A 72,089-nucleotide genomic window follows, 5' to 3' on the forward strand; every position below is an offset into this window, starting at 1 on the left:
AGGCATAAGTAGAACTGGATGCATCACAGATGTCTCTCATGCAAGCAAAACAGAAGTATGATAAGAAATATACTTTGTTAAATTGAGTGTTAAGTGTTTTGTTAGAAACTTATATAAGTAATACAAAGAAATACACACAGAGACACACACACAAGCACATGCACACAGATCCAAGAAGATGAGAACTCTCCTTTGAATAATTATCTTAATATAGTAACAGCATCCATGAGTGGATGGGGTTATTCAGTAAGGGTCCATAGAGGTCAAAAGAATGTAAAGAATCAACACACAAGAGGAACACTGAATCGATCATACAGTAGCAAAGAAGGAAGGGTGTGAGTGATGAAATTGGGCCAAGTGAAATTCTGTAATGTTTCCCATTTGCTAGTAACAGTAATGTCAGTGCTTATAATTTTCATGCATGTTGATCACAGAACCCAGAATGCATATACACACAGCTCAAACAGTCCACTGTTGTCAGAGAAGATTGGAACATGTGCAGAACTTGAATTAACCAATACAGAAAGTCAAACACACATGAATCTGTGTTCCTGTATGTGCATGCACACACATGGGCATGAATGAGAGAGTGTTATGTGTGTTGTATGTATGTGGTGCAGTATACTTGTGGAAATCAGAAGAGAATGTTGTCTGTTTTGCTTTATCAGTCTCCATTTGATTTCCCCACTGATTTTTCTCACTGAGCCTGAAGATAGGCTGGCAGCCAGAATGACACTGTGACACTTATGTGTCCCACCATCACTACTATAAGGATATAGGCATGGCATCTGCCATAATCAGATTTTTATGTGGATGTTGAGGATTTTAACTGTGGTGTTCATGCGATTTCAGCAAATGCCACCCCCCCCCAACTAAGCCTCCTTCCCTCAATTTAAACATTAATAGTGTGTTCTTAGTGGAGCTATGGGAACTTGCATTTTTCTTCTTATTTATTCAGGGTATTAATTTTACAATGTGAACATGTGTATACAAAAGATAGGAACATCTAAGTGTTTTACACACACACACACACACACACACACACACACGCACACACACACAGTTTAGTTTTAATGTCAACTTGCTACAAAATAACATCACCTGAGTAAGAATTTATAACTGAAGAACTTTCATTGTTGTCTTTACTGATAGGGTAAGATGAACTCCAAAGACAACAGTAATTTCTGTTCGAAGCCATGATGACAAGGGGCATAGCGAGAAGATTATTTGACCCCTGATGGAACTTCTTGTCTCTTGATGTAAATACTGTACTCATCATCTACAATAATATCTAAAATAGCTAAAACCTAAAAGAATAGTGTTTCACATATCCATATCTAGTTCAGAGACACAATTATTCTTTACATATAATCATGTCATTGATGTGGAAAGGGAAGAAAGAACAGCATCTTCATTAAAATGATTCCAGCATTTCTATTCAGTGTGTGTATTTAATTCAAGAATTAGCAAAACAATGTTTTAAGAATTGTTTATTCACCATCTTTTACAAGTTGATAGATGATGTTTACACATCTCTATTTCACTAACGAATTTTTAATTAGCTTTAATTTTAGTGCTTAGTCTGAAAAGAGCATTTTTCATGAGATTTGTTCTCCTAAATAAGGTAGCCACTCATTTCTAAATAGTTTGTAGTATCAGTCTGTCCACTTACCCTGCTCTATATCAGAACCAAACTGTAAAGATAGAGAAAATATCGTGAAATAATTTTATTATAAGTAGTTCTTAATAAAATGCCAAAATTAACAACAAAGTTGCAAATACTATCTTTAATCCAATTTGGTAGTAAATATATATGTATATATATGTATATACATATATATTTAATTTAGTAGTATATAAATATATATATATATATATATATTAACTTAGTAGTTGGAACAGCAATATTGGATAAAACAAGAAGTTTATTTTATGTTTACAAGTACTGTTTGTACAATTATATCTTAATTTGATGAAATACTTCCTATAATTGTATTTATTCTATTAAAGGATTTATCAAAATGTTTTGAACTCTACAATATTAAATACAAATAATTTTATTAATTTTATTTATTATCACTAGTACCTGGCCTCACACTCTGGCTGTTGTTATTATTTTTATTTGCATATGTTCTAGTTTTTTAAGAGTGTTTAAAATATTGTTTTGCAATGCACTTCAGCAACTAGAACTTTCATAATTGCATTAAGATAAATATGTATGTAACAGTTTTTCATAGCAGCTTATTCCATGACAAAATGTAGTCCATTTCACTTAATGTAACATGAAAAATAAATGACCCAGAGACTGATATTGGGATTCAAACTTCAAGATGAATATTAGATAATCAAAGCCACTAGCTTCTTACCCCTACCTCAGGTTGAATTGGACTGATTCTGTCTTCACAACCTCTAACCAAGCCTCAAATGCAATCTTTCCCTTAGCATGGCTGGAGAAAGAATGCCTCCTACAGACTACTGAAAACTCTACTTCTACCTTATATACCACCTACTGCTGGGAACTGTTACTCTTTTAGACTGATTAACTCTTGTGTATCCCTGGGTGGCCTTGACTCAGAGAGATCTGTTTACCTCTTAATTCTGAGTTCTAGGATTAAAGGCATGTCCAACCACCTCCTAGCTTCTGGTTGCTGTGGTTAAAGGTTGTGTCTGGCTTCTATGGCTTCTGGCTGACTTTGCTTTCTGAAAACTCAGGCACGCTTTAATAATCATAAATAATATATCATTATAACTTGGAACTTACCTTTACTTACATGCTGAGTGATTGAGAATGGGAATTTACTTAACTTTACATTAAATTTTATATTATAAGAAAAACATTCTTGGAAGCTTGTTGATAGATTTTTGGAATTATGAGTAAATAATTTTCTCTTAATTTGGTACATATAGGTTTCAAAAATAATGTCAAATAATATTCTCTCAGCAGCTACTAATTAATTATATGTTAGTCTTCCTGTAAGGTCAGAGTCAAGCCTCCTGATAGCTTATTCAGCCCAAGGTGGGCAGCTCTAAATATACATATATAATGAGTGTCATTAATGTTTTCATTAATATATGTATGACCAATATGTACAATATATAATACACATAACACACACACAAAAACACACAACACACAACACACACACACACACACACACACACACACATATATATATATATATATATTACATTTGTAACTTAATGAGGAAAGGAGGCCATAAATTTGAAAAGTGGGCATGGAAGGAGCAAGCTGAAGAATGGTAGGGAGTAGAATGATTTAAATAGAGTAATAGCATATGAAATTTCTCTTATTTATTAGACTAACAATGGATTCCCTTTCAAGCAAATTATTTTGATTACTGTTTCTTCTTCAACTGTCTCCACATCTTCCCTCTCATCTGGATCCATGTACTTTTTGTCACTCTTTAGAAAACAAACTTGCATCTGAAGAGTAATAAAAAATAAAATAAAATAAAATAAAAAGTAAAATGAAAAACAAATCAAAACATAACAAAAACAATCAAACAAGGAAAAAAGATGCTCCCCCACAAAAAAAAAAAAGACTAAAGAAAAGCTTATAGACGCAGAGTTACATATGTCTCACACATAGGAATCCCATAAAAACACAAACCAGAAGTCATAATATATAAACAAAAGATCTGTATGATAGACAGAAATAAAACAAAAAATAAAAATAAATAATAACAAATGGTGTCTGTTGATCTGTCCCTTTGTAAAGCTCTAATATTGTTAAATAATTTGCATCTCCTCTAGTGCTTCTGGTTAATTGTTCTAAGGACTTGTCAATCATACTGACTTGTCTCCAAAACCAAAATCTTTGGTTCATTGATACCTGTTTATTTTTGTTTGTTGTTTGTATTTTATTAGTTTCTACCATGATTTTGATCACATAGAAAGTTCTTATAATATAAAAAAATACAAAACTTGAAAAACTTAAGTACACTAACAAAGGAATAGCCTAAGATATGCAAGCAAGCATGAATTTTATTATGTCACCAATCTGTGAATTATTTTACTATATTTATAGCACTGAACTAAGCAAATAAATGCTCTGAATGACTAAGAGGGCTTTCTCACCCTAAATTCCCTGTAACATTAAATCCATTTATTCTTGCAATCCGGTGATAGTTTATAAGTCTATAGTAATTCACAATAGCTGCCCTGATCATGATATCGTATCTTATTGTTTATTACTGGGTCTGGAAAGAGGGAATTTGAATTCTAAGTGCTGTTGTTTCAACTAAAAAGAGAAAGAAAGAGAAACCCTTCCAAGTCCTATTGTACCATTATATATTACGAACAACTTGTATATTGACTATCTAATTTTCAACTCAGTAAAAAGAGAGAGAGGACACCCTCAGTATCCAGAAGAGGACACCAAGTCATTCCTTAGATTACAAGACTACTATGGGTTAGATTTGGTATAGGAGTGTTTCAGTTTGTCCTTGGATTCCACATGCTCTCTATAGTTCTATATAAGGAAACAATAATCCTTAGTTTAATAGATATGGTATTATAGCAGTAAAAGTCTTATATTGTCCCCAAAGTATAGTTTGGCAATTGTAACTTTTATTATTCTGTCTTGCTTTGAATTGTTCTTAGCTATCTTATGCTCCTTTTGAGTCATCAGTTCTATTTACCACACTTTGTTTTCCTTTAAGGTAATCTTTTAGGAATTTTATTATTTTTAATTATATGATTATGTCTTTCTGTGTGTATTTGTCTAAGAATAGTTATTATATTTTGCCAAAACAGCTGATACATATGAAGTGGAGATAATGTTATCCACATATCCACAGATATATACTCAATTGCATAAGATAGTTAGCTATATTAGCATATTATATATCTATATACATACATGTACTCTTCAATGTATATTCATGTATATTTTTTACTCTTAATGTATTTGATAGAATTTTTAATTTAACATTTAGTAATTTTGAAGTTAAACATTAAACACTTCAATATTTTTTATTTTTTTTACACATAATCATATTTTCTCTTCTTGTCTCCCCCCCTTCTTTCTAAGGTCCCCCTATCCACTCAGAAAAGATAACTCCTCTCATGGTATATCTATTTGAGGTAGGACCAAAATCCTCCTCACTCTGTCAAGTCTGGGAAAGGCATCACATCATAGAGAATTGGTTCCAAAAAGCCAGCTCATATATCAGTAGAAGGGAGGGTACAGAGGATGGGAACATGACAGATTGGGATGGTAAAATTTTGGGAGAGACGGAGAGGCAGAGCAATGAAAGAGATATCTTGATAGAGGGGAGAAACCTGGCATTAGAGAACTTCCCAGGAATCCACAAGAATAACCTCAGCTGAGACACCCAACAATAGTTTAGAGAACTTTCCCTGTAATCAGATTGGTGACTATCTTAATAGTTATCATAGAACCTTCATCCAGTATCTTATGGAAGCAGATACAGAGATCCACAGCCAAGCACTGGTCCAAGCTCCAAGATTTCAGTTGAAGAGGGGAAGGAAGGATTGTAAGATCAAGGGGTGGATCAAGATCAAGACAGTGACAATGACTAGACCTCATGAAAACTCACTGACTTTATACTTCAATATTTTTTCCTTTGTTTTGTAAAATGCAGTTCATCATTGTGCAAAAAATCCATAACAATATTTTTATATTAAAGAAAGGCAACAAATAAATACACTGGAAAATTTTTTCATGATGTTATTTTTCATCATTCATTAAATTAAAAATTTTAAACTCAAGGGATGAAGTAAATAGAGTTGATTTCAGGAGACTACTGACATGAATTCAGCTTGAAGCATGAAGCATTAAAGAACAGTATGAGAAAATCAATAAGGTTCCTGTTTTTTAAGAGTTGAGATATTACTGGAGTGGTTCAAAAGTACATCAGGAGTGAGTTAAAGAAATAAGAACCTAAGAACCTATGTGTTCTTAGGGAAGTTCTATGAGGGAAGGCAGTAATGAAGCTGAGATTAGAAAATGAAGTTAAGAATCAGGAAAATCTCCAGAAACTTGAGGCTAAGTATCAGACAAAATAACTAGGAGAATAAAATGTTTGTCCAGTAGCACATAGATTTCTGGGCAGTCATTTCTCAGGGCAGCGAGCATCAGCTCTTATAGACAATAAGAGATGTGTGGAGGTCAGAGCTTTCACAATTGTCCTGTCTCAGAGTCCTCATTTGTCACAAAACTCTTCCAAGAAGCCCAATAAGAACCCTACAAAGCTCCTACCAAGTATGCTAATTGCTTTAGTTAAAGAAGTTCATAACATTCTGGAGGCGTTATTGCATTCATCACCCATTGTTATGTAGAGATCATATTTAGCCTTTTTTTCCCACTGGAAAAAGACAAATAACAAATATGAAATAGACTGTCATCTTAATTTTTTGAATGGGTTTGGTATCCATATTTTGAAGACATTCTATTTTGCTTTTCTCTCATGAACTTCCTTTTCCTCTTTAAATTCTTACATATTGTGCTTTCCCTTCTACTACAGAGGTTGCCTCTGACAAAGTGCTTCTGGAGCTGATAAAGATGCTGGAGAGCGAGAACCAGGCTTTTCAGTGAAAAGGATTATTTTGATTTGATTCCCCTCCCATGGGCATAATAAGATCTGTAAATGGATAGGGATACTGAGTAAAGTAAGAACACAGAGTTTTCCTCAGTGAAGAAGCTCTAGATATAAGAACCTTATTCTAGCATCTTGAGCCATCTCCTCTGTTCACAAATCTTGAAAACAATTGAAGTACCTTTCACATTGCATATTCCAAACACAGGGTGAAAGGCAATGAATAAATATGTTCTTAGACCCTCACAGACCAGTGAGAGGGACAAGGATAATTAATATGAAGATTGGTATGAAAATCACATTTTTTAAAATGCACAAAATCAGTTAAAAATGCTATTAATAGGTATGTGGGGAAATACAATCAATTTACACAATAGTATCTGGGAAATTACCTTAGACTTGGTAGATGCAGACAGAGTTCTGACTTTTCTGGTTGTTTGTCATGCCTCATATAAGTATAAGCTGTTTAAGAATAAGAATTTCATGAATTATGCCATATACTTATGTCACTTACATGTCTACATCATGAGTATAGATTTGGATGAGTAAAAACACAAATGGACATTTTAATGGAAAAAGAGGAGCTAAAAGTTTGAAAACAAATACTTGTGAAACAAACATGTATTACACACACACACACACATTTTATTTCATAATAATAACAATGAATGAACAGGCAATGAAAATGAAGAAAGTAAAATTGCATGCTGGTTGTTAATCTTTTAATTCCAAATCTTCCTCCATCTCTTCTATTTCCTTGTTATATAAAGCTTTGATTATTTAAAGCATTTTTTAACACCAACAAGTCTGCAGTGGATTTCTGTGTGATACTAGTGAATGGTTCCTGAATAAAATACAAAATTCATTTGTTGAATTGAACATCGGTTTATAGGGCATTTTGTAGATCTCATAAATATAAAAATTTATTATTTTCACCACACATCTGAGAGAAAAAAACTTCATAATTCACAACTAAGTTTTGGCTGATAGGAACTATCATTTCAACATGTTCCAATGCTTAGGAGGAAATACATTCTGACTTCTGGATATGCCATAAAAGGTAGATTTGCAAACCATTCTTGTTTCTTTTCTTTCTAGAAGCTTTGGATATGACATGAGTGCAAGGTTTCAAGGCTCCAAAGACAGAAGTAGCTCTATTGTTTGTTTTTGAATTGATCACTTTTCATGGAACCATTATCAATGTAAAATGCTTCATGTGAAAATGAAGAGAAATACCAAGGAAATCTGTCACTTATTTCAGTTGTATAAAGAGCATCAAGTCATAGCATATCAAATACACAAAATGTATTGTTTTTAAGTATACTGGAACACGTTTAAATAATTTAAGCCTATTTTGTAAGATCATAGAATCAATTTTTGAAATAAATATTTCAATCATTATTACTGAAAATGTATCACCATAAAACTTGGGTCTAAAAGGTTTAGTCACTCAATAAATAAATATTTTTGAAAGGACCAGATATATGTCTTTTTATTAGGATGTATTTCCTTAATTTTGAAAAAGAAAAAAGATATTACTTACAATTTCTACTTCTTGTTAAAGTAAAACACTTTAATAAATGAAAACTGGAGGAATCACCACACACACACACACACACACAAACACACACACACACACACACACACACACAACACTGGTAATATAGTAATGAAAATAATCTTAAACTAAATGTAAATATAATACCACAAACTAAGAACAAGTTATAACAGAATAAAATGGTTAAAGAGTATGTGAAGATATTGTGGTATATTAAAAGAAGGTCAATATCATAAAATAAAACAAGGTGACATAAATAAGTCAAAGAACTATTCTTATAGATTCTCAGAAAGCCATGTAAGAAAAATAAGACAGGTAATCATTTTACTGACTACAATTACTTGTAATTGGTAGTCCCAGATAAAACATTTTTTGGTAGTGTGGCATTTGCTATTGTGGTATGCAGCTGCACGCCTACCCAAAGGCTAAGTTTCTTTCACACAGATCTACTGAAGTTGTTGGTGTTTAAAGATTTGCTTCCTACTTCAAAACATAGTAGTTCTAATTATGTTGAAAATCCATTGAAGTCCACCTCTTCATTTAACTTCTACGAAATTCTGACTTATTAAATTGCCTTCATCTTGTGTTATTTAACTCATAATTTAATGTTTTGCAAGAGTTATCATTGTGTGGTATATCTTTATATTTTTTGGATCCCCAGTATTGCAAGGAGTGAGAGAGTGATCTCCTTATTTTAGTGACAGGAGTTGATAAAAATTAAAAAAAAAAAAAAAAACCAGAAGGACATAGTGTTTGTTTTTGTCTGATGTCTGAGCTTAAGAAATGGGAGATAGTATCATAAAGTCTTTATTTTGAAGATCAATAATTTTTTTCTTATTGAAATATTAAAAATGTATGTGGTAGCTAAAGAGTTTCTTTTATGGAAGGCAAGCTTATGCTAAAATTAGGATACTGGTTTGGGATGACTGGAGGTGTTCTGATTAGTACAAAACTGGAGACAGGGCTCCATAGAAGTATAGACATCAAATGTAAGCTAAGAAGAACATTATGGCATCAAAACACAGTCTCCTTAAAGGATTTATTCTTCACAAATTATCAAAACTATTTTTCTGGGGGTTAAACAGTCACTAGTATTGTTACTAGACCTGGAACCAGTGGTTGATGAAAAAGAAAGAAATCAAATATTTGTGTTTCTTGAGCATTAATATTTGTAAAATAACTTTGTTTGTAGTGATATATTAATATGATTTATTAAAGTTTGCCAGAGAATTTAGAAAGCAAAATCAGCCGCAGGCCATAAAAATCAGGCGCGCAGCTTTAATCCCAGCAGCCAGAAGCGAGGAGGAGTGTTGGTACACAGCTTTTATGCTAGGACTCAGGATTAAGAGATGGATTGCTCTCTGTGAGTCCAAGGCCACCCAGATCTAAACAAGATATATCCAGTCCTAAAGAGGAACAGCTCAAACGAAAGTGATTTCAGCACCTGGGGTCACAAGCCTTTAAGCTGAGAGTTAGGGATGTATATAAAACAGGAGCAAAGTCAGTAAAGGCATTCATTCTCCAGTCACGATGAGGTTAGGAATACCCCAGCCCTGTTAGAGGTAAGAGTTGTCTGGTAGATTGGCTGCTTTGTTTCCTTGATCTTCAGGTTGAACACCAATATCTGTCTCAGATTCTTTTATTTTCCATGTTACATTTGCTCAGTGTAGTATGTGAAGCATTTTATACTTTAGGCCTGCTGAACATTTTGAACACCAAAATGATTACATTCCAAATATATGCCCACTTACTGTCTGAACATTGTGAGTCTACAGATTGTGTCTCCTTCATCTTGTATTTAGAATTAAGCTCTCCAGCTTGCCTACATTGAGCACTCAATAAAGGAAATAGAATGGAACCAATAAGAAACACACCTTTTTCAATCACAAATGTTGTTGAGTACAATTCAACCAATATTAGGTGTTTATCCAGAATTAAAAACAGGGCAACAGAGAAACATTAGGCAATTGTTATTTTTATTATACTTGTTGAGAATAAACCAGAGTGTAAATAAAATTGCAGAAAACATGAATGTGTTAAGAGAAACTTTGCAATTTGTTAAATAAAACTCACAGTTACCATTTAATGGTAACTCATACTAAGGGACTCCAATATAAGTGGCTCAGATTAGTTTTGAATTGTTGAACAAATATAGATTGTGTAACAGGACATTTATATTATAAATACAGAGGGACAATTAACGTTTATTTATTACAGTTATAAGCATGGAATTGCTGTTTCAAAATCCTAGCAGTGTTAACCTTTGGTCTTAATCCTCTTCTTTCTGTTAATACAAAAAGAAAGCTTGTTTTTCTTAGATGCTGATTGGGAATATCCATACACAAACGCATACATGCACAACATACATATATACACATGATTGTGTTTATGCAATGTATAGACTTGGGCAGAATTCAAATTTTATAGGATTTATTCATCATTAAAGAAGCCACAATGAAAAAAAGAGCAGTGCATATTATTCACGTGGCACATAACACATGAATAGATCTGTTGTCATTCATAAGCTACCATTTTTAGTAACCTGAGTATTTGAGAATGCACTCTTACTTTTCAATATGTATTCTTTTTTTGGTGGTGGGGGTTCTGGGAATATCTAATCATAGCACTCATATTGACATTTTGTAAAGTAGCAACTCACTTTGCAGTAAGTATAGTATAAATAGAGCTTTAGTGAATCTACAAAGAACAGTTAACATTATAGTTTTCTAATGAATTCTAATCGCCATCTTTCTGTACAAATCAACCCACAGAATGAGTATTGAATGAGTAGAAGTATTTTAATATGCCATTTATGAAAAATTGTTTCAGAATACTTCAACTTAGAATGAAAGAAGGTAATTTATTTCATATTTTGATGTAGTAACTTATACAGGGATTGTCATCACAAAACTAAATGCATAAATTTTATACATGTGTAGCCTAGCATCTGACAATAAACAATTAAAATTATATTTTGAAGATGAACAATGTAAATATCATAGTCAACTGCTACCAAAAACAATTTTACTGGAGAGTAGTCATCTTTGTATAAATGACTATTAATATAGAGTTCTAATTGTGTAATAGTCATCCCCATTCATAAGGTGCTCACTAGTTAACTAAGTAATGCAACTAAAAATTACTAGGTAATGACTGTTTCCCTACACACAACTAGGTAAAACACAAAGATTAACAATAACATATGTTACTATTAGTAATTTTCTGTCTCTGTGACAAAACACACGGAAAACCCATATAAATGAAGAACTGAGGAACTTTTGTCGTGGTTTCAGTTTTTTGTTGTTTTTTGCAGTTGTTGTTTGTTCGTTCTCTGTGTGTGTTGGCTTTAGTTAAATTTAATAGCAATTGGTCTTATTGTTTCTGAGTTTTGGTGAGGCACAACCATCTTCTGGAGTATGTGGTAGACACTAATGCCTCATAGCATCCAGGAAATAAAAACACTAAAAAAGGAAAAGGACCACTAGACAGAAACTTAACAAAGGAACAAAAGAACTAACAGAAGTTATGTCCCAATTGGATTTAACAGACATCTATAGAACATTCCATCCAAACACGAAAGAATATACATTCTTCTCAGCACCACATGGAAACTTCTCTAAAATGGACCACACACTCGGCAACATAGCAAACCTCAACAGATACAACAAATTGGAATAGTCCCTTGTATCTTACTGGACCACCATGCTTTAAAGTTAGAATTCAACAGCAACACAAATTGCAGAAACTCTACAAACTCATGGAAACTGAAGAATGTGCAATTGCACCATTCCTGGGTCAAGGAAGAAATAAAAAAGACATTAAATGTTCCTAGAATTTTATGAGAATGAAGACACAACATACACAAACTTATGAGACACTTCAAAAGCAGTACTAAGAGCAAAGTTCACATTGCCCACATGAAGAAAATGGAGGATAGTCACATTAGAGAATTAACTGTACAACTGAAAGCTTTAGAACAAAAAAAAAAAAAAAAAAAAAAAAAAAAAAAAAAGTAAATTCACCCAGGAGGAGAAGATGCCAGGAAATAATCAAATTGAGGGATGAAATCAATAAAATAGAAACAAAGAAAACAATACAAAGAAACAATGTAACAAAGAGTTGGTTCTACCAAAAAAAAAAAAAAAATCAACAACATAGACGAACCTTCATCCAAACTAACCAAAAAGTAGAGAGAACATGAAAATTAGCAAAAGCAGAAATGAAAAGGGGGACATAACAAAAGACACCTAGGAAATCCAGAGGTTCTTCAGGTCATACTTTGAGAGCCTGTACTCCACAAAATTAAAAAATTCAAAGGAAATACACAAATATCTGGATAGATATCACTTACCAAAACGAAATCAAGGACAGAAGAACAATTAAAATAGACTTATAACCCCTAAAGAAATAGAAGCAGTCATCAAAATTCTTCCAACCAAAAAAGCCCAGGGCTAGATACCTTCAGTGCACAATTCTACCAGAAATTCAAGTAAGAGCTAATTCCAATGCTCCTTAAATTGTTCCACAGAAGAAAAGTAGAAGGTTCATTACCAAACTCTTTTTACAAGGCTATAATTATCTTGGTACCCAAGGTACACAGAGACACAACTAAGAAAGAGAACTACAGACCAGTATCCCTCATGAACATTGATGCAAAAATTCTCAATAAAATGGCAAATTGAATCCAAGAACACATCAGAGAAATCATCCTTCATGTCCAAATATGCAGGGATGCAGGGATTGTTAAACATACAAAAATCTATCAATGTAATCCACCATATGAACTAACTAAAAAAGAAAAACCATGTGATTATATCACAAGATGCTGAAAATGCTTCTGACACAATCCAATACCCTTTCATGTTAAAGTCTTGAAGAGATTAATGATAACAGGAACATACCTAAACATAAGAAAAGCAATACACAGTAAACCAACAAGCAACATCAAACTATATGGAGAGAAACTCAATGGAATTCCTCTAAAATCAGGAACAAGACAAGGTTGTCCACTCTTTCCATATCTCTTCAACATTACTTGGCATTCTAGGTAGAGCAGTAAGAAAACAAAAAGGAGATCAAAGGGATGTAAATTGGAAAGGAAGAACTCAAAATTTCACTATTTGCAGATGATATAATACTTTACATAAGTGACCCAAAAAATTATACTGAGGAACTCCTACAGCAAAGTGACATCCTGGAAACAAGATTAACTCAAAGAAATCAGTAGCCCTACAATATACAATTGATAAATGGACTGAGAAAGAAATCAGAGAAACATCACCCTTTAAAATAGCCACAAACAACATAAAATACCTTGGGGGTAACACTAACCAAACAAATGATAGGCCTGTATAGTAAGAATTTTGAGTCTTTCAGGAAAGAAATTAAAGAAGATAACAGAAAATGGAAAGATCTCCCATATTCATGGATAGGCAGGGTCAACATAGTAAAAATGTCAATCTTGCCAGAAGCAATCTACAAATTCAATGCAATCCCCATCGAAATCCCAGCACAATTCTTCATACTTTGAAAGAATAATACTCAACTTTATACGGGAAAACAAAAGACCCAGAATAACCAAAATAATCCATTACAATAAAGGAACATCCAGAGGTATCACCATCCCTGACTTCAAGCTCTATTATAGAGCATTAGTCCTAAAAACAGCTTGACATTGGCACAAAAGTAGACAGGTAAATCAAGCTAATTGAATTGTCAACCCTGATACTAATCCACACACCTACACACCCCTGATGTTTGACAAAGCAACTAAAATATACAATGGAAAAAAGAAAACATCTTAAACAAATGGTGCTGGCACAACTGGATGCTGGCATATAGATCCATATATATCACCATGCCCAAAACTTAAGTACAATTGGATCAAAGACCTCAACATAAATAAAGCCACACTGAATCTCTTAGAAGGGAAAATGGGAGGTCCCATTGACTGAATTGGTACAGGAAATCACTTCCTGAACACAACACCAGCAGCACAGACACCGAGATCGACAATAACTGGGAGCTCCTGAAACTGAGAAGCTTCTGTAAGGCAAGGGACATAATCAACAAGACAAAACAGTAGCAGGCACAATGAGAAAAGCTCTTCCCCAATCCCACATCTGCCAGAGGGCTGATCTCCAAAATATATAATGAACTCAAGAAGCTAGTCACCAAAATGACAAGTAATGCAATTTAAAAGTGGGGAACAGAACTGAATAGAGAACTCTCAATAGAGGTGTCTCAAATGGCTGAAAAGGCACTTAAGAAAATGCTCAACATCCTTAGCCACCAGGGAAATGCAAATCAAAACAACACTGAAATATCATTTTATTCTTATCAGAATGGCTAAAATCAAAAACATCAAAGACTTTATGTTGAAGAGGTTATGGAGAAAGGGGCACACTCCACTGCTGGTGGGAATGCAAACTCACACAGCCATTTTGGCAATCTGTATGATGGTTAATCAGGACCATGGGAATCCGTCTACTACAAGATCCATCAATTTCAGCCTTAGGCATGTACCCAAGAAATACACATTCATGCAGCAAGGACATCTGTTCAAATATGATCATAGTAGCATTATTTATAATAGCTAGAACCTGGAAGCAACCTAGATTCCCCTCCGGTAAAGAATGGATAGAAAATGTGGTACATTTACTTACTCTGGGGTATAAAAACAATGGAGTCTTAAAATTTGCAGCAAATGATGGAACTAGAAGGAACCATCCTAATTGATGTAACCCAATCATAAAAAGAGGAACATGGTATGTGCTCAGTCATATAGGGATTTTAGACATAAAGCAAAGGATTACCAGCCTACAAAACACATTGCCAGAGAAGCTAAGAAACAAGGAGGATCCTAAGTCAGTCATACATGTTCCCTCACAGAAGGGGAATGAGACAAGAACTCCTGAGCAAATTATGAGCATGGTGGGTGGAGAGAGAGAGTGGAAAGAGAAGGGGAGTGGAGGAGGAAAGAGGAGAATATGAGGTAGCAGGAAGACTGAGTCGAAGGAAGAAGAGAGGTGACCAAGAAAAGTGATAATATCATAATAGAGAGAGCCATTATAGGTTTAAAGAGAAATCTCACACTAGGGAAATGTTCAGAGATCTACAAGGATGACCCCAACTAATAATCTAAACAATACCTTAAATGCCCTTCCCAGAACATAACTTGATGACTGCCTTTTATGCCATCCTAAAGCCTTCATCTAGTAACTGATGGAAACAGAAGCAGACACCCACAGCTAAACACTGAGCAGAACTCATGGAATCCAGTTGCGGGGTGGTGGGGGAGAAGATTAGCAAAGGTGTCAAAGCCAAGTTAGAGAAACCCACAGAAACTGCTGACCTGAACAAGAGGGAGCTCATGGACCCCAAACGGATACCTGGGAAACCAGCATGAGACATAGTAATCAGACTGTATCCCTAGTGCAGGAATGAACTTCTGGAGTGCATTCATCATGGAGGGATACACCTTTTGTCTAGAGACAAGGAGAGGGCCTAGGCCCTACCCCAAGTGACTTGACATACTTTGATGACTTCTCATGGAAGGTCTTACCCTCCCTGGGGATGGATGTGGGATGTGATGTGATGTGATGTGTGTGTGTGTGTTTGTGTGTGGTTCCTGTGGGGTGTATGGGAGGATGGGAGGGAGAGGTTTCTATTGCTATGAAGAGACACCATGACTACAGCAACTCTTACTGGTGCCCCATATATTCAGAAGTTTAATCTGTTACCATCATGGCAGGAAGCATGTTGGCATACATGCTGGAGACAAGATGGGAGCTCTATACCTGCATCCACATTCAGCAGTTAGAGAAAGGGGATAATCGGCCTGGCTTGAGCATTTGAAGCCTCAAAGATGACTCCTCTGATATATTTCGTCCAACAAGGCCATTCCAACTCCAACAAGGCCACACCTCCAATTTTGCTATTCCGTGGTGACCAATCATTCAGCTCTGTGAGCACATGGGGGGCCATCCTACTCAAACCACCACAAATGCATTTAGGGTTTATATTCTCACCCACTTCACTCTTGGTTGCCTCAATATGCTTGAAGATGTGATCTCTCTGCTATCTGTCCTGCCTACCAGCTGCCATGCCTCTTCATAATTTTGAGTCTCCTTTTGCAACTATACATTGAACAAAATTCTTTTTTCACTTTAGTCAATTTTAATCATGATATTTTATCATATTAATGATGGAAATTTTTATTTTATGTACAATGTTGTTTTGCCATGGGTGTGGATTCCCCTAGAACTGGAATTACAGACAGTTGTGAACTGTCATGTAGGTAGTGAGAATTGAGCCCAGGTCTTCCTGAAGAGCGGTCATGCTTTTAACTACTGAGCTGCTGGGTTTTACTTGAGGGTTGCAGGCACTCTTATAAGCCATTTAATTGAGACAAATGAAGATGAATGACATTTTCTAGGGCATATCAGAAAGAAAGGTTTGTGTCTATTTTAATAATATTAATAGACATACACTACTATATTATAAAATGTATAATACAAAGTTCACATGCAATATACCTAAATAAAATTCACAATTCACAGGAATAAAAAAACGCGTGCGCACACACACACACATACACACACACACACACACACACACACACACACACACACACACAGGAAAAGTCATCAGGACTTTTTTTTTTAACTTTTCCTAAGCTTTACCAATTTTTCTTCTTTCATAAAACTTTACAATTATTTTGTAAGAAGTAGGTTGGGTAGTGGTATTGTACACATAGTGACTCAAAACTCCTGAGTGGAATTTGACAACATTTAATTACCAGTACTGTTACAAGAAAAAAGAAACAAAGAAATATCTTTGGTTATTCTTTCTTTTTATCTGTATTTTTTTTTTCCTTTTTGGGAATTTAAGTTCCCTGCTTCCCTTTCCCAGTTGGGATTCAATACTTGAGAAATAACTGACTGATTGCAAATGTTTTATTTCTCTACTCTTTCCAATCAATAGCTTTTAGAGAGGACATTGAGCCCCATGTTGAAAGACCAATTTTATAAATGTGACTAATCACTCAGAGTTCCCAACTTTTTGATGCATTGCCAATAGGTTTTATGATGTAGTTAGGCATCACAGGTTAAATTCTAATGATATGCTTCTATTTAGGACTCTATAAGTCTGTAATATCTTAATGTTGAAGCATTACAATTATTCACTTTCCATTAATATGCATAGATTTAATTTTAACTTATGTGTGCCATATATGTTGAATATATGTATATAGATTTTGAGCTCATTGTCACACCCATTAAAGATTGTTGCAAATGAATCTAGAGAAACTCCAATATGGCATCAATGTTTCATATGTAAAGAGAACAATGAATGATCACAAAATCAATTAATCAGAAGGAGAATAATATGTTCATGTTGTACTGGACGCATGTACAAGAGAAAGATATTATTGAAGCCAAGACATTTATGTATTTTGTTAGAACCATAATTATAAATTTACCCATAATTATCATAAATCAATATATTGTTTATAACTTTATACCACATGCCTGGGAGATCTTTGATTCATTTACATTTTTCTTGATGCTAAATAGTTTTACTCTCTCCTTTATTTATTATGCTACCTGGGGAATGTCATCAATAATCTGTATTTCCAAAGGAAAATTTGGTAAAAGAAATATGTTTCTAAAAGCCCCAATGATAAAGGAGAGGAGAATAATTTTTCAGGTAAAAGAAATAGACATTGATGCATTAAATGCAATGAGGTTTCACAGATGTGCCTCTTGATAAATTTTGTGAGTTCTCAATGAGGTTTCCATCCCATCTCCACATTGCAATCTTGATTTTCTCTGTGATTTCCTGTTTCCAGAGCACTGAGTAATTCCTGTTGCCTTGCTTTAAATACTACTTAAGCCTGGTTTACAAGGTAAGTGTTATAGCTCTGCACTCTACATGGGGATGAACACTTTACTCCTACTTTACTTGAATATATTAAAAGAAACACCTGCATCTTGCTTACAGCAATACCTGCAGAGTAGAATACTGTTAAAAATTTAAAAAGAGTAGAAATGTCATCACATATGATTTTCACTTTTCCTTCTTCATAGATTTAAAAACAATCAATTTCTTTTAACAGTGCTTGATAGAAACCATCTGGTTTGGGCTATCTTTCTTTCTACTCAGTTCAACAATACGTATTTACTATCAGCTGTAAGTGTTATGGTTTCTCTGTTTCTTGGGAGATAATCAGCTACATTCTATTTTAGAGATGAAGAAACCAAAGCTGACACGCACAGTATGTTCTGATTGAGTGGGTGCATGCCCAAAATTGGCAAAGTTCCATTCAGTATGAACTCATATCCAATGTTCTTTCCTTTAGAGATAAAATTGGTGGTTGGAAGAGCATAGTCCATCTCAATTTGCAGAAGAGTTTGAGGAGGACACTCATCACAAATCCATTAATGTTTTTATTGCCTAAAATTACTTTTGGGTTTTGTTCTAAAGAATGAAAATTGGAATATGATTGAAGACATTAATTTATATTCCTGCCAGCCATCTACAATCAAGTATCCTAAACAAATCACCTAAACTCATTTGTCTGCATTACCTACTCTGTAAATATGGATTCAGTTATATATAGATAATATTTTGATGTTTCAGCCTGAAATGTATAATAAAGTATATAAACATCAAAGTGAATAATGTATAACATATAGATTATATTATTATAAATGTATACAGTGAAAGGTAAATTTATGTGTACTTTAAAGGTTTTGAACAATAGTTCTTTTTTAGTAAGTTTAAAATAGTCTGAAAAAATTGGTCATCAGAAATAAGCAAACACATAATAAGTATATTACATTCTGCTTACTGGCTAATTATCCTTCATTGAGATACTATGTTTCTTCTTCCCACTCATAAAAACAGACAAGGTTGTGGAACATGTGGGTATCATTAAGCTTCCTTCCTTCTGACTTTTCAACTCCAACATTCTTCAGTCTGTTCTGATCTCAGTGTCTCCCCTTTATTGTGACATTCTTCTCTATCAAATCTTTTAATACAACACGGAACCTTTGCTGAAATTAAATCTATTTTCATTCTAAATGCCTATCAGGATGCTTACATTTAGCCTTTGGAAACAAACTAAATAGATTTCCTAATGCTCACTTTTGGTTTGTCTATATCTTTAGTGTCATTGAATCTCTATTTTTCATTTCTCTTTCTTCTTATTCCTACATTTATTGGTTCACAGAAACTCATAATTATCCCCTCTATAGTGTTAATTGGTATGCCCTTTTCACCTTTTTTCCTTAATAATTAAATCAGACTATGTGGTCTATATCTATATCTATCTCTCTCTCTCTCTCTCTCTCTATATATATATATATATATATATATATATATATATATATCATCTCTTCTCCCTCCCTTGTTCCTTTCTTCTATCTGTTCGTCTAGCTTTTGATATATCTGTCCACCTCTCCTTTTCTTTCTTATCTCCTATCATCAGTAGAATTAAATCAGGAGCCTGGTAAATGGGTGGATATTTTAGCTAATGTAAGATGAATAACTGGTAGATCAAGGTGATCATGAAAGGAGAAGAAAGATAATATCTGTGTCCAATGAGAAAGGCTAGTCTGTGAGTTTTTGTATTTTTTCTAGATTATTTTCCTTGATCTTTGTGTTAAATTTATTTAATTAAAATGTGGAAATCTTATTACGATTATTAATATAATTGCACACAAGGCAATTTTAATATGAACTCTCCTTTTTACCACCTAATATTTAATTTTGAAGTTAATGATCTATAATTATGCTTTACAAACTATAAACTTACTCTCTCTACTTTGATAAACTATGGTCTACTTGCTGCGTGCTTTTGTCATTTTACAATGCAACATAATATTTGTTAAGTAATTCTACATGGGAAAATGAGTAGGCAGTTTTCTTGCAGTGCTAAACATATTTGTAGAGCACAGTGTTCAGGATCTGACTTAACATAGATTTCATATGGCATGCATAAAAGAGGATGTGGAAAAATTGGGAGCATTTCTGCAATATAAGCATTTATCTTGTGATACAGCAGAAGTGCCCTCAAAAATGCTCATATGATAAACACAGAACATTTATGTGTAGTAATCAAGATTCACTCGACTGAGTATAAGTTGAGTGAGGTTTACTCAGGGAGAATTCACTTACACATGAAACAGATGACCACTGTGGGTTTCTGCTCTACGGATGCCACTCTGCCACCCAGATGCTCTCTGCAACCCAACCCGGAAGCAACAGAGCAAGCTTGGGTCAGGGACCCCAGACCTAGCCTTCCCTGCACCACATCCACACTTGTGGCCACACACAAATGTACATGGTCAGTGCTACAGGTGCAGGTGGGGTGAATATCTCATTACAGTTTCCCTTTTAGTCAAAATAAAAAGTTTAGGCTTGATACAAAACTATATACAAAGATAGAAAATATCAAGTATACTCTAGGAGAAGGAAAAGTAAGAACAAGCACATTTAAGACCTATTGCCAGTGAAGCAACAAAAGCAAATGGCAAGAACTACATATCCAGTCCTAGGGAAAAGGCAGAACAGATATTACTATAGAGTTGTCCTAAGTTGGAAAGTTTAAGTCTTCTATCTAATATTTCTATCTAGGAATAGAGCACAATAACTCTGACAGTCTAATCTTCAACCTCATCAAAGACCTGAGAAGGAGGTTAACAATACTAGGGTAGGCAGGATGTGCAGGTGAACAACTTCCAAAAGGTGTAGCAAAGAGAAACAGCAAGATACCTGGATAGTCACCCAAAGTCTGATAGCAGCATAGGGACAGCCATCTTTGGCTAAAGCCTAGAGTATCTGACTGACCAACATAGAATCAGGGAGGTAGAAAGGCTGTCTTACCCTGACTTGGCTAGGTTTAGCATTCCTCTAACAGAGATAGAACTAAAATATCTTGACTAGAGGTAGAACTAGAACTGCAAAATGCAATATTGTAAAATAGTCTGTTGTATCAATATACAAAATGTATATACATCTAGGTAGCTTATATTTGTGTGCAAAAGAACATAAACAGAAAGAAGAACATAGTCAACTAGTTAACATAAAAGGATCTAACAATTTATCTATAGCTAACAAGTGTTAAAGTTAGTTCACTAGAAAATATGTAAATCTACTTATATCCTATCCTAACCATACCCTTCCCATCCATACCCTCAAATCTATCTAAAAAAGATACCCGAATCTGAACATCACCTTCCATACACAATCCTAAACAACTGATAATCCACCCTATACAGGTGAACATTATCTCTTAAATGCCGACAGCAGGGAAAGGGGGTGTTATTTTCTCAGGATTACTTCCTGGTGAAATTCAATGAATGAATCCATGGGATCCTTTAGGAAAAAATTAAACCAAGAAAAATTCTGGAGGGGCCTAGCTGTAACATTTGTAGCTAGTCTCTGCCTGGCAGGAGCTGCTTGATTGAACTTCTTATCTGAAGCTCTTGCCAGGGTGCAAATAGAGGGTCCATTATTTCAGCTAGCTAGTCTGGAATTGTCTCAAGCCTTATAGTCCCAAACCAGTTTTAGGGTAGTGTTTGTTAGTTCAGAGGCATCAAGTTGAACCAAGAGTAATCGATGAAGTGGGGCCCCGTCTCCTTTCTGGAGAGTTCAATATTATTGTTAGGAATTTTTCGTTCAATTGATGAACTTAAATGTTAATATCAGCACAGAAAGTTTAACTTCCATAGGTAAACATAGAGGGAAAGGTAATAATAAGGGTGAAATCAAGGATGAGGAAAATTAGGATTTTAGAGAAGACAGAATTAAGACAATAGTAGTTCTAGATTTGTTTTTTCTGTCTTACACCAATGGCCGAGTCCAACTCCAAAGCCAGGCTTGATTTTTCAGTGAATTGGGACTACGATTGTGCTGGAAAAAGTCAAGAGGTAAGAGTTTAGTATGAGTATTTTACCATATATTAGATTCTTCTTTGTATGGTGTTTCTTTCTGGATAGCTATTCTCTCTTCTTTAGGCATCTGTAAATTCGGTGTCTATTTGCTTTTTTGAAGATGGGTATTTTCTGTCTTCCAGTAAAGACAAGACCAAAACACTCCCTCTACCTTTCTGAAGTCCCCATGTAACTCGTGGTATATACCTTGGAGGATGACATATCATTTCTCCTCTTCGAGAAGTTTCTCCTGTTCAAACCATATCTTGATCAACTTTGATGGTATCCAAAGCTTTTCTTCTCCTGTAGAAACAAAGGTGAAACACCTACCTCAACGTAACACATATCCTGGTTTCCATTCTGAGGTCAATACATCCTTGAAGTTCACCACTGGCTGATTTAGTTCAGAAGATATTTTTTTTCTATTGCCCGCTGTCTTTTTATAGCCCCTTTTCCTTTCTAATTAGCATTAAGAAAGTTTAATGCTAGTAAAGCATTATGTAATCTGTGTTTGGTGGTCTTTGTTTCCCCTACCTGTTTATAAAGCATTTTCTTTAAAGTTCAATGAGATCTCTCAACCAATGCTTGTCCTGTAGGATTGTGTGGTATACCAGTTATATTCTTTATGCTATAATATTTAAAAGTCTATTTCAATTTGATGGAGACATATGCTGAAAAATTGCCAGCTTTTAATTGTGCAGGTATACCCATAATAGCCATTACCTCTAATAGGTGTGTTATAACAGAATCAGCCTTTTCAGAGCTTAGAGCAGTGGACCATTGAACCCCTAAAAATGTGTCTATTGTATGATGCACTTATTTTAATTTTCCAGATTCTGCAAAGTGAACTACATCCATTTGCCAGATTTAATTTCTGTGTATACCTTTAGGATTACCATCTGCTGGTAAAGGTGTTTGGTTGTATAATGACCAAATAGTACATTTTTTAGCTTGTTCCCAAGTGATGGAAAAATCCTTATTTAAACCTTCACTATTTATATGGTGTTTTTTTTTTTTTTGAGAAATTCTGAGGCCTTCTGCACATTTCCTAATAATAAACAATCAATTTTCTGCTAGATGACCTGGCAGACCCATATAGGATCTGATGTGTCTCTCTCTCACACACACACACACACACACACACACACACACACACACACACACACCCTATTTCTGATGGTTTCTTGTAGTTGTACAAATAATGAAATTAATTCTGTATCATCAGGGATGAATTTAGCAGTCTCAATGTGTGAGACGACACTCTGCATATTGGGAGTTGGTAACTATATTGAGAAGTTATGTAAAATCCATAAGTACCGTGAGAATGGCATCCAATTCTGACTTGTGTTAAGTACTTCTACATGGGAAAACGAGTAGGCAGTTTTCTTACAGCGATGAACATATTTCTAGGGCACGGTGTTCAGGATTTTACTAAACACAGATTTTATACGGCATGAATAAAAGGTTGTGGAATAATTGGGAGCATTTCCACAATGCAAGCAATTATCTTGTGAGGCAGCAGACATGCATTCATAACTGCTCATATGATAAACACAGAACATGGTCTCAGTGACTGTAGTTTCATATTAACTAACCTTGATGCTTTTCAGACTGAGAAAGCCAAAGTTGTTACACTATAGTAAGAACAGTAGCATCTTTCTGTGCTTTAAGGTATCAAGGTAATTATAACCTCATAAAAGAGTTTAGCAAAGTCCCTTCTGCTTTAACTATGTGGAACAATTTGAGGAGCATTGGTATTAGCATTTCTTTAATTTCTGGTAGAGTTCTGCATTGAAACCATCTGGTCCTGGGCTCGTTTTGCTTCCCTCCCCCACTTTTGGGGTTATAGCTCTATTTAAATTGCTTATCTGTATTTTGTTTAACTTTGGTACGTGATACCTATCCAGAAAATTGTCCATTTCCTTGAAATTTTTGAATTTTTTTTGGATAACAGGTTTTCAAAGTATGACCTTATGATTCTTTGGATTTCCTCAGTATCTGTTGTTATGCCCCCCATTCATTTCTTATTTTATTAATTTTCATGTTCTCTCTCTGCCTGTTGGTTAGTTTGCTGACTTTCTCTAAGAATCAACTCTGTTTCATTGATTCTTTGTATTGTTTTCCTAGTTTCTTCTTTATTGATTTCAGCCCTCAATTTGATTATTTTCTGGCATCTACTCCTCCAGGGTGAGTTTGCTTCTTTTTGTGCTAGAGCTTTCAGGTATGCTATTAAGTCTCTAATGTGACTATCTTCCAGTTTCTTTATGTGGGCACTTAGTGCTATGAACTTTCCTCTTAGCACTGCTTTCAAAGTGTCCAACAAGTTTAGGTATGTTATGCCTCTGGAAGGCTTAGGTATGTTGTGCCTCTGGAAGGCTTTTTAATCACTATTGCAATTTCATAATTTGTTATTGATGCATTTAGGTTGCTGTATACTTTTTGGTATATTTTGTTGATTTGGTTGAATATAGAAATTCATACATTTGTTTTAAGTTTTCCAGATAAATGGAGTACAATTTTAAAAACTTTCCATTATAATATTCTTAATTTCTTTCCTTTTCCTTGTAATGTTTCCCTGTTTATTTTTGGTTGTGTTAATTTTCTTCTCTCTTTTTTTATTAATTGGGCCAATGACCTGTCAATATTGATACCTTCTCAATGAACCAGATCTTAGACTGACTTACTTTTATGATTTTGGTTAAGCATATCCATTAATGGCTGAATTATTTCTCTATCTTGTAATTCATTCATTTTATTGCTTTTATTTAATATATTTCTGCTCTAATTTTATGTTTTCTGATATTATCTTGCTTTGGATTTGTTTGTTCCTGTTTATTTAAGTATTTTAGTTGCAATATTGAATCATATATTGATGCTCTATCTTTTTTTTATCTTTTAATATAGACACTTAGAAACATAAATTTACCTATTAATATTACTTTGAATACATCCCAGGGATGGTGAAATTTCATTTAGTTCCAGGAATTCTTTTTTTATTTGTTCCATTTTTGATATATTCATTATTTAGTTATAAGTTGTTTCCTTTTCATGAGTTTGTTGCTAAAGATTTATTTCCTATCAGTTTTAAATGTTACTGATTTGTGGTCAGATAGGATAAAGGAGTCATTCCAGTCCTTTCCAATTTGAAAGGATTTGTTTAAAACCCCAGGATATGGTAGATTTTAGAAGAGCTTTTGTTTACTACAGAGTAGAATTCATAGTCTTTGATGTCTGGCTGAAATATCCTGTAGATATGTTATATCCATTTGATGTATGATGACCACTAATCATGATGTTTCTCTTTTTAATTGTTTCTAGATAACCTGTCTATAGAAGAAGGTAGGAAACTTAAATCTCATATTTTCAATATCCTAATGTTACACTGTGTTTTAAAATCCAGGGGTATATATTTCTCATGAAACTGAGTGTATAAAAGTTTGGTGCATAATATATTTAGTAAAGTAATGTCTTCTTGTTGTTTATAAATTTTGATGCTATTTGTATTATGAAAAGTTTTTCTTTATCCTTCAATTATAACTGGTATTTTTGTTGAGTTGATTAGGTCAGGCTGCCTGTCATTGTATTTTATATATTGAAATGTATCTTTCCAGGAACCTATGGATTTCTAAGTGTCTATTGAGAAAACAGTTATTATTTTGATAAGTTTTTCATTATACATCATTTAACTCTTTTCTCTTTTAGTTTTCAATAAATTTCATTTATTATTCATAATTAGTGTTTAAACTATAAAAGGCCAGGGGTATGCTTTTATTTTCTGGTTTTGTCTATTTGGGATTCTGTATGGGTTTGCCTTTTCTTAGCTTTAAGAAGTTTTCTCCTATGACTTTGTATAAGAATTGGTCTATGCCACTGACTTATGGTTCTTCTTTCTCATCTATGCTTACAATTTGAGGTTGGTTTTTTGTTGTTGTTTTCTTTCCTGTCTTTTTAAAATTATTCTGATTCCTTGCTCATCTATTCTGGACTCTATTTTATCATCTGTTCTGTTATTGCATCCCCTAATTGATTCATTCTACTTGTAAGAGCTTTGTGTTTTATACTTGAGTTGTGTTATCAAGTTTTTCAACTATATCTTAATTTCAACTTGAACCCTCTTCAGTGTTTCTCTCTTATTTAATTTCATTATCATGTCCTGGGTTTTAGTCTTCATATCCTTCATTTCCACAAATTTGTGTATTTTTTGAATACCAGTCAGGTTATTATTTTCTTTAAGCTTTTACCTTGAATTTCTTTAAGCTGGACCCATGTGTCTTTCTTAAGCTCATTTAATTGTTTCATGAAGTTTATGATTGATTTTAGAATTTTTTGGCTAAGGCTTCTTCTAGGCAAAAATGCTATAGGACTGGCCAGTTTTGGAGAGATGGTTCTTTAATTTTTCTTATTGTCTTGTAATTATATCTGGGTATACAAACTTCTTTTCTATGTTCTGAATCTGATATGGACAAAGTATGTTAGTGTAGAAAGAAGGATGTATGGGAATATTGGGCATAGAGATTGAAAGTGGCTTGGGTGAAAGAAAGTCAGGGGTGAGATAGAACTGGGAAAGTGAATAGGATGTGTCCCCTGAACCTATCCAGGAGTGTGGGTGAAGATCTTGCTGGGTTAATGATTGAATGTAGCATGGGAATTGTCTAAGGGTTTGGGGATAGATAAGTAGTACTTTATTCAAGCCTAGACTCATTTCTGGTGAAAACAAGAAAGATCACATTTATCTGGCACACTATTTGTGGGACCCTGGGAAGATATGGTGGGCTGGGGAGGGTATGTGGATTATGTGGGCCATAGAGACTCATTTTCTAGATACTTGAGAATGATGCATGAAACATAACTGGCTATAGAGGTTAGATGCAGTATATAAGGGACTTTGGGTGATAGAAGATAGGGCAACTACTAGTAGAATCTTCAGAGTAAGTTGTGGGGCAGGCTGTAGTGGCCTACACTAGGGCACAGGATGTTTGACCTGGGCTATATTTGGAAAGTTGGGGATCCATTCTGAAAGAAGATACCAGGAAGCTTCACCAAGCTAGACCATGGAGAAAGAAGTGAGAAGTCTTATTGAGAGGACAGTTTCTCAAAACTATTTTAAGGCATCTTTTATGAGAAAAAATACCATTTTAGAAGTCTGCAATTATGCCAACTATTGTATATAACAAGATGAATTATAATTATATATAATTATATGAATTTGTAAGTTTTCTTTATTTTATTACTTGCACCATACAATGTTGTATAAAATGCATTTCTTAGATTGTACTTAGTCTTTCTTTGATACCTCTATATGATGATATCCAGATGCTAACATAAATATAAATGAAGTATAAAATTTGAAGTGGATATAGTATACCAGAATGATCAATTGTGTACAACTGCCATGTTTATTGTTCTAAGTAGATTATATGTAGCTGCTAATACTACCCATTTGGATAAATGATGATTTGGTCATGGAAAAAGAATTCATAGAAGTTTTTATGGATATAGACATGTTTCTTAAAATTTTGAAATCAGCCATAATAACTTAGCTAAGAAATCATTTAATTTCAGAAAATTTAATATTGATGATTACTTTTCTCCTTTAGTTGCTTCCATATAACTTTCCAGTAATATGAATGAATGCTAACCAGTAGGATGAGCTTCCACTTTAAAACCCTTTTTATTTTTCCATGCTCTATGACTCAAGAATGTCTTCCCTTTGGGAATAAGGTCTTGTGGTCAAATACTGATGGATAATAGCATTGGTAATATCTTGTAACTTTTGTGGGGTCTATGAGACTCCATTGGCCAAAAACTTCAAAAGCATTAATCCTTTCCTATTACATGACTACCTATGGTGTTCACTTAAGTTTAGGATATTCTTGCCTATTGATTTCCAGATAGCACTATGTCTTATAGGTAGTTAGTTGTTCAGAAATATAATATATTCTCTAAAGTATAAGGTAGAGAAACAACTATATAATGAGAAATCATTGTGTTCTCCTCATATTTTAAAATTCCCTCCCTGTTCAGCACTTTTTATCTACAACAGTAGCTACTAGATAATGAAGTATATAGACAGTATGACTTATTTATGGAGAATTTAAAATATGTGAAAAGACCCAATGTTTTGACAAACAATTTTTATTTATACTTTTTTCAAAAAGTTACATACATAGGCACATAACATATATATATATGTATAAACATTGACATTTTAAGAAATATTTATGATTGTTAGATTTTCTCTTCTTTCCTATCGTTAAAGATTTTTGTTATGTGATATTATATAAATCATATCATGTAACTATCTATAGCATAAATGGCTTCTGAATAAATATTATGAAATAATAAGTACAATGCTCTATCTAGAGAGAAAAATAAATGCCATTCAAATATTAAATGTTACTTTTTCACCCTTTGAGAGATTACTATATAATCTACTTATGTCAAGTGATTAATTTCACTAACAAATTGATTACTTTTTCAGTTTGTTTCTGCCTCTGTTTTAAGAATGACACTTCCTTTAGGAATTCTTAGTGCTACAATTAATACAAGGAAAATTGAGGACAAGCAAAAAATGATCAAATTATATTTATTGACTGAAACAATTTTAACAAATAAAATCATCTAAGTACTTGATGCAAGGCAATAACCCATATGTAAGATGAAAGCTCTGTAATGAATTTGATATTTTGAAAAGCATATTTCTAACTATAGAGCAACTATTCCCACAGAAATTGATATTAATATAAAATGATATTTACCCTTTTAATTTGTTTTACATGGAGTTTGCATGTAAATCTTATTAAAATTTGAAGGCTATTCATTCCAAAGCCAATATTCTAAAAGAACCTACTATATATTAGAAATATTAAGTCTGACCTCTTATAGCATCATAATTATGGAGACCAAAAATATTGTAGGATTATAAGAAGAAGTCAAATAATAAACTATAACCTATAATTGTTAAAACAATAAAACTGAGATATTTAACATTAGTGATAAACTGAGAGGTCATTTATCTGCTTTAATCAAATGAAACAGTCTTTTCTGGACCTCAGCTTATATTAGAAAGACTCAATGGCCAGAAATAGGAGTTGTTAATGAAGCCACAGGTACCAAACCAAGAAGCTGCTACTCATCCTATTCCCTCCCTTATTTCAACATGAGATGAATTCAAAGGGTGATGAGAGCTGTGAAACCTAGGCCCAGATCAATATATTATTGATTAATTGTCCAGTGGGTTTCCTTGGGGCAAAGTACTCATGGAAATGCATTCTCATTTGGCAAGGACTACAGACTACTGGGCAGCATAGGAATTTGCAAAAGTCTTGCAGCTTGAAGGCTTTTTTCTCTCTCATTATACTGTTGATTCTTTGGATGGTTTTCAGTTTTACTTTGTCAGTCACACATCAAGAGCTGTAATTTTCCCTGGAAATCTTGTTCTTTCTCAAATATTTCCCCCTAATGTTCACCATGGGGCTAATGCTTCTCAAATCTCTTATTTGGAATTACTAACTACAACTCAATCCAGGGAACTTTTGTGACTCAATAGAGACAGTTTATATACATACGAGAAAACACACGAAACATTAACCATGTCTCACAGTTCTGAAAAGGAGAGTAAGGCATCCACACAGAGAACATAGGAAAAGCCTCAGGAATATACATATTGCCAAATGTTGAGAGTAAGTTCCCTGGACACAAAGCATACAGAATCAATTATAGGATCTAATATAATGTGATGAAAAAATGCAATGCAAAATATGGAATGGATAGATCCATGGAAACATATACAGAAGCTTATATTGGTGAATAAAGCATGCTATAGAGGGATGGGAAAAGAGTGTCTTTTCAAAGTCTGCCTTTTACAGGGAGATTGAGTCATGGGACCCTTTAGTAGAGAGAGGAACTGTATAAAAAACATATTTTGCAGACATAAAAGAATTACCCGGGTTTGAATATTGTTACCGTTAAAGCATTGTGCCTGTGTCAATGGCTTAACTTTGTAACCGTAGCTGCCAGATGACATAATTACTATAAGAGCTTTATGTGATTGGCTCAGCATTTTGTCAAACCAGCAAAACTGCTGGACTACATGCCTAGAATAAGGTTATATAAGAGGTGGGGAAGTGTATTTGGGAAAGCATATAGAGACACAGTGGCGGCGTTTTATAGTGATTATGACACGTTCCTTAAAATATGATGTATTTTTTAAAAGTTAAGAATAGGAGCCAATAGCAAGGCCGTTCATGTGAGTCTGGTAGGAAAAGGTGTTGAAATATAAAGATAGCTCCAGTTACTCAGGGCCACTTGACTGCAACCCACCTGGTTGTCATGAATTTTTCTTGTGTTGATACCCCTTCCCTATCTCAACACCTGACCCTGAGCTGAGACTGGACCCTGGCAAAAGGGTCAAGTGTATCAGAGTAAGGGATGTATGTATTGCACAAAAGTGAAAGTCTTTGAGAGCTTATCTTTTCTATTAGGTGAATCGGAAACCAATTCTATCTTTCTCAGCAACTTTTGGTTGCCTTTAGCAGATCACCTAGGGTAAAGATGTGGGAAATTTCCCCCATCTGTTTTGGCATGTTGACTGCTGCATGCAGTATGAAATTCTTAAAAACTTTAAATCATTACTTTTTTTATTCCAAGAACTAGTGTTTTATTTATTTATTTATATATTTATTTTTATTTTTTTTAAAAGAGTTAATGAATATTAAACTTCTTTGTGTCCATTGTTCAAATACATGCTTCAGAAGAAAAGCATGGATCAGTTTGTACCGTGGAAACACTGATGGCATGTCATTTATAGATACATATAAGAAGTCCCCTAAGTTTGAAAGAAAATGTATGATTAATATTAGATTTTTCTAATATTAATATTATTGAGAAAGGAAAATGAGATTTTATTTTGGTCATTGATGCTTAGAGTAAGTGTAAAAATGTATAGGATATGAATGTAAGATAAAGCAGTAAGGCTAACCAGATTGTTCTTAGAATGCAGCAGAACTGACATGTAAACAATGAAGTCTTCATTGTAGGGGCAGTCTCATGTCTCTAGACATGAGTTTGCAAATATGATGACATACCGGCATAAGGACAAGGTCCTTAGGGAAAAGTGTTCTTTATTTTGCAAATAAACTCAAATATTTTAATAGATGAAGATATAAGATGCAAGCAAAATTTGTATTTCATATGAAAATAAAATCAGTTTATTTTGTGACTACTATTAATTACTAATTATCTAACATTCAAGTTTATTTGGATACCCTTATTTTACTTTGTATCCCTACCTGGAAGAATAAATATCCAGGAATTAAAAACCCAGGAATTAAATGAAACACAACATCATATTTCACATGTGAGAGTTCCATTATTACATTTGAATTAAGCAATCTTTAGCCCATAGGTGGAGGTATTCACATGGCTACGGGTGTTATAGTTTGAGCAGATAGAAAAGACAGTACAAAATGGAAAGAAAAAGAACGTGTGGAATTATAATGTGGGCCCGAATACTAAATTTGTAATTGGGTAAGTTACAGGACTCATAAGTTGCATACTAGTGTTTTTGATGCAATATCAAAACATTCTCACCAAAAAAAGCATCTCTCTTGTATAAACAACCCCAAAGTTATTTTATCTTCATCCAACATTGCTTACCCATCATGATGGTTCGCTGCAACCACTCTTTGTATCACCTTTCCCAAAGACTCAAGAATGAGTCAACAACCTCTATCTATAATAGGATTGTTTGTCTTTATCAAAAATAAAAACAAAAATCAGAAAAACAAACTGATCCTGAGATTTTGCATTCATATTTCATTAACAAAATTAACTAGACTGCTTTATTTGAATTGAAATGTTCAAAACTTCTACCAGTAAGTGTCAGACTATACAACCCAAAAGACAGAGTCCAAAATAAAAACGTTGTTTTTAGTTATTTTCTATAATATCATTAGAGAACTTTAGAATAATGCAGTGTAGTCATGATACAGAAAAATGGAAGATGTTAACATTAGTTCTCTGTAGAGACTGCTGTACTGTTGTGAATAATTTGTTAGTAGTCTCTCAGAAATAAAGGTAAAGGAATGTTAAGCCACTAGCTCTATTACTACTTAACATGCAAGAACATTTGTGAATAATCACACAGACTGTATATAGGAAGCAGATGTATAAAAGTACCACTGATTAAAAAATAATATAAAACTGGGACATGTAAGGAATTCAAGGCAAAAGGTTGGTTTTGTATTGTAATTTCTATATAGTTCCTAGGAAAGATGACACCAGAGCAAATTTCTGAAGTCAACATAAGTGCTGCTTTCTTACAGATATCTGGAGAATAGGATCCTTAGAATGGCACAGAATTGCCACATATCTGTCTCCACTAACCTGACTCAGTTAGGAACCTGGAGATGTACTGTTGCTAAGGAGATGGATACCTAGAAAATGTATAATCAGAAAGACAATAGGCGTCAGAAAATTAAGTAGATCCACGTAGGCTGTTGAAGAATCAAGATTTGATCCAGTTGTGAATCAAAATATTTGGAAAATTTAAGGCAGAATGAATTCTAGCGCTATTTTTTAAACAGAAAAATGTGAAATAAAGAATAAAATCTATATACTCACTTAATGCAGATAATGATAAGTGTTGTTAGTGACCAAAGATTACCATTTCTAAGAATATTAACTGAAGCTGTTTTGTAGGATTATGTATATATCATAAATTGGTACAGAAATATAGCTTGTCAAAATGAGGCTATAATTGAATAGTTTGTACATAAGAAATCATAAAGGTAAGATTTTAAATTGTGTTTATTCAGACCAAAACCAGATTACTCCTACATGCTATATAGGGAAGTTTAGTCCTGGTTTACTGGCTTGGCTTCTGAGTACACAGCATTTCTTTTAAATGCTCTTCTGCAATTTAGGCTTAGTGTCATCTTCCCTTAAAGGCATGCATTGCTGCCTATTTGGAAAAAAAAAAAAAAAGGAAAGAAAGAAAATACAGATTCCCTAAGTTCTTTCCTTTCATTGTTCAAGGTAGAAGCGACTCCTACTTTGGGATCATGTTACAATAGATTCTTCTCTAATGCTCCAAATGGAATTATTTGTTACTCAGGAAACAGAGAAAAATGCTAACTCACTGGCTATTACTCTTACTGAGGAATGCACACATTGGTCTCTTAACTTAGAATTCTTGTGTCTTTAAATGGGTTCCCTTGAAGATGCATTCAGCTTCGTTTGCATATTTAAGTCAATAACCCAATACATATCTTTTCAATTCTTGTCAGTTGTCCAAATTTCTGTTTAGTTTTCTGATAGTTCCCTAAAAAATACATTTTCCCTTATTCCTGTGGTTTCACAAGCTTTGGAGAAGCTTTGTTTTCAAGAATATGTATATTTACCTCTCTATATAAATTAGAGTTTCTAGCTGTCACTAATTGGCTGCTTACAAGCTACTCAGCCTGTAATTAACAACATAAGATTGCCTCATTGAAGGAATATCAAAGAGCACCATGCTCCTAGTCTGCTGACTTTTAAAAGTATTTAGCATGATTCAAGATATTAATGGGCAACATTTCCATCCCAGAGCAAAGCCTCCAAATTGTAGCCCTATTATTTTCCGTTGAGAATCACATCATCTCACTGTGTGCTAGAGTGCTGTACTATAGGGTTAACCTTCTACCCAAAGATGCTGCCGTCTCTGCTTTGTAGTATCTTGTCCCTACAACTGAAGGAACAAAAGAGATGTTGGAGTGCAAAGGGGGAAACCAACCATGCATCCGAATCTTTTAAGAACTATTCAGTGGAGTTCACCATTGACCTCCTTATAGCCTCACAGCCAGAAACATTTGGATAAATTTAATTGCATATAAACACACTTGGAATGTTCTTGAAATCCTTCTACACAGCCAAGAAGACTGTCCTTTATTCTACGTATTTCTGTTTTTTCTAGATCAGTACCAGTAGTGTCTCTTATGCTCAGGTTTTAAGATCATGCACCCAAGATGAGAATAGGTACCACTAAGAGGCATATGTCATAATGATGTTAAGAGTGGAGGCTGCTTTAAAATAAAGTGGTTTACTTATCATGTGGTAGAATGTGACTTCTCTCCTGTACTGTTCTTGGACACAGGACCATTTCCATAGCATGTACAAAAATCCTATACTAGCTGAAGGATGGATTACAGAACTTCTATGGCTTCTTCTAATCAGGCCCTTTGTATCCTGTAGACCTACATTTATTCCCCATGTACACATTATGAATGCATAATTCAAAATGCACATTAATTATTATAATAAATAATGTAACAATATATGTAATTAATTACTGAAGTCTGAGTGATAATTTGAAATCTGAAATTTAATTTAACCTTAAAATAGTCCTACATAACTTATTAAAAACTGTAGCTGGTATGTGCTGTCAGGAATAATGTTTGAAATGTTCAAAAACTTATAAAGTATTCTAAAATCCAATTTTCAAATTGTTATTTTAAATTGGTTCATGTTATTAGTAAACCAACTAATCTAGTATACATTCTTATAGACATTTGAGGTAAGCCAGCCTCCTAAAATGTGTGAGGAAACATGTTTTTATTTTAAGTCATTCAGTTTATTTTACTTTGCTTAAGAAGCCCTGTGGAACAAACATACAAGTACTAATATTGAGTTTTTGAGATTTGGGAAAAAATATGTGCCCTAGTTAAAAAATCAATTAAATGCTTAATTAGTAGAATTATATACATCACAATTTGACCTTTGAATGTAGACAAAATTATAGAGTTTTCTGTTATATAGCAAGTACCATGGATAAAGACAATTAACCAACCTAAGTTAAATTACTATTTATTTTTCTTTGTTCTCATAACATTGCCACTGTTATCATTTATATCTTGTCCATTATCATCAACTTCAACTCCCTATGAGCAAAAATAAAACAATTTTACCACATCATTTAGCTTACCAGAATCTTGGCTGTAGGAACCCTGCCATCAAAAGTGACCAAGAACTCAACAAGCACATGAATATGTAAGAGTGCATTTCCTCCCTTAAGCCCACTTTAACAAACATCATTACAAAGAAATGCTCTTTTTAATAGAGTTATTTCTATCATTGGCAGGTGGCCCATATAGGATAAACTCAAATAATATGATTGCTGTTAGCTTTCTACAATGTGTTGAACTAAATTGTGGAATATTCCCATGATTTTCATCCCAGCAGTATCTATTTTTAAAAACCAAGCAATAAAGATAATTTGTATTATCAGAGTGAGTAAGTTGGTTTGGGTACAGAAAGTTTAAAAGAAGCAGAAATAAAAAAAAAAAGCAAAACAACAAAGAAATTTAAAAATTCCAAAATGACAATAAAAAGGAAGCTGGAACTGATATTTCTTTAACACATTCTTAATATTCCTTTGTTGCTTTCACATTCAAAATCTCTCAAGTATCACTTATTGATGAAACCATAATGTGATAGGAATGTAAAGCACCTGAGTGCCTTGTAATATGTTTTATAGCCATATCCATATACTCTCAACCCCTACCTTTTGAAAAACAATCTATTAATCATTCTTTAAATTTATAATTTAAGTCATGACAAAATAAAATTATACTATTAGTAGCTTTTATGTTGACTACATAAGCAAAACATTATTTTTATATTCATCAAAATGCTATATAGCATATCATTTTACTTTGTTTAAGATGAGAACGATGGACATTTAAATGGGAGTGGCCCCCACAGATTCATTGTTTGAATGCTAGACCCATCAGGAGCTGCACTAGTAGGAGGCATGGCTTTTTGGAATAGGTGTGGCCTTAATGGAGGAACTGTCACTATGAGGAAAGGTTTTGAGGTCTACAAGATGAAGCCAGTAAACTTCGAGCTGCTTGTCAATCTGATGTAGAACTCTCAGCTACTTCTCCAGCACCATATCAGCCTGCATGCTGCCATGCTTCCTGCCACGATGATAATGGACTGAACCTCTGAAACTGTAAGCCAGCCCCAATTAAATATTTTCCTTATGAATTGCCATGATTGTTGTGTCTCTTCACAGCAATAGAAAGTCTAAGATAGAAGTATTACACTGTATGTTTTAACATTATTTAACTATTCATTAAAACATAATTGTAAATATATTATTTCCAATATGATCATAGCATTTTTAATGTCCAAGACTTTCATTGTACAATGATAGTGTAAAGTAATGTGGTTTGATCACGCCAGACCGCCTGAAACAGAGTACAAGCTGATCCTACATTCAAAACAGCTGGACAAAACAGCCCTACAGACTACAGCCAGGATATCTGAATCTTCTTCTAATCCCCCAAGACAGCGCCCCTTACCAGCAGGAAGTAGTTTGGAAAGAACGATGCCCAAATTCCCAAATATTGTGTATAAATGTTTGTTTTCATTTAATTGGATTTTGTTATATAAAATTAAATAAAAAAATAAAACAGCAAAAGAAATAGTCATTTCCAACAATTGTTTTTGTTTGTTCTTTTTCTGTGTGTGTGTGTGTGTGTGTGTGTGTGTGTGTGTGTGTGTGCATGATGCATGTATGTATGCACTTTCTACACCTGCCTTCATATTGAGATCAGAGATTGACTTTGAGCAGTCTTCTACAATTGCTTATCTACCTTATTTTTTTGAGGCAGGGTCTCTAATACCAGAGCTTTATCCTTGATTTTCACTGGGATTTCCTCCTGTTAACATACTACCCATTGTAAAGGTTATGGACACATATATCCACATTTGGATTTTTATATGGGTTATCTAAAATAAAATTATCATTCATCAGCAGGGTCTTAGTTAAATTTCTTATTGGTAGCATAAAACACCGTGATTAAAATAAATTCTGTGAGTAGAGCATTTATTTTATCTTACATTTATAATCATCATCCAAGGATGTCTGGGTAGTAACTCAATCCAAGACATTTAAGGCTGAAATTTATGATGAGACAACTGGTGTGTTTTCCAAGTCCTGTTAAATCTACTTTCTTATAGCACCCATGACCACTAGCCCAATGGTGATACTATCCACAATAAGCGAGAACCTCCCAAGTGAATCATCAATCAGATGAATCCATTACAAGCCCATCCAGTGAGGACAATTTCTCAGTTGAGGATTTCTCTTCAAAAGAAAGTGCATTGTTTCAATTCGACACATAACAGGCTAGCACAATTGGCAAGTATAGTACCCACTGAGCGAAGTCCTCAGGAAGATATTATTAATATTATTTTTATTATTATTAATATTACTATTATGTAAATCTTTGAGAGACTGCTGCCATTTTCATTAATGATTGTTCTGTTTGATATTCAGACTACTGAATATCATATCCTTATCATCATCAGGGTTCTCCATATTTTGATAACCTACATAGAATTTAATTCTATTTAGTGTTTCTATAATGATTATTGCTGCAGACTATCTTTTTCATAGACCTTTCCATTTTATCCTTTTTTAAAAAAATGAATTTTATAGACTTTTTCAGTTTTTATTGGATTATAATTGTCTTAAAGGGGTCTGGAGAATTTTTCAATACTCTTGATAACAGATAGAGAAAGCTATAGAACAGTGGCTATAGAGATCAAAAGGACAGAAGAGAGAACTTGCAAACAGATTTATGTAATAAGCATCACTATCAAAAGTGCAAAAGTTATTTGAGTAAGAGATTTCTAACAAATTCAGATTACACAATTTAACCAAAAGAAAAGACTTCACATAAATATCATATATTCGTAAATGAATTGAAAATTAACCATGTACTTAAATTAGATGAAATTTGCGTACCTTTTGAATAACATTTAAAAATAGAAAATCTGAAGAATCTTTGAAAAAAACATTTAAAATATGACACTCAAATTCATATTTCATGTTAAGAAATTATAAGGGAGAAGAGGAGGGAAGAGGTGGGTATGAAGGAACAGGAAGATTGAGATCCATAGCCAAGCACTGGATGGAGCTCCCTGAATCCTGCTGAAGAAAGAGAGGAGGTATTGTATTAACCAGGATGGAGCGGCTCAAGGTCCTGGCAGGAGAATCCACAGAGAGCTGACCTGAGTTCATGGGAGCTCACAGACTCTGAACTGATACCTAGTCCCCATGTCTGCTTGCCTAGCCCAGCCTTGAAACAAGGGGAGGAATTTGGTCCTGTCTCAGTTTGAAATGTCATGCTTTGTTCATGATGCTGGGAGATCTTCCCCTTTGTGAATGGAGATGGAGGAGGACTAGATGGGGAGGAGTATAGACAGGAGGTAGGAGGAGGAAATGGGAAGAGAAGAGGGAGGGGAAACTGTGGCCATTATGTAAAATAAATGAAACATTTAATACAAATGTTAAGAAGTCCCCAATTATATATGACCCACAACATGCTTGATAATGCCTACCAAGAGAAACTGGAAAGATAACTGCTGGGGCTTGTTTTTTCTACAGTGTCACAGAGGGCACATCAACACGGAATACAAAAAGGAAAGCAGGTTTGGTACTTATAAGTGAGAAAATGTGAGAGTTCTTATTTCATGAGGAAACTGTTTTAACACAACCCTCCTATGAAAATCATGAGTGTCCTTGTTCACCAGTGTAATTGATTGTACTATGACTGTTCTTCACAGACTTCTATCTGCTTGCTTTGCAGAAAGCAAGTATCCTACCATAGTGTTGCCTATGTCAACGGTGGGGTGTGTGGGTGGGGGGGGGTGGACATAACATTCTCCCTGAAAAGTCCTTTTAGGTAGAGCCTGGCTATCAAAGTCAATACAGCTGACAAAGTGGCCAGCAAACTGCAGGCACTAGATATCACTTGGTGATTATAAAAATTTACAGCTGTCAGCTAAAATGAGAATATCTCCCATGGGTGTGAAAGTAAAATGTGAGGATTAGCTGATACAGCATTCTGCACCGGGTTTCCCTTTATGAACTAAGATCACAGAGATGAGGGAATGTCATTGACAAGGTTTAACAAAAATGTTCCCCAAGATTGGAAGTGGAATATTAAACTTTTGGCAAATTTTGTTCTGATACAAGACAAATTGGTTAAACTACTTAGAAAGATTGAATAAAGTTGTTAATTGGTAAGATCATATCAGAAAAGATTAAAAGGTTTTCTGTTCACATAATATATTTAAACAAAGTTTCTAAAAGTGTCATTAATTGTAGAGTGGGATTTTGCTGTGGTGCTAGGGGAATCCTGATTTAACAAGCTGAGAATCTGTTTTCTAATCCTATTCTCAAGAGGTCTGGGACTGACAAATAAAGTAGAACTGTCAGTAAACTTGAACCAATGTTAGCACTGCTCCAAAAATTAATTCTCTAATGAGACAATGTATTTGTAAATTCAATTGACAACACTAGTTTCTGAAGAAATCAGAGCCTAGTGTGGTGATTCAAAGCTGTTTTACCAGCAGATGAGGGGCTAGGAATATATGATTGAAAGAATTTGAGACCACTCTCCCTTGCCAGGGAGACCTAGATTGCAAGACCCGTGTGGAGTACTTCATAATGTAAGTGTTGTGTAAGGTGTTATCTGCATGACATAAAATGTGGAAGTGTCCTATGCCAAAGATAGAAGATGAGCAAAAAAGAAAAAAAAAATGGACCAGAACTTCTTGATGGATAATTCCTGTACTTTGCATAGACACTCTCAATCTATCTTGCTGGCTTGGTTGGGGTGCTTTGCAGCATCACCCTCTCTGGTCTGATGCTATGTAGACCAGGTTGATCTTGAAGTTGTTCCAGTCCTCCTCACTCAGCCTGCCAAGTGTTGCTATTGTCAGCTTGCTCCACATATCTTGGAATACTTCTGAAGTAAATTAATCATTCAATGACTTGATATTTAATAAGGATCTGAATAAACAATTAGGCTGAACAGATGTTTATTCAGGGAGAAATAACTCAAAACATAGACAGGTGGACACCAGCAGGTTCCTGGTCCCAAGGATGCCTCTGAAAGTCCTCCTGTCCCCATGCAGCTAGCAGAGAGCATTCCTGGCTCCTTCTCAGACCTAGTTCCTCAGGTCACTTTCGCCCCTGGCTCCACCCCCAATGGGCGTGGTCAGTGCCACAGAAGGAGTCAAAGTGAATATCCCACTACAATTCCCCTTTTAGTCTAAAGAAAAGATTTAGGCTTGATACAAAACTGTATACCAAACAGTGAATAATAAGTGTGCTCTAAGAAAAGGAAAACTGAGGACAAAACGACCTATATATATCTAGTCCTAGGGTAAAGGCATAATGGAGTTTACAATAGGGTTGTCCTAAGCTGGAAAACTTAAGTCTAGTACCTAATATATCTAACTAGAAAGAGAGAATAATAATTGTGATAGCTTAATCTTCAACCTCATCAAGACCTGAGAAGGAAAATAACAATACTAGGGTAGACAGGAATTGCAGATGGGCAACTTCCAAAACGTGTAGCGAGGAAAGAAACAGCAGGCTAACTGGACAGTCACCCAAGCACCCAAGCAACATTGGTACACCCAGTTTTGGCTAAGGCCAAGAGAACTTGACAGACCACAACAACAGCAGGGAGGTAGAAAGACTGTCTTACCCTGACTTGGCAAGGTTGAACAGTCTTCTATATTTGTATCCTGCAAGCACATAGGACTGCATGTCCAAATCAGTGGTCAAGGTGGGGGCAGTTCTTTGCCCAACAGGCCATTAGCCAAAGCAAGGATGAACTCTAGAAGGAGCAACAACAGTGTCCAACATATTTTCAGGAAAGTGCACAGTGCTGTCAGAGGCAACAGTGTCTCATGTCAACGGATTACTAATATTAAAACATTTAAATGCCATGTACTGCATGTCTATGAAGTGATTGAAGATTTAGCATCTATGTCTGACTAATCTCATAGGTAAAGGAAACATGAATGAAGATATTCTGTAATACTCAGGAACTTAACTGATTGAAACTTCCCTGAGTACAGGAGGAACAAATACCTAAACAATATATATATATATATATATATATATATGTATGTATGTAAATCTCAAAAATAGAGGTAGAGTAGAAATGTCTAGACAAGAGGTAGAACTATAAAGGGCAGCATGATAAATATCCCCAAATGTATCAATATACAAAATGTCTTGAATATAAGAAAATTATATGTACATAGACTATGGCAAGAATAAATGTGCATAAATTGTATCAATATATGAAATGTCTTGAACATAAATAAATGTATACATACATAGAATATGGTAAGAATAATGTGCATACAATTGGATGAGGGTGTGTAGAAGCCTGCAGATAGACCCATGTCTGTTGCCATGCACAAAACTCAAGTCCAAATGGATCAAAGACCTCAACATCAATCCAGTCACATTGAACCTCTTAGAAGAAAAAGTAGGAGGTACCCTTGAACAAATTGGTATAGGAGACTGCTTCCTGAACATAACTCCAGGGGCACAGACACTGAAAGAAACAATTAATAAATGGGACCTCTTCAAACTTAGAAGCTTCTATAAGGCAAAGGACACAGTCGACAAGACCAAACGGCAGCCCACAGACTGGGAAAAGATTTTCACCAATCCTATATCTGACAATGGGCTGATCTCCAAAATATACAAAGAACTCAAGAAACTAGTCAACAAAACACCAAATAACCCTATTAAAAAATGGGGTACAGAACTGAAGAAAGAATTCTCAATGGAGGAAATCAAAAAGGCTGAAAGACACTTAAGAAAATGCTCCACATCCTTAGCTATCAGGGAAATGCAAATCAAAACAACTTTGAGATACCATCTTACCCCTGCCAGAATGGCTAAAATTAGAAACACCAGTGATGACCTATGTTGGAGAGGATGTGGAGAAAGTGGAACACTCCTCCACTGCTGGTGGGAGTGCAAACTCATACAGCCATTTTGGAGATCAGTATGGCAGTTCCTCAGGAAAATAGGAATTAGTTTACCACAGGACCCGGCAATCCCCCTCTTAGGCATATCCCAAAGGATTCACATCCATGCAACAAAGACATCTGTTCAACTATGGTCATAGCAGCACTATTTGTAATAGCAAGAACCTGGAAGCAACCTAGATGCCCCTCAATTGAAGAATGGTTAATGAAGATGTGGCACATCTACACAATGGAATACTACTCTGCAGAAAAAAATGATAGTATCTTGAAATTAGCAGGCAAGTGGATGGCACTTGAAGAAACCATCCTGAATGAGGTAACCCAGTCACAAAAAGAGGAACACAGTATGTACTCACTCATATATGGATTTTAGACCTAGATCAAATGATCACCAGCCTATAATTCACACCACCAGATGAACTAGGATACAAGGTGTATTCTAAGAGATTCATATAAAGTCCCTCACAGAACTGGGAAGGGACAAGTCCCCCCAGAGCTCAGGGGAAGTGGGGGAGGACAGCGAATGGAGAGAGAAGTAGGAGAAAATGAGGGGGAGGAAAGGAAAACATGTGCGACCAAGAAGATTGAGCCTGGTTAGAAATAGAAGATAGGAAAGAGAGAGAGAGACAGAGACACAGAGAGAGAACATAAAAGAGGGAGCCAATATTGGTTTGAAGATAAAATTGAACACAAAGAAAGGTCGAGAGAACTATAAGACTGCTCCCAACTAACAAGTTGAGCTTACGTGGAAAGGCTATAATAAATGCCCTTCCCGGAGAGTGAGATCAGCAACTAACTTCTCCATGGAGCCCTCAACTAATGCCTGTTGAAAACAGGATCAAACACCCATACATAAACACTGAGTTGAACTAGAACCCAGAAGCAGATGGAGAGGACAAGATCATGCTGCAGAAACACATAGAGACAGCTTACCTGAACAAGGAGGAGCTAACGGCCACTAGACTGATAGCTGGGAAGCCAGCATGGGACTGACTCAGGCCCCCCTGATAATGAGTCTCAGCCAGAAGGACTGAGCAGTCTAAGGGACCTCAGACAGTGGAACCAGGATGTATACCTGGTGCACAAAAGGACTTTGTGAACATATCCCCCATGGAGGGATAACTACCTTAATCTAGAGACAGGAGAGAAGCCCTAGTCCCTACTTCACAGGACCTGTCAGATCTACATGACCCCAACTGGATGGCATTCCCCTACACATGGAATTGGGGTGGGGGATGGGAGGGGAGTGTGTTTAGAGTGCATGTGAGAGGGCAGATATGGTAAAAGGGAGGGAAGGAGGGAGGGAGGGTTGGGGAGGGAGGGAGGGAGGGAGAGGGAACTGGGATCGACATGTAAAACAATAAATTAAATTAAAAAAAAATGCTTTGCCTCCAAAATTTAAGTTGAAGCACAAGTTACTGGGGAAAAGGATTTCTATTTTTGTTTCCACAGAAAATGAAAAGATGTGGATTCCTTCCAGACTAATGTTGTTTGATCAAGCCAGACCGCCTGAAACAGAGTACAAGCTGATCCTACATTCCAAACAGCTGGACAAAACAGCCCTACAGACTACAGCCAGGATATCTGAATCTTCTTCGAATCCCCCAAGACAGCGCCCCTTATCAGCAGGAAGTAGTTTGGAAAGAACGACGCCCAAATTCCCAAATATTGTGTATAAATGTTTGTTTTCATTTAATTGGACTGTTATACAAAATTAAATAAAATTAAAAAAATAAAAAAGAATAATGTGCATAAAACATCATAAGTGGAAAGATTTCACACAATATGACAAAATATAATATACAATTCTTCTGGAAAGGGATTATAAACTTAATTTTACATAGATTGTCACAAATAAGAATATATAACAATGTAAGCTGTATAATACTATTATCTCACTCATACTCAATAAATCACAAGAAGATAGGCTAATCTATATCCCATTTAAACCCTATCTTTCCCAACCACATAAACCTGAGTCTAAGCATCACCTTCCATACCCAACCCTAAGTAACTAAAACCAACCCAAAGAAGATGACTATTATCCCCAAATTCCAAGAGTAGGGAAAGGGGGTGTTGTTATCTTAGGATTACTTCCTGCTGAAATGGGATGATGATTGCTCCATGGGATTCTGTAGGAAGAAAATTTTATCAACCAAATTTCTCAACAGGACTGGCTGTGACATATGTAGCTAGTCACTGTATAGCAGAAAATGTATGACTGTAGTTCTATATGAAACTCTTCCCAGGGTGTAATAAGAAGGTGTACCATTACAGCTAGCTAGTCATGAGTTGTCTTGAGCATAACAGTTTCCTATCAGTTTTAGGGTGATGTTTGTAGTCCAGATGCATCAGGTTGAGTCAAGTGGAAATGGTGATGTGGGGCCCCACCTTCTTTCTGGAGAGTTCAAAGATTGCTGTTAGGAATTGTTATTATTCCTTGTGGAAAACTTAAACATCAATATTAAAGTAAAATTTTCAAGTTTTAAGGCATGCATTAAGCAAAGTCAACAATAAGCATTAAAATGTATATGAGAAAATTAGATTTCAGAGAGAAAATTGCGTATAAGCGAATGAGTCTCCAGATATTGTTTTCTTCTGCCTTACACCAATTGGCTTCTTGATTTAAGGCAGAAACCCTGAATTTAATCTTAACAACATGCTTGAATTTAGGGAAGGAAATCCAAATCCAACTCCAAAGCCAGCATTGGCTTATATGAATTGCGACTACAGGAATACTAGATAGTAAACAGAAATAGATTTCTATATAGAAATAGTTTACTAGAATTAAATATTTTTACCATAAATCAGATTCCTCTTCTGTACATGTTAAATGTCTTTTGAATGTTTGAAGATAGGTTTTCTCTGTTTTCCTGTAAGAACAAGAACAGAACACTTCCCCTACCTTCGAGAGGTCTCCGCACATCTCATGGGACCTAATTTGTGGGATAACTTGTCATTTCTCTTCATTAAGATGTTTCTCGTGTTCAACTTGGATCTTGATTAACTTAGATGGTATCCATAGTTTTTTTTTTTTTTATTTTTCTCCTGTAAATACAAATGTGAAACCCCTACTCCAATGTAACACATATCCTGGTTTCTATTCTGAGGTTAATACATCCTTGAAGTACACTGGCTGATTTAATTTCAGAAGTTTTTTCTATTGTCCAGTGTCTTTCTGCTGCTGTTTTTTTTTTCATCAGCATTAAGAAAGTTTAATGTTAATAAAGCATTATGTTATCTGTGTTTGGGTGTCTTGGTTCCTCCTGCCTGTATATGGAGCATTTCTTTTAAAGTATGATTGGATCTCTCAACTACTGCTTGTCCTGTAGGATTGTGTGGTATACCAGTTATGTGCTTTATGTTATAATACTCAAAAAACTGTTTCAATTTGCCGGAGACATATGCTGGAGCATTGTCAGTTTGTATTTGTGCAGGTATGCCCATCATGGCCATTACCTCTAATATGTGTGTGATATCAGAATCAGCCTTTTCAGAGCTCAGAGCAGTAGCCCATTGCGACCCTGAAAATGTATCTATGGTATGATCCATGTATTTTAATTTTCCAATTCTGCATTTGCTATATTTCATTTCTATTTATACCTTTAGGTTTACTGCCTTTTGGTAAAGGAGTTTGGTTATAGAATGAGCAAGTAGGGCATTTCCTTAGCTTGTTGCCAAGTGATAGAAAAATCCTTTTTTAAACCTTTGCTGTTCACATGTTTCTTATGAAACTCCGAGGCTTCTAGCACACTTCCTATTAATAACCAATCAATTTCATCATTGCCTTGTGCTAGAGGACCTGGCAGACCCGTATGGGATCTGATGCGTGTTATATATATAGGATGAGTCCTCTTTCTGATAGTATCGTGTAGCTGTATAAACAGTGAAGTTAATTCTGTATCGTCAGGAATAAATTCTGCAGTCTCAATGTGTAAGACATATTGCATATTGAGAGTCAGTAACTATATTGAGGGGTTCTGTAAAATCCATAAGTACCATGAGAATGGCATACAATTATGCCTTTTGTACAGAATTGTAAGGGCTTTGAACCACCTTACTTATTTCTTCTGATTTATATCCTGCCTTACTAGATTTGTTTGCATCAGTGTAGAATGTAGGAACTCCAGAAATAGGTATTTTTCTTACAATACATAAAAGGATCCAAATCATTTTCTTAATAAATTTGATTCTTTCACTTTTGGGATAATTGTTGTTAATCATTCCCAAAAAAATTACTGCATACTCTCTGCCAATATTCATTATCTTTCCATAAGGAGGAAATTTCCTCATTAGTTAAAGGTATTATAACTTCTGTTAGCTGACGAATTCTTACTTTACCTTTTATAATAAAGTCAGAGATCTTTCTATATATGTTTTTAGTTTTTTTATTCTGTTTATGTGGTAGGAGTATCCATTCTAATATGATATCTTCTCTCTGCATCAAAATCCCTGAAGGATATTCTCTAGATGGTAATATAACCAGAATACAGTCTAGGTTTGGATCCACATGGTCCACATATGCTTCTAGTATCCTCTTTTCTACCCGTTCTAATTCCTTCTCAGCTTCAGCTGATAGTATTCGTGGACTATTAAAGTCCTTGTCTCCTTTTAGAGCCATTTTCAAGTTTTTCAAATCATGCCCTTCTACTCCAATAATTATGTTGAGAAATCTCTCCTAGTAATTTTTGAAGATCATTAAGAGTCTGGTAGTGATCTCTACTGATCTGTACTTTTTGTGGTCTAATTTTCTGTAGACCTATTTTATATCCTAAGTAGTTGGTAGACTCTCCTCTTTGTATTTTTTAGGTGCAATTTGTAATCTCCAGCGAGGTAAAACTTCCTTTACTTTCTCAAACATTTTTTCTAATATTTCTCCTTTAGAGTCAACTAACAATATATCATCCATGTAATGATAGATTATGGATTGTGGAAACTCTTTACGAATTATTTCTAGTGGTTCTTGTACAAAATATTGGCACAGGGTGGGGCTATTTAGCATTACCTGTGGCAAAACCTTCCATTGATATCTCTTCACCGGTTGAGAATTATTGTAATTAGGTACCATGAAGGCAAATTTATCTTTATCTCGTTCTTGTAAAGGTATAGTGAAGAAGCAATCCTTTACATCAATAACTACAATAAGGTCATTTTTTAGGTATCAAAGGCAGTGGCTGCAGATTGCAGGAGTTCCCTTTTCTGTCCACTGCTGCTCTCCTGGGCCTCTGACATGCTGGAACTCAGGCAGGAAAACTTCAAGAGTGGCGTCTCCGACTCGGCTCAGAAGGCCTCATGCTAGTCGAGTTCTTTGCCCCTTGGTGTGGTCATTGCAAGAGGCTTGCCCCTGAATATGAAGCTGCAGCAACTAGAATAAAATGAATAATCCCATTAGCAAAGGTGGATTGCACTGCCAATACAAACTCCTGTAATAAGTATGGAGTCAGTGGCTACTCAACCCTTAAAATATTTAGAGATGGTGAAGAAGCAGGTGCTTATGACGGGCCTAGGACTTTTGATGGAATTGAAAGCCACTTGAAGAAGCAAGCAGGACCAGCTTCAGTTCCTCTCAGGTCTGAGGAAGAATTTAAGAAATTCATCAGTAATAAAGATGCTTCAGTGGTGGGCCTTTTCAGGGATTTATTCAGTGATGGTCACTCTGATTTCCTAAAATAAGCCAGCAACTTGAGAGATAACTACCGATTTGCACACACCAATGTTGAGTTTCTGGTGAAGGAGTACGATGATAATGGAGAGGGGAATCACTTTATTTCGTCCTTCACATCTTGCTAACAAGTTTGAAGACAAACTGTGGCATATACTGAACAGAAAATGACCAGTGGCAAGATTAAGAGGTTTATCCAGGAAAGCATTTTTTTGGTATCTATCCTCATATGATAGAAGACAATAAAGAGTAGATACATGGCAAGGACTTATTTACAGCCTACTATGATGTGGACTATGAAAAGAATGCTAGAGGTTCTAACTATTGGAAAAACAGAGTGATGAAATTCCTGGATGCTGGACACGAACTGTAGCTAGCTGTAACACCTTTAGCCATGAGCTGTCTGACTTTGGCTTAGAAAGCACTACTGGAGAGGTCCTGGTGCAGCCAGCAAGAGAGCTTTCCTGGCTCTTCCTCAGACCTAGTTCCATAGGTTACTTCTGCCCCTGGCTCCACCCCCCAATGGGCGTGATCAGTGCCACAGAAGTAGACAAAGTGAATATCCCACTGCAAATGACTATTTATCCCTTTCTATTTCTCTCTTAGTTCCTTATTATCTTTCTCAAATACATGTTTTCTAGATGTCTTGACCTTTAATATCTTGCTGTATCATCTGCTTTGCCAGGTTACCATTGTTTTAATTTTCTCTTCTAAAAAATATTTGACATATAACTACACTTCTCTTTTTCCCTTCTTCCCCCCAAAACCTCACATACATCTCTCTTTGCCATCTTTCAAAGAAAAGTTCTAGCAATACATATCCAAGATCTAGCATTTTCAATGAAGAGTAATTATATATCGATTTGAATAACATTCAAAGATTTTGTCTCTTGGATTTAAGTAACCATGGCTGAAGCGCATACTACAATCTCATATTAGTTCTCCAAGTCAATGTTCTATTCCACACAGGTCCTGTTTTATGTAACCTCTTTTTAATGGAATGGTCCTGATTGCATGGATCGTTTTAGAAAATTAAATCAGAATTAGTATTAAATATTGGAGATGGTACTTATTATTCAGTTGGAAAATATGTTATACACTGGAACACTTACGTTTAATTGTTGAGAACTTAAAATGTGGTAATTATGTGTTTTTCTTATGTATTTGAATATAATTACGAATTATTTATCAGTGTCAATTGGTGCTAAATACATAAAAGGAATGCTTAAATTTTACCAAATGCCATAATAAAACCTAAGTGAAGAAAAATTTTATAGATTATGAGTTAATGTAATTGACAGAAGTGCAGTATTGTATGGGGTAGAGTAGCATTGGATGGCCATAGTTAGATGTATGCAGGAGCTGGCTATAGCAAAACTGTGTAAGAAGTCAGCAACATGCAGATAGCTCAGCTGTCAGGAATCTGATAGCATCAGAGAGAGTCTTCACTCAAGTCCCAGTGATACCCACCACATCAGACATAGTACCATCTATTTGGGATTAATGTTTCAACTTTGATAGGTATTTTTGAAAAATCACTGCTTTGCATTTCCATATCCCTGACCATTCTAAGCACAGCCCAAAGAGCAGGCACGATGGCTGGTTTTCAGCAGGTGTGCCTGAGAACTTACTACACCAGAACAAGCCTAGGTAGTTATTGGAAAACTTGTCCAATCCTTAAAGTTTAACATTCTAAGACCATGGCTAATATGAGTTTTAAAACTCTTTTTTTTTTTTTCAAGCAAGCAATTCCAAAATGTTAAGATATTTTATTTTTTTTAATTTTCTCTACTGTTTTTCTTTTTATATTATTATTTTTTCTTATTTTACATAACGATCCCAATTCTCTCTTCCTCCCTCCTTCCCTCCCTCCCATCCTCCCCCAACCCCAACCACCTCCTGTTAACAGTTGTGGTGTGGATTCTATGTACTTGATTTAGATATGTTGTGCTCCTCTATAAATCACTTTTTAAAAATATGTTTTAATTTTATTTTACATTCTAATCACAGTTCTCCCTACCACATCTCCTACCACCCCATCACCAGCCTCCAGTCCCTCACTAATCCACTCCTCCCAAAGGGTAAAGGCTCCCATGTGGGAGTCGACAAAGCCTGATCAGCTAAGTTGAGGCAGAACCAAACCCCTCCCCACTGCATTAAGCTGATCATGCCATCTCACCATAGGGAATGGGCTCCCACAAGCTAGCTCATGCACCAAGGATAGATCTGGTCCACTGCCAGGGCCCCCTCAGATAGATCAAACTTCATGACTGTCATCCACATGAAGAGGGCTTTTACATGTCATATACAAGACAAATATCATTACTGTTAATATCACTTCTCAAGTTTCTCATGATAATACAGTGTATCACCTCACTTGTGTTGAATAGCGATAGAATGAGTCCAGATTGCAGAGAACACAGATGTTCCTAACATGGTCATAAGAATGCAAACCTGAAGAGATTGCAAAGTTCTATAGTAGATTGATTGAGGATAGCAAGCAGCAATAACAAGAAGCATTGAAAACTATGGAAGTATAATAGATTTAAGGCACTATGACTTACGTTTTGAAGGGAATTCACTTGGAGTATATTTAAAATAGTTCTTTTGTTTCCAGAAGTGTGAAGTCATAGATACTGGTTCTGGGTTTGTGACAAAATCTAGAAACAAAATTTGTTTCTCTTAAATTTATATAGTACTCTCTACTTTTAAAACAAAAATCAACTAATTAATATATAAGTATATTAATTGTTTTGAGATTAAAATGCAATATAACATGTGATAGTCATAAACCATTTCAAAGTAATTGCTAGCAGTGGGTCAATTAGAGATAAATAACAGATTGTTAATGTTCTGTCATCAAAATTCAGAGCACAAGAAACTAACCTTCCATTGTTCTCCTCTTGTGTCTATATTAAAACCTGTGGTTTCATATCGCAATGAATTTATTCCTCTTTATTGTATTTAATATCTTTGACAACTTATTTTTGGAGGCATACATTGCATAACATGTTAATTATACATCTTTCTCAGCTCTAGCTCAGGGAGGAGAATGATTTCTACAAGAATGTTCCACAGGGTGGTGTGGATAATTGTGAATGATGGTGGTTATAGATCAGCAAACACAGTGCAGCCATTTTCATTAAGAAAAGAGGAAAAATAACACAAAACTGAAATGTGTAAAGATGTTCCTCCTATCATTAGAAAATAACAGATTGTAGGGATTTGTTATTTTAAATTAAATAATGTTATCTACCGATTATTTTAATGTATGCCCCTATGGAGGTGTGATTGTCACCAGACACTTCAAGAATCTATCTTTGAAATTTTAATTCTTTTGGTTTAGCAAACTATACTTGAGAATAAAACGGAGTGTGTATTAGCATGAAATTTCTCTCTATATACTTTTACTTCCTTGGCAATCTGAATCTAAAATGATCTTTGTACTGTAAAGTAGTATTTCAATAAAAAAAGTTGGCTATCATGTGGGTTGTAGCTTTAGTTTTTTATTTAATTGAAATTTAAAACCAACAAATGTCTATCAAGTAATGAAGCACTTATCTCAATAATGAAATTGGGATGCGAAATGTCACCATTTCCAGTCCACTGACAGTAAGAAATTTCTCCAAGATAAAACACAGATACAGTTCAATAGAAGAGATCTTGTAAAACCAATGTTATATTCTTTCCTTAATAAAATAAGAATACTGGTTGTATATTCTAAATGGATATAAAAGTGAATGCATTTAACACATTACAGACAATCACGATATCAGAACTTGGGAAATTCAGTGGAAGATCAATGGGTTTTGGAATTTTTGTTTTTGATTTTTTTTTAATTTTCTGTTCATTCTTTTTCTTTTCTTTTTTTTTTTTTTTTTTTTAGAATAAATACTTCCTGAAAGCAGATTTATCTTAAAAGGCAATTACAGAAATCTGATATTTTTAGATTTATTTTTGTGTTAAATGGTGGAAATAAGGATCTTGGAAGTTCTTCATCACAATCAGGACTTGGGGCATAACATAGACACTTAGATATCTTCTACCTTCCTTAATTGTTTGAAATCTATTTCACATTGTCAAAAAGTTTGAATCAAAGATTGTGGTACATTTTTCAAAGTTGTCATAAGATCAAAGGTAAATAGCTATCATTATTTTAAACTAAAACGGTGTGGTTAAAATTCTTGGAGTATGAGATAAGACCAAAACTTGCTTTTAAATATAGAAATAAAAAAAATTAATGGAGCATGGCATTAAATTTGGTGGGCAATAACTCCAAAGAGTTCCTAGTGAGTAGATGGTGCTGCAATCAACAGCCATCTGGTGATTGTTTACAAGATGAATTATACGGGGATCTTTGTATTTAATGAGCTGGAAGGACTAAGAATCTACAAAATGTTCTCCACATGTATTACATTTAGACAGGCTTCCACTTTCATGCAAAAATGTTACTAATATATAGATATCATCATATATCTCATTTTAACTGTGGCTTTATATCATAGATACTATATTAGTCATAGCAGATCCTGTATTGCTATAAAATTTTGTAGATAGAATTGAGGAGGGCCGTACATACAAATAATGAAAAAATGTTAACTCTTCTTTTGAAAGTTATATTTTAAGTAATGCATGTCTCCAATGTTAAATTAGTAATAATGGTAATTTGATAATGAGTTTTAGTAATGAAAAAACATAGTTTTGATGCACTGAGTAAGCAAGCAATAACTTATTGATATGTACATTTCACTCATTCTTTTTTTCTTATGGAAAATCATTTCCTTCTTTGTGCTAGAAAAAAAGATCCCAATTTTCCTGTTTGAATTAAAATTCATACTAATATGTTTGTGTGAATTGAGCTGATCATCTTCATTTTGGGGGTTTTTATATAAATTATTATTAAAATTAGAATAAATTATTAAAATTAGAAACAATCTTATTTTACATATCAATTCCAGTTTCCTCTCTCTTCCATCTTCCCATCCCCCCCTCATCCCCCCCCTCACCCACTCACCCTTTTTTTTTTTTTGGTGACTGGTAAAAATAAAAGCTACATTTTCTTAGGACATAACTGGAAAACTTATCAGGGCCCTTTCCTTTCACACACTGACTAGGAGTTAGTAAATGAAGAAAAGGAACTCATGAAAGTTTTCATAAATATCCAAAGTATGAAACAAATTTCACTGTCTCTCAAATATTTCAATCAAATAATATTGACATGTCCTTTTTCTTTTTAAAAAATATTACATTTACTATTTATATTTTTTAATATAAGTAAAATTACATCAGTTCTCCCCTATATTTCTTCCTCAAGCATTATCACATTGATAAGTTATTTTTCTTTGCTTGTTATGATTACATACACACACATGTTTACATGCATATATAAACACGACCTTCTGAGTGAATTTTTGTCGTGTGTGTGTGTGTCTGTTTGTGTTTATGTATGTAACTTTAGGACTTACCATTTTGCATTGGAAAACAAATAAATAATGGGTCCCATTTCTGTGAGAAATGTATTCTCCCTTCTTCAGGTGCCATTTGTTGTCTATAGTTGTTTTTCTAGGAACGGGATTCTGGATATTTTTCCCTTTTTATATCCACAGGCTATTAATAGTGTTGCTATTATTTATGGACCACTATCTAGGAAAGATTATTTTCTACTATTCTGGCTTTTACAATCCTTACTTCCCTTGTTTTTCGATGTTCCCATAACCACTGATGCTGATGCTGTGAGGTAGCTGTATCTTTTGGGGCTTGGCTATGCATAATGCCTCCATCTCAACATTGAGTCTATTTGTGGTTTTACATGATGGTCTTCATTTGCAGTAAAGAGATGTTTTTTTTGATAAGGAGGGACAGCAAGACTTATTCATATATATAAGGATAAGATTTAGAACTAAGTGTATTAAGGCATTATGCAGGTCTAGCAAAGTGGAAGGTATAGAATATTTTCAAATATCCATGACCTTATGACTTCACTAGACCTGGGAAGCTGACTGTGTTTCTAGGATGAGGCATCATTTTCCTCATGCTGAATTGCACCTAAATACATTTTGACAGCTGTCAGTTACCAAGCACATAGGGCCACATGTGGAACTTTTATGAATATCTTGCCATAATGTTCACAGTTGTTGCAAAGGGATAGGTTTGTCTTGCCAAAGAATGTATTCTCTCCGTTGGCAGCTTGTGTAGTATTTTTGTTACCATGGAAACAAGTCTAGAGGATGGCAACAGTCATGAAACATACAGATTGTGGCTGGCTAATTTTGGCACATCCTTTTAATCCTAGCATATGGGAGGTAGAGGCAGGTGAATCTCTATGAGTTCGAGGCTAGGCTTGGCTAGAGAATAAGCTCCAGCATAGCTCTTAATAGATGCAGATTGAATCCTCTGTGTTCTGTGTCTGAAGAGTACAGGATTTTCAGAAATAAGGACTTGCCTTCAACTTCTGAGGGGTAGCCAAGGGATATAACAATAGTTTATACATTTGGGAAGTCATCTCATATACTCTGACCATCTATTTGACAGGAGGTTTTTCATTTCTAATACTAGGCTTTTGTTAGTCCATGGTTGTGGTTTTATTCCTGTTTTTAAAAATCATTGCCAGTCAAATGAAATAAACATGTAAATATATTTAATAAATAATATTTATGTACTATATTAGTATATATTATAATTGTAATTTTAGGTAAACATAAAATGTTGTGATTCCTTGATGTTCATCTGTTCCTATCAGCTTTTTAAATGTTTGTTCTGCTATCAAAACAGTCATGTAGTATGTATTAGGTGAGGTAAAAGGGAGATAAGCTATTTCAGATTGAAAACTACTTTTCTATAACCTAGAGGCAGGAGGAAGGGCTTATTGCCTACTCCAAATGACTTGACAGATTTTGTTGATCTCTCAGGAAATGCGTGGGTTGGGAGGGTGGTAGGGGGGCATAGGAGGGAGGAAGGGAGAGGGAACTGGGATTGATATGTAATATAAAAATAAAAATATAATAAATTCATATTTAAAACACATTATGAGACAAAATAAAAAACCTTCAAAACAGTAAAAAATAGAAAACTTCTTTTCTAAACACATTTATTTTTAATAAGCACAAATAGGTTATATTACAGGGAAACAACTAATATATATGTACATCATAAGGAGAAAATGCTGAATTAACAAATACAATAATTTTCATAAATAATAATCAGCAATAAAATAAATTTTAAAGATACTAAAAAACATTGTCTACTTTATTTCCTTCTGACCATATCATAACAGTTAATCTTATATCTTAAAATGTTACACTGGAATAATTTCTACTCTAAAGAAGTGCTCCAATTTAAACACATATGATTTATAATGGATCTGATATAGTTTCATTGAGGGCATTTTTCATTATGACTCTGGAATGGATGTCTATTTTGGACCAATAATTTGATTGTGGTAAGATTATTTGGCTCATAATGGAAAGAATCTTCAACTTAATTTCTTATTTTGCGTGAATAATGTTCTGATCAAAAGACTTGGGAAATTTTCCCTTCCATTAATGTTTTTTGATTCTGTGTTCAGGTGTTTTTAATGATATCATCTATATTTATCTGTGACTAAATCCTCTTTTGCTATGTATTGAAAAGGGAAAATTTCCAAATTGTTTATTTTTTAATTACAGAAGCAAGAACCATGCTTGTTTTAGATAATTTTTTATTTTGCTGTGTATCAATGTAAAATAAACACAACCATGCATCCAATTATATTTGTCAGACTTTGGAATTAAAAATGAGCAGAGTCAGCCTAAAGCAAATTTGTGAGGAAAGGTTAACATCAGCCAGTTTATTTCCCTTTGCTTCCAGAATTTAAAACATTTGCTTATGCATGAGAACTCTCTTAGTACTTTCAATGTTTGCTCTCCAGATATAGACTGAAACAATTATCTTAAATCAGGTAGGCAATATTGATGGAGAACAACCTTGGTTAAAAAATAAATAGTAAAGTCCCACTGCTTTTTTGTGTACTCTAAATATACATTAGTGAAATTAATAAAAGTTAGACTTCCAATGTTTTCCCCAGTCCTGTTTACAAAAGGTCTTAGAGAAATCATCAGTTTCTATTGTAAGTTATATGTATTCAAGAAATAATTGTAGATACATCTTAGTCTTGATACTCTAATTTCATATAATCTTATATACTGACCCTTATCATAAAACCTAACACTTGGTCATTACTGTTACAGTTGAAATTAAGACATTGTTATATTTACAGATTCTTAAATCTAGAATTCCTATAGATGGCAGCCCTAGAAATGTGGCCAAGGAGACTTGAATCTTTATATGAATTTATAAAATGTAATATGTAGTTATTTGCCCTTCTTGTTGTATGAATGCTAGCACTGTTATGAAGACAGCAATAGAGAAAGCTTTGGTGACTTAGTAGAGATCAATGTAATGTCTCCTGAATTTACTCTTTATCTTAGTGGTTTTTTTTTTTCTAACAGGTGCATGGATGGTCCCAACCAAGATATTTTAAACACCCTTTCTGGTGTATCTTAGAGGAAAAAGCTGCTTTAGATGATATCAAAATTAATAATGATTAGTATTTTGAGTAGATCTGGGCCTCTTATTTTAGTAGAGAACCATTTTTACTTGCGAAAACAAGTGACAAAAATCATTTATTTCTATGTATTAAATTTAAATAAGTAAATTTATTGAGTGAAATCAATATTAATATTGTTCTCTCTTTAAAATGCAGTCCTAGTCTACAAGAGAAAAATAGATTTCTGAGAAACTATTTTCATTGTGAGATTGATCATTTCCCAACAAAGCATCACTGCATGAAAACTTGGGTGAAATCCACAGTTTTAATTTATAAAATTAAAGCAAACTGTACCTAAATATGGGACATTTGCATAAATCAAATTAATATTTGCCAAAAGCCAACTCACAAAAGTAGATGAAATATAAATGTTAAAGGGTAATACAAAGTATTATAGTATCACAAATAGGTAGTAGATACTAAGCTATGTGATATTTGTCAGAAATATAAAGAAAATATGTAATTTCACTTACATGAAATATGAAATAAATAATACAGATCTGTTCAGGCTGATGAAATGGTGGTAACCAGATGAAAAAGCATCTTTGGGTTTTGGAAATGTGTTAAACTTTTCTGTTCACTAGTTTAGAAGCTAATTATTTTCCTAAAGTTGAATTTTTAAAAACATTTTTATACTTTTGTCAGATAGTATACATTGATAGCTTTTCCACCAGACAAGAAAGTATTTTGAAGTCTCCAAAATCTATCAAGGGGATAAAAAATATCTGTGAGCACTGTTGTTTACATTTGTTTTACACACACACACACACACACACACACATATATATATAATTTGCCTTGCAACTTCTAGATGTTCATAATTTTTAACACCATAATACTCTTTGTCTAACACTACATTTTGAGTGTTCCTCACTTCTATTTCTAGTTGCAGTGACAAGAGGCTACTTTTACTTGTTTGTGTACATGAATCCCCTTCCTGCTTCAGATTTCAATTTTTGGCATTGTCTGGGATGTTAAATTCTTCATTAACCCAGGCCAATTGAAATAATTACCTATAAACTAAAATATCATGGGTCAGACAATGACATAATGAAATTCGCAGGCAAATGGATGGAACTAAAGAAAAAAATCATTTTAAGTGAAGTAACACAGACCCAGAATTACAAACACAGTGTGTGCTCATTATTAAATGGATATCAGCTGTAATGCAAAGGATATCCAGGCTACAGTCCTCAGCCCCAGATAAGCTAGGAAACACAGAGGACCCTAAGAGGGACCCATGAATTATCCTAGAAGGGATTCAGATGAGATCTTCTGGATAAACTGGGGTAGTTATGGTGGAACGGAAGGAATGGCAGATGGGAACATGAAGGAACTGGCAGGCTGAGTTGGGGAAGGAATGGACGGATAGAACAATTAAATAGATATCTTGATAGAGAGAGCCATTAAGAGGTTAAGGAGAAACCCGATGCTAGGGAAATACCCAGGAATACGCAAGGATGAACCCAGTTAAGACTCCTAGCAATAGTGGATAGTGTGCCTGAACTGGCCTTCTCCCATAATCAGATTGGTGACTACTCTAATTGTCATCATAGAACCTTCATTCAGTAATTGATAAAATCAGATGCAGAGATCCACAGCCAAACTCTGGGCCCAGCTCCAGGAGTCCAGTAGAAGAGACTGGGTAGACATAATATGAGCAAGGGGTGTCAAGACCATGACTGATGTTGAAAACCACAGAGACAGCTAAGGCAACATCTTGGAAACTCAAGGACTCTAGAGAGACAGGGATCCTACAAGGAATACAACTAGGCCCTTTGCATGTGAATGACATTTGTGTCTCTGTTTGTGGAACTCCTGCCGGTGGGACCAGGATCTGTTCCTGGTGCATGAGCTGGCTTTTTGGGGCCCGTTGCCTATGGGTGGATTCCATGCTTAGCCTTGATCGGGGGGGGGGGGGGGGGGTCCTTCCTCAGCAGCTTGATATGCAAGGTTTTGTTGACACCCTATGGGAGGCCTTACACTTTCTGAGGAGTGGATGAGAGAAGGGGTAGAGGGGAGGTTGAGGCAAGCTGGAGGAAGGGAGAGAGGGGGAATTGTGGTTGGTATGTAAAATTAATTAAAAAAAATAAAACGGCAAAAAATTGTTCAGAGCAACTGACTATGCAAAGGGACCTAATGATTGACAGTATGAATTCTTAGTATATTTTACGCAAGTCTATTAAAATCCTCATCATAGAAAAAAAGAGAGAAGGGGAACCATTAACAATACCAAAAGTCTGTGTTTTTCTTAGCTGTGATTCTCCCGATGCATGTGATATCACAAGAACTCATGGTGGAGGTAAGCTGGATACCAGTCCATATGTTGTGCTACCTGGGGTTGGGTTTTGTCTTTGTACTATGACACAGTGTTTGGTGTATGTACAGTTGGACTCAGTCATTTCTCATATATTTGGACTTTCCTAACTGATAGGTGTTGGGAACGAGCAGTCTGTTGACCCCACCCCCTGATGATGGGCAGATGCTCATGGCCATGTCTTCTCTACATCATGACTTACCTGGCTGCTCAAGCTTTATCTGGCTGCCAGGGGACTCAGTTACGCATGCACAAGTTTCCCTTTTAAAGCAAGCGCACCAAGCATGCCTCTCTCTCTTGCTCTTTCTCTCTCTCTCTTGCTATTGCTCTTTCTCTCTCTTTCTTCTCTCTCTCTCCCTTGCTCTCTTTCCCCTTTCTCTCTTTCTCTCTTTCCTGCTTTCTGTTGGCCACCAGCAACACCCCCTCCTTCTCTCCCCTGTATCAGTAAACTCTACGTGGGCACTGAGTCTCATGTTTGTGTTTCATAGGCAATAATGATAGCAAAAGAACAACAATAGGATCATGAAAGATGAATTTCCATGATTTTCTGTTTGGATTTTGATGTTTAGCCTTTCTGACCATATTTGCTTTTGTTTTAAAATGTGGCTGTTATTTATATTCCTTCAGCAACTGAGATTTTCCTTTTCCCCTCAACCTTATTTCTTTGTTAGTTGTGTTCTGCTTTATTTTAAACTTGGTAGTATTTATGTACACTTTGTGAGATTTGGTCAGGATTACATAGTCCTCCCGTAGTGAAATTCGCTGAATATTTACCAGACTTTAAATCACATTCCTGACCATGTTATATGACTAATACTTATTATGATACAAAAAATCCATTCCCTTGTCTGAATATAACCAGAGACAGGAAAGAATGAATATTTGTGTGTTTGTAGAATTGGATTGTTTACAATAAAACTTATTCTAGTTCCAAAAAAGATCACAGTATAATGAAGAATATTTTCTACATATTCTACGCTTATTTTGCTATTATTCTTTCAAAAGTGAGCAACTTTGAAGACAAGACTTGTTTTCATTTATGAACTTATTGTACAAACTCATAATACCCATCACATGGTAGTCATTAATATATTATTTGAATGAATGTATGTACTTACATACTTTTTTAATTTCGAGGCTATACTCATGATTTAGAAGTCTGAAACACATTTTTATCTAAAAAAGAGTTAATGGTCTTTTTCTTACTCAATATAGAAAAAGAAGGTCGAGAGTTATTTTAAATAACTAAATAATAAAATGAAAACTATCACCGAGTTGAATTCTGCTGCAAGATCACACAGTAATTATACAGCCTTTGCAACGCAAGGTAACTTAGAAGAATTAATAATTCTTCTGAAGGATGAAACCAGTACAAAGCTGTACCTGGCATTATAATGTAATGAATGAATTGACTGTGTCATGCTGTAGATTCTTCCCATAGCTTATTCCTTTATGTAACAAACTGGGATTTACTTTCTACAGTTCAACACCATCTGATAATTTACTTGGAACAAATTTCTCCCATGTATTTGGAGTTTTACTGATTACACGCCCCAGCTATGTGTGAATATCTGTTCTTCATTAACAGGTCCTCGTTTATATTCCTCAGTTATGTGTGAGGCCTGTTTCCCACTATCAGATCTTTGTTTCCCTCTCTATTGTAATTGCAGAGATCCGCCTTCCTGCAATTACCTTAATTGACAGGCAGTTGGTCAGAGTTTAGTGCCCTGGCAAAAGCATCCCATCTAAGACACTCCCAAATGTCCAAGGATATCAAATTACTACACAACCCAAGTAGTTGATTCATAGATTCCCAGTTGAATAGAAAATATAAGCATGCCCTTGGATTTACATGTTGGAAGCTGTCTTGGTGGCACTGCAGTTGGAACCAGCTGAGCAGGCCCAAGTTCATACATGAATGGAGGGGGCTGGCACAGCGGAGAGACCAGACCAGCGGCGGGAGGAAAAAAACTACTCATAACACTTTGTCTGAATTACATTAACACTTTTGTTTCTACATGTTATCTCATTCTTCAAAATGTATGAAATCATTTTAATGATATTTTACTTATTGATATCTCTTTCATAAAGAAGGAAAAGTAACAACATTGGAAAAATAGCATTTCTATTCAAAGTACTAAAGACTCAGCATTCTCTTCAGTGCACTATTGCTTTGCAAAGTTTAGAAAAATTGGACTTTCATTCTATAATCTTTAAACTCTTTAGAACATGAATGCTTAAGTGAAAAAGATAACATTTAGATGTAAGTTAAAACGAATGGATGGATAGGATATTCATACAAAAAATAATTTTAGATAGATAGGTAGAGATAGATAGATGATAGACTGAGAGATAGATAGATGATAGATAGATAGATGGGTAGATGGATAGATATGTGATAGAAGATGATAGATGATAGATGATAGATAGATAGATTGATAGATGATATAAAGGAGCTAAGATTTTAAACATTAATATCTTGAAGAGCACCGTTATTTGAAAAGACAGTCTACAATAAATTGAAATGTGAACATTGTTTGTGAGATATGCTTCACTGCATCTATTTTAATTCAAACATAAGACATCAAATGCAGTTTCTCAGACTGAGAGTGTTCTCTGGGTCATCTTGTCTTTTCTGATTTGATCTCTCAGTCTGGAATTTGTTAATCCCCTTCTGCTTCAAGAAATTCTCTATGAGCATGCTGTGTGTGACCTTGAGCAATGATAAGTATTCAGGTCTCCAGTTACTTTTATGGTTATGAAGTAAACAATAGGGCCATTACATAACATTGTTTCATTTATGAAATCATATTTCCTGAGGTGTTGACTGTATGAAAAGTGTTGCCTCCCATGTAAGGTCAATTAAATTATGATATGATAACTGTGCATGGACAATACCAGATTCTTGGGTGCTGGGAGAATTGACTGAAAACTAATCTTCTGAAAGTAAGGTTGTTAGAGAACCATAATAGATGATATTCCATAATCAGTGTGTAATTTTGACAGGATGTCACCATGGTACCAGATGTCATGTCAGGCAACTGGGATCAGGCTGGTAGCCCATGGTGGCATGGACCTCAGACACCAACATTGCCCCAGGTGCTGGCGCATTCAATGGCCTTCAATGGTCTCAGGAGCTACAAACATCAACACAGATCCTAACTATGACAGGGCCATCAGTCCAGACATGACCTTTGGCTGCAGCCTCGGTAAAGATGACACAATTGCTACAGTTGACAGCTCTGGCTACTCAAATTGGCTACACAGTCCTTGGAGACAAATGTACCACAGGTTGAGGCACAGACCTGGGACATCCATGCAGCCCTGATGGCAGCATGGGCCAAGGACATGAACACAGACCCTGCTATGGAAGGACTTTGGACCTAATGTACTCCTCGCAGCAGCCCAGACAGAAGGTCACCATAGCCCCAGGTGATTGTGCATGCTACAGATTACCCGATGGCAATAGGAGCCACAGATATCAAAACATCTTTGGTCAGCTGCTCCTGAGCCCCAACTCAAGAACTGGCCCTTGACCATAGCCTAGACCTCAACAAAATCCTAGACTCCAGTGGCCAAAAGATCATTTTAACACCTGGTTTCTTACTACCGTCACCTCTTCAGATCTGACTCTATTCCAAGAATAAGAACCATTCCACCTTTCTCTTCCACTTCCACATCTTGTCTACTTTCACTCCAGTTATCAGTTATCACTGATTGCTTGGTACCAGAGTTCTTGGGTCACATTGGAGACTCTGTATTTGATATAATGCTGCTGACCAGGTACTAGTTTCTTATCGGCTAGCTCTGTCTTAAGTATTAACCCATTTCTGTTAATTTAAGTATTTCCACATGGTTTCATCTTACCAGAGAGTCTGCTCTCCCCTGTCTCTCCATGTTGACTCCTCCTTACTACTTCCTCCAATCCTCCTTGTCTCCTAGTCCAGCCTATGTTGCTTTCCTTCATTAACCAATAAGAGAAACATATTTACAGAATGACATCTCCATCATCTTTATTGTGCAGTCATGACACATCATAAAAATTAGTTTAAAGCAGGCTTAAGCTGTAAAATGGATTGCTTATGCATAAAAATATCAACAAGTTGCTACTAAAGGAAAATTAATACTAAAACTTGTAGTGTATGACCATGAGGATACAAAATGTAATTACAAACTGCACAAAAGAATGATTGCTGAGATCTTTGCTGATTAGATATGTAATTAAATATATCAAAAGCAGCATAAATGTATTTCAAGAATCTTCAAGTAGATTTTCATGAAACATTCATTTTAAACATGAGTTTAGAGCATGGTGTAACCAACACATCACACAGAAATAATACACATTGTTAACAGTGAGAACAGTATGGAGAAATACTTGCAGTTAATGCACTCAGAAATGACAATAAAATACAATTAAACAATAAAATGTAATAAATTCTTCATGTTGTTCTTTAGTGCAGATGACATTTATAGTGTCACCTGGACAAATAAATTAAGTTGCATAGAGAGAAGGGAGCTGAACAATTCTGATGGTGACTGAGTCACTCTTGCCCTGTTTATAATTAACCCCTGTTAACTGAGACAGTCACCACATATTGATTTGACTAGAAAGAGTCAAAAGTTTTGAAGTTTGTATGCAGTTAACAAAGCTTTAATGATTTTAAAATTGTTCTTATTTAATCCAAAAGTATAAGACAAGAAATTTTACTTTTTTTTATTCAGAAAGAGCATATTGAGATCAATGTTACAACTATCAGCTATTCCAACTATCCTTAGAAAGTACAAAAATGCTATGAGAACTTTACAGACTAGAATTTAGTGGCATTGAGAACATGATCTTCTCATTAGGGTAGATTTTTTTTGTTTTTCAAGAAGAAAAGATAAGTGTTAGGTAATGAGTAAGGACTGGATATGGTGACAGACACCAAGTCACATAGACAACTTTAGAGATAACTGGTCTTCTAGTTGTAATTTTATTAATAAAAATGGATGAACACAGACCTCATCTGTATATAAGGAAATGCAGACACTTCTGTCTACTAGATTTTGAGTGTTGATGCTTTATGATAAAGATTATTTTGGGGTTTTCAAACATGATTTCTCTGTCCTGGAATTCACTCTGTAGTCCAGGCTGGCCTGAACTCACTGGGATCTACCTCCCTCTGCCTCCCAAGTGATGGTATTATAGGTATTTGCCACCACCGCCCAGCTATGATAAATATTTTAAGAGAAGCCAGCGTACTCTCTTTTATTTGTATTTTTCTGAATAGAAAGTAATTCTATTAAATCCTCCTTTATTTATTCATTGCCAAATAAAAGAACAGAGAAGAATTAATAACTCTAACCCACTCTATCTGAAATACTCTGCCATAAATATAAATCAATCTCACTCAATCATAATGCTGATAATAAAAGTAGCAAAGACAATCATAGAAGGGTTGAATTAGATATCTTGTGTTCATATAATTGAATAGGAAAGGTGTGACTAACTCCACTAAAATCCTGTAGTTAGTTTTTTATTATGCTACTAGTACAAGTACTTTTCCAAATATAATAATTCTTGAACAAGATATCAAATATGATTTTTTCCTGTCCTTGATCACAAATTATAGACCAAGGACAATTTCAAAAAAGGAAGCAACAGTTCTAGATTCGTGGGTCTTTTATTACATCATTTGTCTCTTGAGACTAATCAAAACAAATAGTAAAAAAATAATTACTTCAAACAAAACAAAACAAACAAACAAAAACAACAGTGTCTCCATACCTCTTTGGAAAATGAAATACCTTTTTCCGTATCTCAAAATAAATGAAGAGGGCTATAAGGAAAGATTTAATGGAGTTTAATCTAGTTTCCTTGAGATTATAAACATTTTTTTAAATCCCAAGTTTCCACATGAACTAATCTTTATTCACAACTATGAAAATCTAGTGTTCAAGATTTGGCAGGAGTTCTTGATGATTTTACAAAGAGGAGTGGTAGGGATGGAAAAACAGTGACCATTAAACAAGGACAAGAACATGTTCTTTCCTCTTGGCTAAATAGAGCTGCAGGGATAAATAATACCTCATGAAAAGCCCTGTGGAAGACAATTAACATGATGGCAGCATAGAATACTAAGAGAAAAGTCTGTGTGGGAAGTTTGTCCATGTCTTGGGAGTGAATATGATGGAAGCAAGCTATGAGAGTATTTAGGTGCTTGATATAGAATAGAAAATTGTATTTACTGCAAGTTCTGGTCACTTAGTTGTCCACAGTCACTTTTGTTCATGGGGATAAAAACCATGTTTGTAAAGCTACTACATGTAATCATATTTGACAGAAGTTTACTATGAGACTTACACTATTCTCTTATATTATCCTAGCATTTATCAACTTTGAGAAGCCAGAAACATCACAGGAAATAGAGAAAACACAGTAAATGGCCAAAGAATTAATGAAAAAGTGTAAACACCTCTTCTGTCCTCCCCTAAAATCTTTGTAGCTTGACCTACTGCTGAACTTAAAGGGGGAAAAAAGCATTAAATATATGAACAAAAGACATCCTTTTATAGAACATTCTAGAATCTGATACTGTTATTAATATATCCAAGTTGTTGAAAATGTAGCTTAGATATAACCAGAAAATGTGATAGAAATAAAGACTAATATTCCACGTAAAACCTAGAAAGTCTACTTCCTTCAATGAAATATCACTCTGCATTATAATATTGTGCAATCATTCATTCTCATATAATCTGATGATAAGAGATATACCCTACTGATATGATAAAGTTAAAAGCTATTGGCATTTAGTAACTGTTTTCTATTATGTGTTAATTTAAGTGCCCCATTGTACCAGCATTCATCTTCAGTCATGATTGCAATACCATTAATAGTTGTACAATGGTGAAGCAGTGCTGCTGAGGGCAAGCTGCCAACAAAGAGAACGTCTGCACTGTAATCAAGATTCATGACAATGCAGGGTTTTAAGAAGTGTAGAGCCAGAGCATTTGAGGATGCAATGAGAACATGGCCCACAGAATCAACTAAGCAGGGTTGAAAGGGGCTCAGAGACACTGAAGCCATAACTAGGGAGCTCGCAAGGATCTCTTCTAGGTCCTGTGAATATATGTGATGGTTGGGATTGACATGTAAAACAACCTTGTTTCAAATTTAAATCTTAAAAAATAAAGGAGAAAAAAAAAATGAACTATGTATCATTGAGGCATTCCTCAGTCTTACATAATATACTACAAACACACTATCAGCACAACTTTAAACCACAACAATTTACACTATTGTAACCCTACTCTAGGGTAAATGAAAAGGGAAAGGATCTCTGTGTCATTTCTTTTACACATGCCTTTCGCCCAGGACCATTTTCTAAACAAAGTACAAGGCAGAGATATAAGAGGGAATGTGGTAAATGTCAGATGTGCACTTCCTAATCATCCAGACAACAGCCATCCTGGGGAACAGCTGATTTTAAAAGATAAGCCATGAGGAGGACTGTGTAAATATTTATGGAAATGAGTTGAGGTTTAGTAGCTTTCTACTCATGCTGCTGGTTTGTAACCTTGTGTTATGATTTGTATAATAACTTTGTCCAATAGTTCTCTAAATATAACCTCAGTTTCATGGCTGAAGTTTAGCAAAGGCAATTAAGATTTTAAAGCAAGTTTCTAAGTTTACTTGCATATTTCCTCTCTAGGGCACTCTAGTCGCAGATGTCTTCAAACAAAATTAGGTTTCCTTTCCTAATTTTAAAGAGAACACTTAAAATGAAGTAATCAGGCACCATCCCCCACCCCCTGCCACACACACTTTTTATCAAAGGGATCCATCAGTGTATTGTACAATCAAGTTATATTGTTAAAATAGGATTTGCTGAAAAGAAATTGCTAACAATTTAATTTACAAAACTTTCAGGATACTTTCTTTATTCTTTTGAAGACTTCAGGTGCAGAGAATTGTTTTAATTAAAATACTGTCTTTATGAATGATACTTTCATTTTGCATAAATAGTTTTTTTGCTATGATTTACTTTACTATTTTTCCTTTGAAATTTCTTGAGATGGGGTTTCAAGTAAACCAGATTGATCTCAAGATCACTATGTTCTTGAAGATGACCTTGAACTTTTTCCTGTTGTCCTCTACTTCCAGACATGTTTGCCAGGCTGTTTTAGTATAAATGATATTCAGGATTGAATCGAAGACTTGAACCTGCTTGCCAAATGCTCTACCTGCAGAGATACATATGAAAGACCTATTAGATTTCATTTGAAATAATGAAATTAATATGTGTGTATTGCAAGCTGCAAATAGACACCATCACATATGAATTAGTGCACTAAAGTAATAACAGTGTGCTAACATATCCCTTAGTGCTGTTATTACTCTATATTTGCATTTTTCATCCACATGATTTTGTATCTCCAGAATTCTCATAAATATGTGTGCTTTATGCTTGAGTTACATATAAGATCTATAACTCTAATTCCCTTAGGACATTAGCATTTTTACTAATTATTATCTCTAAAAAAATGATCTGGTCTAGTGTATGTAGGTAAGGCCAGTATATCCATTGTTACGTAAGTTCATTATTTCTTTCTGATTATCCTAATTTTTCTTTTAAAAAATTATCTTTACTTATTCTTTGTATATTTCACATCATGTGTCTTGATCCCATTCATTTTCTGTCCCTAAAAATTCACTCTCTGCTCTTGGAGCCACCCCACCCTCAATAAAATATAAGAGAAACAAAGTTAGAGGTGAAAGGGTAACTACCACCTAATGTAATGAAAACCTAATACTTCTAGTAAAAGGACAAGTTCATGAAAATCTAAGAAGGCTTGCCATACATAGATGAATAGAAGTAGAGGACTATCCCAATATCCTCAGAGATTCAAGTAGCAAAAGAGATTTGAATCCTGTTTTTCTAGACTATGCCTTTGCATTTTCTACTTCTGCCATCTCTACACTTGAGAAAATGTTTTGATTGTCTCTGTTTCTTTTTCTATATCTCCTCCTCCCAGGTGTGTGTGTGGTGTGTGTGTGTGTATAAAGATAAACTTGTGTGTAAATATACATATGTGTTGGTATATACACTTGAACCATAGGACAATATCAAAGTACATTTACCCTTTGCTAAAGGATTCCTTCCTGGCCTTGAATATAGCAAGTAGACATTCCTAGCTCAACAAAGCAGCCAAGAGTTTTCTGTCTTTGCCCTTCAAAAACTTAGAATAGTGGTGTACATACAATCATGACCAATTATTTCCTAAATGAGGTAGGTTTAAGTCTCAGCCTCTCATTTGGAAACAAGTATTTTATTTAATTTCCCAAGCATTAAGAAACTTTAAAGTGTTAGGGAATATAGGTCTATACAACAAGTATATAGAATTCATAAAAATATTTTAATAATTCATATATTTCCTTTAAAGTAATTCCATGATATAATATAAATTTATGACTTCTTAAAGATGAAAGAAAATTTACATGTACAACATGGGTGCATCTGCATAATTTACATAAATTGCTAAGTCACAACTGAATATTTAGCACAGCAAGCATAGTACACCATTACCCTCTCCAGAGTTGATTGATACTTTGACTTCCTAATAGTTAGTGCTAATTTTAATGCTTTAAATCACACATAGAAAAAAAAAAAAACACTGGAAAGAGTATGCTAGGAACATTTCAGAAACTGTTAGAAATTCTATCTTAAAACTCAAGCCAAACTTCATCAAAATATTTTATGAAACTTGTGTTTGCAGTTCAGAATACAATTTTCAAAATGAAACACCCTAATATAATATAGTTCAAAGCTATACTAATTTTGTATACTTGGAAAAGTAAAGATAACCAGTATATTTCTGTGAAAGCAAAAAGCATATAAATTCTGAAAACCAGTGCAGTTGTTAATTTCTGCTAGTCTTAAGTCTGTGCTGGATTGTTTTGGGAAATAGTGGCTTGCATTGCTGGGTTGATGTCATAGCCAGTACAAATTGTGCATGGTATATACTTAGGATGAAAACAGCACTGGACAGCCTTTAGGAAATATCTTGATGTATCTATATATTTGAAATTAAATTAATTTTTTCATGTTCTGGAATATTTTTCTCTGGACACATTTTTTCATTGCCAGATATTCAGTTATGGAATTCATGTAGAGTCATGACCAACACTTTCAGGAACTGGGTGAAGGCTGTTATGAGTATTGATCTCAGATGGAACAGTGTGTTCTGAAGCAACCTACTCTGGAGGTGGAGGTTCACAGGAAGATTTCCTCCTTCTGGAGCCTGCTTTTCATGGCAGGAATTAACTGGGAATATGATCCTGATTGATTGCCAACAGTAACAAATTCACAGTTTAGTATCATTTTTCTCTATTTTAAGGAGTCCCGGAAAGATAAGCTTAAAGCTATAATGAATACACCGAAGACCTGCTGCAGACCTGTGTAACTCAGTGCTTACTACACAGTCCCTGTGAGTTGCTATGAGCCTCAATCCATTGATTGAGAGGACCTTTTTCTCCTGGTACGCTCCATTCATTATGGCCCTTTCACTGTCTGACTCTTTCCAGGTGAGAGATTTGATGGAGACATACAGTTTACAGCTGTGTGTTCTAAGGTCCCTCTCCCTCCCCATAATGTCTGGCTGTGGGTCTCTGTATTTATTATCCTCTGCTGCACAAGGAAGCAAATAACATAATTTCAAGCCAGAAAGATCTATAGCTCCCATTTCATTATGATAGTCTAAAACGAAATTGATATTTTTTTAAAAAATAATAATTAGATGTACACTTAAAGACAAATAATAAATATATTTAAATTCGGACTTTCATGTCCTCAGTACATTTTAATATAGTCTAGGTAGTGTTAATAAGGCATTCTATGCATTTGAAGGATTTTTTTAATATATGATTTATTCTGAAAGTTCTTACAAAGTAAATTATAACATGATATTCTGGTACGATTTAAGATTTAGGGTACATATAAGAGGACCTTTTCCTTTTGGGTAACATTAAGGCTAAATAGAGTGAGAAAAATATGGCTAATACTCATTATTTAAGGAATAACTTAGTTGCCTTTCTCCCTAGACAACATGCTTCAAATTTTATTACCCTTTTGATATGCATTAGTGTCCTTTACAGTCATTTGAATTGATTACATATGTTCAGTAAACAATAAACAATGGCTAAGTAAGATGTCATTTTTTCCATCTGACTTTAAACATTTTCTCCTGGTAGTTTCATGTTCTGGCTTAATAATTCATGTTGCAAGTATATAAGTTATTTAACTTATGTTAATAAGTTAATAATAACACTGTGCCTGACTTAAAAACAGTACCAGTGTTCCAAAGGGTTAATTTATAATAAAGTTTTTTTTCCCACAATCAGTGTGAAACATTTTAAGCAACCATTTCTTCTTCAGTCACTGCATGACACATCCTAAAATCCACAGGAGGCAGTAAACCCTGCAAAAAATATTTGGCAGTAGTTTCAATAGGACATAAATATACATTTTTTTGGTTATTGGATTATTCCTTCCATGGAAAACATTGCAAGATGTACATCTAATAGTGTATAAAAGAGCATATGCAGTATAATGTATGAGCATTAACTGTAAAGCAATGTGACAATAATTAAAATATTTAAACATCATTCTTAATTCTTGTATTTGACAAGGCACTTAATCTCTTCAACCATTATTTCAAAAAAGAACTTTACTTAGTACTGAGTACCATGGAAAGGAGTCAGGATATAAACAGTTTGGCAAAATATTAATGGCTGTTTTACTAATAATTGTAAGGAAATTGCAAATTTGTATAAATTACTATGTAATATTCAAATTATTAAGGCAGCCTGACTTGAGATTTCTTGGCTGAGAATAAAGATCAGATTGTGTTTGCAGAACTTGAGTGCTGAAAAGTCATTTGAGTTTTCACTTAAAGATAAACTCATCCACACACTTTTATGTTTCTGTGTTTACTGCTTCTGTTGCAATCTGTATCATGGTGGCTCATGCCCATAATCTGCCCGCTTGTGAGATAGAAGCTAAAGAATGGCATGAATGAAGGTTGCTCTGGTCTGAACAGTGAGTTTCAGTCTTGCACAGGCAATGCAGCAAGACCCTGTCCCAAAAACGAAAAGGTGAAAACCAACTAACCAACCAAACAAAAGTTCATCTTTTGGACTCTTGCCTCAGCACAAAGCATTACCTCTATGGATACCCTAAATAAGTACCAGATACCCTATAATAAACCTTCTGATAATTTACTAAAACCAGACATAAGGTACAGATATCCTATGGCCCACAGTAGACAAAGTATCCCTCAAAACCCTCTGACTACTATCCCAATCATTGCATTTCAGACATTTGGTCCATTCCTTCATTCTTAAGCAATCAATATCGCTTGATTTTCTATGCATCTTTCCATTAACATTTACATTTTTCATGGATGGCTTTAGATGTTTTAAAAGATGGTTCTAGGTATTCGGTCAATCCTCCCATAGATCAGTCTTTGTTAATCACCCGTATTAAAGTTTTGACTCAAGTAAAAAGGTAGTAACAAAGCTCATATCTCATCCTGCATTGTACTTTATACTTGGCTTCCTTCTAATTGGCTGGAATTTCTATGCTTTCCTTTTGGAACTGGTACCTAGTAATTCAGACAGTGGGAAGATGTCTGGTTGGAAGAATCCTGGAACTTATATAGTTATAATTTTAGTGATTGTAATTGACAGCTCAAGCATAGGGGTCATTTCAATGCAAGCACCTTGCCCATGTAGAATGCTGCACATACAAAGTGCCACAATTTGCCAGCTACTATTTATCCATCCACAGCTTTCAGGTGTTTCAGCTTGAGGTCTCTCTCAGACAAGAAACAGATACAAACACCACAACCATTCTTTGTCTAAGTTTTCCAATTATACAATTTGTATTAAAAAAATAGGCTACTTTAAGCACCTATATTATAGGAAAATATTTCATACTGCTGAAGTCATGAGAAAAATATCTCCTCAATTAAAATATCTTCAAGAATTCATTGTGATACACATTTTAAAATCGCTGTCATCATTAAATTTTATTAACTACAAATTTCATAGTGTATTAATTCTTCAACTATTTTTAAAAAACTTGAAAATGATACCAATATTTCTGTAAAAGATGAATGAATGAATGAAATATATGCATATACATATTAAAATATTATATAGTTAAATACAAAAGGTCATTGCATTCACAGAACAAATAAGTCCCACAGAAAAGCACTGGCTGTTACTAAATATAAACAATGTGTACTTTATAAATCCTTTTATTTAAAAAAAGGTAAAGAAATTGGAAAAAAAATCCCTCATTGTATAGTTATTTCTTAAAAGGTAGTATGAAGGCAGTGACTCAGATGGGGCATGCTGTGAGTCTTGTTTGAACCCTGCGTAGTAAAACAAACATTTGATGCCTTGATCTCCTATACATTCCCCTTTGACATGCATATTTTGCTTTTTATTACAATTGAAACTTCCAGGACTTATTATCAAGCATCATTGGTATGAATATTCATTTATCGGTATATTGTGACCTCGTTTGAACACCTTGGAGCAGA

General features: G+C 34.7%; 1 pseudogene; it reads left to right on the forward strand.

The window, feature by feature from the left end:
* Positions 1–21,998: 21,998 nt before the first annotated feature.
* Positions 21,999–51,514, forward strand: LOC127235246 (protein disulfide-isomerase A3-like; annotated as a pseudogene).
* The last annotated feature ends 20,575 nt before the right edge of the window (positions 51,515–72,089 follow it).

This window comes from Phodopus roborovskii, unplaced genomic scaffold (genome assembly GCF_943737965.1).
Source record: "Phodopus roborovskii unplaced genomic scaffold, PHOROB, whole genome shotgun sequence".
NCBI classification, from domain to species: domain Eukaryota; kingdom Metazoa; phylum Chordata; class Mammalia; order Rodentia; family Cricetidae; genus Phodopus; species Phodopus roborovskii.